This window comes from Telopea speciosissima, chromosome 4 (assembly GCF_018873765.1).
Source record: "Telopea speciosissima isolate NSW1024214 ecotype Mountain lineage chromosome 4, Tspe_v1, whole genome shotgun sequence".
Classification (NCBI taxonomy): Eukaryota; Viridiplantae; Streptophyta; class Magnoliopsida; order Proteales; family Proteaceae; genus Telopea; species Telopea speciosissima.
In genome coordinates, this window is record NC_057919.1 from 61,632,534 (window position 1) to 61,704,352 (window position 71,819).

At 40.1% G+C, this 71,819-nt stretch overlaps 3 protein-coding genes and 1 long non-coding RNA gene across 6 annotated transcripts in view; 1 reads left to right on the top strand and 3 right to left on the bottom strand.

The window, feature by feature from the left end:
- LOC122660420 overlaps positions 1-556 on the bottom strand; it is a 790-nt gene extending 234 nt beyond the window's left edge. Inside the window, exons 1-3 of the long non-coding RNA XR_006332683.1 lie at positions 423-556; positions 197-347; positions 1-105 (exon numbers count right to left, since the gene is read on the bottom strand). The exon at positions 1-105 is cut by the window's left edge and continues 8 nt beyond it. This is a non-coding gene — a long non-coding RNA (uncharacterized LOC122660420). The remainder of the gene's footprint in view (positions 106-196; positions 348-422) is intronic.
- Positions 557-15,512: 14,956 nt separating this feature from the next.
- LOC122657630 (receptor-like cytosolic serine/threonine-protein kinase RBK2) lies at positions 15,513-19,837 on the bottom strand. 2 transcript variants are annotated; one of them, XM_043852392.1, is made up of 10 exons: positions 19,708-19,837; positions 19,402-19,627; positions 18,846-18,958; positions 18,359-18,730; positions 17,984-18,235; positions 17,735-17,889; positions 17,199-17,278; positions 16,973-17,108; positions 16,717-16,862; positions 15,513-15,987 (listed from the first exon to the last, which is right to left on the bottom strand). In XM_043852392.1, the coding sequence occupies exons 2-10, from the start codon at positions 19,440-19,442 to the stop codon at positions 15,813-15,815; spliced, it is 1,470 nt and encodes a 489-aa protein (XP_043708327.1). In that variant the 5' UTR covers positions 19,443-19,627; positions 19,708-19,837; the 3' UTR covers positions 15,513-15,812. The 2 variants fall into 2 exon arrangements, with proteins under 2 accessions (XP_043708327.1, XP_043708326.1); XM_043852391.1 differs by having other exon boundaries at positions 15,513-15,983; positions 16,713-16,862; positions 19,708-19,836.
- Positions 19,838-24,386: 4,549 nt separating this feature from the next.
- LOC122659882 (uncharacterized protein At4g15545-like) lies at positions 24,387-30,554 on the bottom strand. Of its 2 annotated transcripts, XM_043855032.1 has the most exons (9): positions 30,226-30,554; positions 30,058-30,126; positions 28,857-28,913; positions 28,616-28,688; positions 27,993-28,088; positions 27,526-27,786; positions 25,576-25,618; positions 24,724-24,802; positions 24,387-24,630 (listed from the first exon to the last, which is right to left on the bottom strand). In XM_043855032.1, exons 1-9 carry the CDS (start codon positions 30,529-30,531, stop codon positions 24,538-24,540), a joined length of 1,077 nt encoding a protein of 358 aa, XP_043710967.1. In that variant the 5' UTR covers positions 30,532-30,554; the 3' UTR covers positions 24,387-24,537. The 2 variants fall into 2 exon arrangements, with proteins under 2 accessions (XP_043710967.1, XP_043710970.1); XM_043855035.1 differs by lacking the exons at positions 24,387-24,630; positions 24,724-24,802 and adding an exon at positions 25,175-25,350 and having other exon boundaries at positions 25,539-25,618.
- An 18,643-nt stretch (positions 30,555-49,197) lies between these two features.
- LOC122660398 (probable LRR receptor-like serine/threonine-protein kinase RKF3) lies at positions 49,198-51,616 on the top strand. Its single transcript, XM_043855695.1, has one exon. The coding sequence runs from the start codon at positions 49,320-49,322 to the stop codon at positions 51,228-51,230; it is 1,911 nt and encodes a 636-aa protein (XP_043711630.1). The 5' UTR covers positions 49,198-49,319; the 3' UTR covers positions 51,231-51,616.
- Positions 51,617-71,819: the final 20,203 nt, after the last annotated feature.

Consider the following 71,819-nt stretch of genomic DNA (forward strand, 5'->3'; position numbering starts at 1 on the left):
TACCACCACTTTCAAGCAAAGGGGGGGGGGGGGGGAGATATTCATTTACAGGAGGAGCTCCTTTTGCAATTCCCTTGAGACCGATACCTTGTTGCTTCAAAAGAGCTGAAGAATTCTTAAATAACTTGATAGTTAGAAGTAAGACAATTAAGAAAACTGTTTTGATTTACAACTTACAAGTCAGAATGATTAGTACCTGCTACTTTTCCTCTTCGTTCCTCAGCAGCAGAGGCCACTGTCCCTAATGGCCAAGACTCAAAGTTGGACTTGAATGAATGCGTCTCATACCCTTGGAAATCCCGGGCTATGCACGTTGACTTTGGCCTATTTCAATTGGTTATAAATTCCTGATAGAAATAGTAGAGTTCAGAATGCTTGGTTGAATTATCATCATGATGCAACTGAGCATTAGTGCTTTATACCTAAGCAGCTTGACTGACAGCTTTTCTCTCTTCCACTTGTGTTACCAGGCCAATCCAAACAAACCCTCAGCACCATATTCCAGTAAATAGCCCTTCTTGTTCTCCAACATCGATTTAGAAAGTTCACCCTCTACCATCTTCAATCCGTAATACTACAACAACCAATGATAACAAGCAAGCACCTTTTTAATGAAAACTATATACATTATGGAGCATTAATATGTTACGTAATACTATTCCAAGCAACATTTTCTGGAAAATCAAGAGTTGGTATGTGAGAGAGTGAGAGAACTTAGAATACTCCAACAACATTCTTTCTGGAGCACTGTTCTCAAATTTACAGATATGCTTAGTTTAAAAAAAAAAGAATAAGAAAATTCATGAAATGAAAGGAGTGGGAAGCACATAATAAACTTGAGCATTATAGTAGGAAAATTAATGAAAGGTATTATGGTATGGAGCTTCAAAGATTTCTTTTCCCCACATACAGAGAGCAAAACACAATTAATAGCTATGTATACAGAACAGATAAGCAAATGAAGTACAATAAATACAAAAAGAGCAGCCAGTTAAAACACTATGGAGGAGAACCAAACTTATTATGAGCTCCCAAATACTGGAACATGATACATGACTTCAAATTCTTAGACATAACATAGAAAAGGTCTCTGCAAGAACTACAAAGGACAATCTTCCCCATTCCCCTATTTAGAGACCTTTGCTTCAGTCAAATTGGGACTTCAATCGATGAGGGATTCTTCAACTCAACTTTTTTTCCACTTTGTAAAGGAAATGATAAAATTGGTTTCATTAGGATAATGAAAACAAAAGACATTAACAAGAAATGCTAATACGAATCAAATTAAGCAAATCCAAAGTGAATGGAATAAAATAAGTTTTGTCCTACATGAAAATCCAATAGATACCTAGATTTCAAACTTTTGGAGCTCTCTAAATTTGATGCTCCAACTCTTTATTGCCTCCCCATTTTTAGAATCTGACTTAAATACAAGCCAAACATGAATAAATCGGGACTGTTTCAAGTGCTCCTATATGAAAATCCAATAAATCTTATGCATCATATTCCCTTAATCCCAAAAGTTTTGAAGTAAAAGGATGCTCCATGTTGGAAAACTGACTCCAAGTTGGCATGCTCTGCTAACTGCTTGCTTCAATCTGATATTTCGTTTCCCTCTGCAAACATAGAGTCACATGGGAATCCGACTTCCACGAGAGAGAAGAAGGTTATTTTTTGATCATTTTTTTATTGCAGAAACCAAACAGCAAACGAGAGAGAGAGAGAGAGAGAGAGGCAAAGAGAGAAAAAGTGGGTTGGGTTTTACCAGAGAAGACAGCGGCGCCGGTGGTCGAGGCTGCTTCACAAGTGGGAATCCGACTTCCACGAGAGAGAAGAAGGTTTGCGGGGCTGTGACAGACTTTTTGATGGTTCCAACGATCCCGCTTCCAATGCGCTTGACTCGATCGTGTTCGTGCAACCTCAAGGGGGCTGGTGGTGGGTAGTTGAAGGAGGAGGTAGCAGAGGTGATGGTGATTGCTGGATGAAGAGGGAGAGGCACAGTAAAGGCGTTTCGGGAGATGGATCATGTATCTGTCTCTCCAACCTTCAGAAGAAGAGAAATATGAAGGGGAGGGGATTGGATGGTTTAGTTTTTTAGAGTTTCATAAAAATGAAAAGGGAGAGGAGCAAGTGTAGAGTTTCCTAAAAATGAAAATGAATTTTTAGGAAAGAGGCGAGAGACGTGGAATAGGAGAAGCAACCGTAGAATTTCTTTTTTTTTTTGGGTTTTTGTCAAATGCCCCCTGGAAATGCCCATTTGTCCAAATGCCCCCTCGAAACTTTTCTAATCCTAAACTCCCCCTTACTTTCATAACACTGTAGCAAATTGGTCCGTTCCGTTAGAATGGAACGTTAAGTGCAAACGGATGAAGATTTTTGACCAATTTCAGACCATTATACCCTTTCAAGGGTAAAATGACCAAATGACCAAATGACCAAATTAAACCCTGACTTCCCAAATATGAACGTTAGAGAGGTTCTTCTCAAGGAAGAAAGAACACCTCACGAAAAACCCTAGGTTTCTTTTCTCTGTTCTCAAACACCATGTTCGCCGCCGTGAGAGGAGCTGCGATTACTCAGCAACAGTAACGTTACTCCCTACCAAGAAATCTCAGGTTTTCACCACTTACCAAGACCAGCAGACGACTGTCTCCATTCAGGTAAGTATTGTTTCTGCTACAGTTGCTCCAGCATAAAACAATTGTAAGAATCCACCATGTGCTTTTCTCACACAGCATTGGAATTTTGGAACCTGACCCACTATTCCATGAGTTAAGAAGTACATGAAGCAATGTTCTTCCCATCTCAGATTGCATTGCTGGAACCATGGAATTTAACGTTGGTCATATAACTCTGTTTTGAGTAAATCATTTGCTGCCTAGTAGCACCCTCACCCAGGCTTATGTATGACAATGAGATTGAAATGATATTCTAATTTGGTGATGATTCAGAGGATGTCATTGGGAATAATAAACCCAAAATATAAAACAGAGCAGAGGGGTTCAAAGCTGATGTAGAAGTTGTCTAAAGCTGGGATGGTTAGATCTGGTTAAATGAAGTCAATTTCCTATTTCCCACCATTTGCACTGTAATCCTTCTCTCCTGAGAAATAATAGAAGTTAAAGAAATTGAAAGGGAAAAATTGGCTTAAATTGTTGTAGGAAATGATGGTAATGTCCAAAGTACAGAGCTTTGTCATGAACAGCAAGAGAGTTCCATATCTTTTTCTCTTTTGATATTCTTTGTCTAATACATACAACAGTTCCATAAGAGTTTCACAAATTGCCTTGGTTAAGCATCACATATGCTAAGCCTCCACCCAAGCAAGGCAACCTCCATCGAATAATAGTGTAGGTGCTAAACACCCTGAAAAATTAGGAATCAAGAAATTGGTGGCTGTCTGTTGGGACTGGCCATCTACAACCCCTTGACAGCAACCCCTTGACTGCAACCCCTTGACAACAATTGGAATTGATGTGTTAAGTCTATGGATAGTTTTGGGGCATATGATTAATCGTTTGGCATCACTGTGTCTCTTAAAAATTTGTATTACACAATGTATTTGAAGGATATACCTGTGTGAGTCTCAGCCAAATCTCATAGGCAGCAAAAATTTGTATTACACAATCTATGGGCTTTATTATATCATGCTTTAATTGATGCACCAAACATGATGATTGAAAACAGTGCGGAAGAGCAACAGAGGATGCTACCACAGAGGAGTGAAGAGCTTCGCAGTCTGAAGAATAGAGTTAAGGCTCTGGAGAAGTCAACTGAGACAATGAAGTTATTGTGTGTAGTTATGGCAGGGTTATTTGTAGTGAATTTTCTTATTATTATTCTGAAAATGTAGATCCTATAGGTTTAGAATGAATCAATGTACATTTTATGGGTTAGTTGAAGTGAACCTTCTTGGTGTAGTCTTATGTAATTTTGAGATTTGAATGAATGAATGGTTCTATGTCATCCACTCTCAAACTACTCTCTGCACTTATGCCGAAACAATGACAACCTATGATATGAGTTATGCTGAAACAATGACCTTGGTGTATGAAGGTTCTCACAGTTTAATTTGAAGCTAAAAAGGGTTTTACAACTTAATATTGAGAATAAACGAACTAAAATCATAAGAAAATTGCTTATATCTACTGAAATCCGAGAGCTTCCATACACAAGGGATTTGAAAATCTGAAATTTCTATACATGATAGCAGTCCCAGATATGAGTCCATGGAATCAGTCCAAGAAAATCTGCAAACTTTACTAATGAAAATCTGAAAACTCACATGATGTCAGTCCAAGAAAATCTGAAAACTCTAAACATGAAAATCTGAAAACTCTTCCATAAACAGCTGGCTTCTTTGTTGAGTTCATATGTGATAAAAGGAAATACAGCAAGGAGTTCATTGTTCTTCCATCAATCCCTACTGGGGACATCAACTTAAACACATAACATTCATTGTTCTTGCATCAATCCTAACCTTGACATCAACTTAAACACATAAAACTCATTGTTCTTGCATCAATTCAAACCAAACCCCAAACTTAGTGTTATGACAATATTATACAAATGCCATACTTTTTTCGCTAAAGGATCAATTTATTAGAAAAAAGAGAAAAAACAATTACAGAAATCTAAATCTGGGCAGCCCCATGGCATTCTGAGCAAGCAGCTCGCTACTGTGAGTCGGAATGGCACAATTAACAACTGATTCTCCGGTCCTTGTAGCCCTTTTAGCGAGGAAATCCGCAATGGGATTAGCCTCTCTATAGCAGTGAGTGATTTTTCAGTTACAGGCCAATATATTAGTCTTAATCACTAACCATTTTTGCTGAATCCACCAAGGGAACTTGAAAGATTGCATCGACACCACCACCGAAGCCAAGTCTGATTCTATCCATAAATTAGACAGACCCATCTCCTTAGCCATAAAAGGCCCCTCCAAAAGAGCTTCAAATTCTGCCAGGAAGCTACTAGCCACGTCTAAATAACGGCTGAAAGATCTTACCACCTGGGCATTTTGATTGCGAAACACTCCTCCTGCCCCCGCTCTACCTGGATTGCCAATCGAGCTACCATCAATGTTAAGTTTCGTCCAGTTTGTAGGGGGCTTGCACCAATAAACTTCAATGATCCCTCTAGATCCATTGCTAGCAGAATTTATGCCCAAAATCCTAGCACAATTGAGGTCTTGGACTGATTTTACCCCTTTACACCCCTACGAGCAATCCCTTATCTCCCCTTTAATATATGCCAAGACTTGATTAACATCTCGAGACACACCTTCATGTCTTGTCATGTTCCGTTCTTCCCACAAAATAGCAGGCACTATGGTCGCCCTAGCCGCCCAAGGATCTTTCAGGTTCGTGCATCTTAGCTTCCTCGACCACCACCCTAAAAAATCCTCAATAGAAGCGTGCAGACCCCAACTGTGGCCAAAGCAAGAGGTAATCTCTCCTCACACTGCATTACTGTACTCACACGAGAGAAAGAGGTGCTGAATCGACTCAGCTTCTTTATTGCAAAGATGGCATCTAGAAGCCAGATAGATGCCATGTTTTTGAAGAGTCTCGTCAGTAGGCAATTTCGCATGCACCAATCTCCACCCAAAAATGGCGTGCCTTGGTTGAGTATGTTTCAGCCACACGAGAGTGGCCCAGGAAACTTTGGAAGATTTCTTTCTAATACCTTCCCAAGCCGACGCCACAGAGAAATCTCCTTCAATAGACAAACACCAACACACCGAGTCCTCCGCAATGGAAGAGGGGATCAAAGTATTTCTAATTTTTTGGAAGCACTCAAACAAAGCAGTGGAAGAAACCAAAGGAAGTCGCCAGCACCCATTTGCAATGAAGTCTGCCACTTTAGCACAATCCTTCTTAAAGTTGTTTTCATCCAGCCCTGTAATTTCGTGAATGGCCTTCGGACCCAACCATCTGTCTTTCCAAAAATTTATCTTTTTACCATTCCCTAAAATCCACCTTTTGTTCTCAGCCACAAAATTCCACATCCTTTTCACCCCTGGCCAAATAGATGAAGACCTATAACCAGGCCAAATGCCATGCACAACAAATTAAACACTGAAAATGACAATTTATTTTCAGCAACTCCTCCTTGACAGCATCTACTTCTTGACAGCACATCCTCCTTGACAGCATATCCTCTTTGATAGCAACCCCTCCTTGACAGCAAGTCCTAGCCTTGAGCACCTCCTACTTGACAGCATATCCTCCTTCATAGCACACTTCTTTGACAGCAACTCCATATTTGACAGCAAGTCCTAGCCTTGAGCCCTTGACAGTAACTACTCTACATAGATGAATCACATCAACAACAGTAAATAAGTGATTGGTTATACATGTAATACTAATGCATCTAATGAGCAGCATATTAAGCAAAACCATACATACCAAATAATGTTTGACTTTTCTTTTCCATTCTCCTGGCCTTTTCTCTAGAAGCCCTCTTTGCCCTTTTAGCCACAACCTTATCTTGTTCATCTACAGTCAAGGTTGTAGATGAATTTTGAGAGGACCTTGTGACCCTCTGAGAGAGAGTTGGTTCTTCATGAATGTTTTTCCTCTAAAAGAAACCAACAATACTAGTTACTGGTTTGAAAATAAACAAAACCTAAAATGTATTGTGAGCAATAGAATGAAAATCAAACATTTTAATGACAGCAATAAGTACCTTGACACCACTGCTTTGAGAAGAAGCTGACCTCTTTCCTTTACCCTTTACTGGACCTCTCTTGCATGTCCTCCTGTTATTACCAAATTCTTTGCAACGGTCACAAATATTACTGGGGTTCTTCCTCATCGTCTTACTTCTTTTAAGTGGCTCATCAGCTTCTCTCTTCCTATTTTTACTAGGTCTACCAATTGACCTCTTAAAAACAGGAGGATGCAGTTCAGTGTCAGCTAAAGTTTTGAGTTGAGAGAAATTGTAGGAGTGGGGAAGTGGGTAGTTAATATTAGCCATGTATGTATTGATGTATAAAGAAGTAGAAAGGAAGGAGAAAAATATTAATTAATTCTTGAGTTTATCTTGAGAGAGGATTGGCGACCTCCCAATTGCGCCAGGACGCCATTGCTTCGTCTGTAAAGCAAAACTCTATCCCAAATTTATCTCTCTCTTCCTCTCTTTCTATCCCTACTATTTCTTTTTTATTTTATTTTATTTTCAGATTATCTTGTTCGTAACAAATGGCATCAAAGTCAGGCATGGCAGAGGAAATCGACTGTCCTGGGTCTATGCGGGTGTATCCTCCTCTGTTCAATGGCTGGATGGAAGCGATTTGTTCAACAAAGATTGACCGTCTCGAGTGCGTACGAGTTTTTCATCAGGTTTTTCAAATGTTGGTATTGTTGGACCGATGAGTTCATGGGTGTAATATTGGCAATCAGCGGAAGCAACTTGGGAATTACCCAAACAAGATTTGGGATCCTGGTGGAATTGTTTTTAATTTTTATTTGTAATTTAATGGTCTTGAGGACAAGACCAAAATTTAGGGGGATGGAATGTTATGTGTCGATTTTTATTTAGGTGTAGTTCTTTGTGATTATAGTTAGTTATTATAAATTTATTATTAATTATATGTATCTACGGGATGGTGGTTATTTTATATGTAGTTATTAAAAGTGGGATAAGTTTAGAGAGATATTTTTGGAGTTGAGAGAAATTGTAGGAGTGGGGAAGTGGGTAGTTAATATTAGATGTGTATTTATTGATGTATGAAGAAGTAGAAAGGAAGGAGAAAAATATTAATTAATTCTTGAGTTTATCTTGAGAGAGGATTGGCGACCTCCCAATTGTGCCAGGACACCATTGCTTCATCTGTAAAGCAAAACTCTATCCCAAATTTATCTCTCTCTTCCTCTCTTTCTATCCCTACTATTTCTCTTTTATTTTATTTTATTTTCAGATTATCTTGCTCATAACAGGTTATGCTTTGCAAGTGCAACAAAGCCTCCTAGACATCTTCCCCTTCTACTGCAAACAGGACCAAGTGCCAAAGGAGTTGGAACAATTTTTACATTCTTAAATTCCACTTTCATAATGGCTTCCAATCAACCAAAAGCATTTCATCTAAACCGCTGTGAGTTGTTCACGTACGTGAATATATTCACCTTCTCCAATTAAGACGGATACACTGTGTAAATTAAAAAGAAGTTAAAAAAAAGTGTACTATATTATTTACCAAAAAAAAAAATTTTTTTTTTACTATCTTTTGTCTCCCATAGGTGTTGAACCAAAGACCTTCTCGATGTTGATTCTAGCAAAGCAAAGAAGTGGGAAATCTTTAGTCTCACATTAGTTTTGGGAGTAAAACAAGACTTGTATACTATAATGGAAACTACTAAGGTAGACTTTCCTGAAGAAATACTCACTATACTCTCTTGCTTGGGGGGGGGGGGGGGGTCGAGGTTATTCACACATGCGCGAGCCGAGTGGAGTAGTGGTGAGGCGAGGCACTAATGAATCTTCCTTTTTTTTCAAAATAGGCTGCGTTTGGTATGCATTTTCAAAATGAGAATGCACATTCCCATTCTCAGATTGCAGAATGCATTCTTGACTAGGAATGACAACACTGTTTGTACACATGTTGGCTAATATGCATTCTTGATTTTAGTATGCATTTCAGCAGTTCATCGAACATCTCATGGGCAACTTCGTAGCTCCATGGAAAGTGCAAAATTAGAAGCTAATCCAAATCAATTAAAACAAATAATGCAGCAGCATTAGTGATAAGCCAACAAACAGAAGGACAAAAGAACTGAAAGTTGACCAGATTGGATCTCGAGTTTCTCACGAGAATTAGAGATAGAAAAGCAAAATCCACTGAAACCAATCTTAAAACCAAAATCTTCGAGAACTAGATTTTTTTTTTAATAAAGATCTATTATGCACAATGATGAATGAGACAATAAAGAAAGGGAAATGGGAAAAAATGACAAAATTTAAGAGAAAACTCCACAAAAATGGCATTAAAAACCGTGTTTTTTTGTTTTTTGTGCATTCAAATTTGGAGGTGAGGGAGGGAAAATAATGGTCTCGCATGCATGGTTCTCTGCTGCTTCGATGCCACATTCACCAACAATCTCTCTCTTGCAATCAATTGTTGTTTTTTTCTCTCTGTTGAATCTCTTCTTTTTGTAATAAACATTAATGATTGTTGCAATTTGCTCTCCATCTGTTCATTGTTTGTGATTGCTCTAATTTATGAACAACTCGAACAATTCGCTCGAAGGTGTACCAGTCGCCGAAGCTGTGGTAGTGTAGTACCTTAGGGTAACAGTGATCGAAGCTCAAGACCTCCATTTTTTCCCTCGATTGCAGACTTACAGGACTTCTAGAGGTTGAAGGTTGATGGTAATGAGGTGAGTTCGAGAGCACTAGAATATGAACGCAAAATGCATAAAAAGGCCCGTTTCAAAACAGGCCTCGTTCTTGGTCGTATTCCAGATTTTAAGAATGAGAACCTATACCAAATGAATTTTTTGGTGTTTCAGAATGTATTCTGGACTTAGAATGAATACCAAACGCAGCCTTGATGTGTTGGACGTCAGCAATGAGAGACACACCTCTTGAGCCCTACCTTTTGGAAAGGTGTTTCCAATGGGTGTCACTGCTCTACACATAGAGGACCTTTTTGACACTTGAAAGATGATGGTTTTTTAGAATGAATACCAAACGCAGCCTTGATGTGTTGGACGTCAGCAATGAGAGACACACCTCTTGAGCCCTTCCTTTTGGAAAGGTGTTTCCAATGGGTGTCACTGCTCTACACAAAGAGGACCTTTTTGACACTTGAAAGATGATGGTTTTTTAAGTATTCTACACCCTCTCACCCAATCACATACTCTCTCCCTGTTTTGCCTCCTAGTTTTTACTATTTTTGAGAAGCATTCTGAATTTCTTGTCCTTGTTTGAGCATTACCCAAGTGTGTCTCAATGTGTGAACAACGGCAACCTCGGTTGCTCAGAGGCTTGCCAGTTGAAGTACATGTACCCCAAGATGTCAAGGGTTCAACTTTATTGGTCACATTTGTGCCATTAAAAGGCACCCTTTCCCTCTCCCCACTCCCCCTTGGTAGTTGTAGATTTTGTTGCCTCCGTAGTTTATTCGAATCAGCCTTCCTTTCGTAGTTTGTAGTTGGCCTATGGGCCCTTGATTAGGATAGACCCAAAAAATGTGTCTCGATGTGGGCCAGTAAGTGAGTGCAACAAGTACTAGAAAGGCGTGCTAGACTAAATCATGGAGGCTAATTCGAATAACCCTGATTGCATCGTAAAAGGGCGTCTATAGTCTTAAGGATACTGAGACTGAGCCCACCGTTTCTCCTAACAACTACAACTTTTTTTTATTATAGTAGACGAGTACGTGATTGTTTGTGAAGCATTTGTTAAGAATGCAATAAAAAATGTGGAAATAGCTTACTTATTCCATTGATATGAGATTACATTTATACAACTTTAGAGAAAGAAAAGAATGGAAAGACAATTGTTTTTACAAGGAAAGAATATAAAATAAAATGTATAAGGAAAGAATGAAAGAATGAAATCAGGAGGCTATCAATCTATGCAGCTGTATTATCACATGTGAGAAATGTGATAAATGTGAATCACATGAGCTCCAATGCTCCCCCTCAAGTTGGGCTGTGAATGTTGAGAACACCCAACTTGACCTTCAAAGTGGTAAATAAAGTAGCATCCAGAGCTTTAGTGAATATATCTGCAACTTGATCAGAACTGGGTACATATGTCAGACGAAGAAGACCATTGTTGATGTTGTCGCGAACAATATGGCAGTCAATCTCAATGCGTTTGGTATGCTCATGAAACACAGGGTTGGCCGCAATATGAAGCGCGGCCTGATTATCACAGTATAGAGAAATGGGTTGGGTCCGTGTGATCCGCAAGTCACGGAGTAGGGTAGTCAACCAAATAAGCTCACCCAGTAGTGACAGCCATGGAACGATACTTGGCCTCAGCGGAGGAGCGGGATACAGTATGTTGTTTCTTGGATGTCCATGAGATGGGACTTGAACCAAGAAAGATGCAATAGCCACTAGTGGATAGTTTGGTAACGGGGCAACTGGCCCAGTTCGAATCACAATAAGTGCGTAAAGTGAGGGCGCTAGAAGAGGAGAGCAAGATGCGCTGCCCAGCGGTGCTACGTAAATACTGAAGAAGGCGAGTTGCCTCATACATGTGGGGCTGTCGTGGCTGGTGCATGAATTGACTGAGGAGGGTAACAGTATGCACAATATCAGGTCGAGTAATGGTGAGATAAATAAGCTGGCCAATCAGGCGGCAATAAGAACCAGCATCATCCAGTAAATCACCCTCGGAGGGGGATAATTTAAGATTTTGTTCCATAGGAAAGGCTGTAGTGCGTGCCCCAGAAAAATTCATGTCCGAAAGAATGTCCAAAGCATATTATCGTTGATTTAAAAAAATTCCATGACGGGACCGAGTTACCTCAATACCAAGAAAGTACTTAACCGGGCCGAGATCCTTTAGGCAGAATTGCTGATGCAAGGTCATTTTGAGAGCTATAATAGCAGTGGAATTTGGACCTATGATAAGGATATCATCGACATACACCAAAATATAAATGGCAGAGGCATCATGACCCTTAAAAAATAATGAATAATCAACCTTTGATTGAGTAAAACCAAGGCGGAGAAGGGCCGTGGAGAGCTTGGCGAACCATTGGTGGGAAGCCTGTTTGAGACCATACAAAGAGCGATTGAGGCGACAAACAACATTCTCCCCCTGTCCTTGGTAACCCGATGGAAGATGCATAAATACTTCCTCGTCGAGGTCACCATGTAAAAAGGCGTTTTGCACATCGAGATGGGAGAGGGGCCACTGTTGGACAGCCGCAATAGCAAGTAAGGTGCGAACAGTGACTAATTTCGCAAACGGGGCAAAAGTTTCATGGTAATCGATGTCCTCAGTTTGAGTGTAACCCTTGGCGACCAAGCGGGCTTTGTAATGCTCGATGGTACCGTCTGCCTTTCGCTTGATTTTGTAGACTCATTTGCAACCAATAGGTTTAGCATGGGATGGTAAGGGAACCAGAGTCCAAGTATTATTAAGTTCGAGAGCCTGGATCTCAGCCTGCATAGCCTCCTTCCAATCTGGAGATAGAGAAGCCTTTGCAAAACTAGTGCGCTCCTTGATGACAGAGAGGGACCCAATAAACTGAAAATGGGATGGTAAGAGCATATGATAAGAAACAGAAGAGACAATTGGAGAGACAGTACCTGCAGCGGAAGGAAACGATGGCTGGGTAATGACCGAGCAATGGAAGTCCTTGAGACGTAAGGGCTGTTGGGGGGTTCTTAGGGAGCGTTTGAGGGGAATGATAGGGTGTAGGGGGGGATCGGGTGGTATGGGTATGGTTGCATTAGGGTCGGGTGCATTGGGGTTGGAGTCATGTGGTTCGGGTTCATGGGGATCCGGCTCATTGGGATCGGGTGCATTGGGGGCGTGTTCATTGGGATCGGGTTGGGAATGTAGGGGAATGGGGATGGCCTGGGCCTGTGGAGGTGAGGGTGGTGGGTGAGCAGTGATGGAGTTCATAACAGGGAGGGGAAGGCTTCGATGGTCAGGAGGGGGGTAAATTGTAAAATGGGAAAACGGTTTCATGAAATGTGACCTCACGATTGACAAAGATTTTGTGGGTGGCTAGGCCATAGACCTTGTAGCCCTTCTGAGCATAGGGATAACCAAAAAAAACGCCTGGGATGCACGGGAATCAAATTTGTGTTTGATGAAATTATGATTATGGCGATAGCAAAGACAACCAAAGGTGCGGAGGTGATGGTAAAGGGGGGTTTTGCTGGTGAGAACCTGAAGGGGTGAGCGGTGGTTGAAAACTTTAGTAGGTAACCGGTAGATGAGTGGCTGTAAGAATACATTCACTCCAAAATTCCTATGGTAGGTGAGCTTGAAAGGAGAGAGCTCTAGCGACATTCAGGAGATGGCGGTGTTTTCTTTCAACAACCCCATTTTGTTGGGGGGGGGGGGGGTGTCGACGCAACTATGTTGATGGATAACTCCATGGGTGTTAAAAAAGTCTTTGGAGGCGTGATTAAAAAATTCACGACCATTGTCGGAACGGATTTGTTTGATTTGGCATCCAAATTGGGTCTTTATCATAGAGAAAAAAATTCTGCAATTGGGACAAAGCATCGGACTTGTGATTTAGTAAATAAATCCAAGTGCACCTAGAGAAATCATCAACAATAGTGAGAAAAAAATGCGCACCACAAAGTGCGGGGACAAAATAAGGTCCCCAAATGTCGCAATGTATTAAGTCAAAACAATGAGTCTTGGAGATCACACTAGAGGGAAAAGGTAAACGGGTTTGTTTAACTAAGGGGTAAATGGGACAATTATGTTTATCGGACATGGAAATTGTAGGTTCAATTTTATTTAAAGGAAAAAATACATTATTTGAGGGGTGCCCAAGGCGGTAATGCCAAAGGTTAGGGGTTGGGGAAGTAGTGAAAACCGCAAGGGGTGGGGAATTTACTTCATCCAATATGTATAGACCTCCATGAGCCTTACCCAGTCCAATCGTCTCCTTCGTTTGTAGGTCCTAAAAATAACAGGGTAGGAGTAAATATGGCTGAACAATTAAGTGATTGAACAAGTTGTTTAATAGAAATGAGATTAAAATTGAAAGAGGAAACAAAAAAAACATATAGTGGCAAGGTGGGGACCGGGACACAGGTCCCAATATGGGTTACTGAAGCACGATGCCCAGTAGGTAAAATGATGGGAGATGAATAAGGTTTAAGGGTGTGGGACTGAAAAAGGGAAAAATCAGATGCCATATGATGGGTGGCGCCAGAATCAATGACCCAAATAGTGGGTTTGGAAATGTTACTTGCGGCATTAGCCAAGGGAATCATATTACCCGATTGGAGGAGAGAAATGAGCTGATTGTATTGCTCGGTTGTGAAGGTATGAGCAGGAACAGCGGGGGCATCCACTACCGAGGCCGCCAGAGATCGAATTGGAGGTGATGATGAAGTAGGAGCGGAAGCCTTGGAAGGGGTCTTTGGGGGGTACCCATGTTTCTTGAAACATCGGGATTCAGAGTGACCATCAAGACCACAGAAATCATAATGATAATGTGGTTTGGGGCGTCCAGATTTGGAGTTGGGGCGGCCATGGGCAGCAAGAGCCGATTGAGTGAGAGAGGGCTCCGGGGCAGCAAGGACGGAGCATTGACGTTCTTCTTGTAGAAGTAGTGAATAGGCACGATTGATGGAAGGCAAAGGGTCCATCAATAGTAGCTGGCTGCGAATTGAAGAATATGAGTCGTTGAGACCCATCAAAAACTCAAGTAAGCGATCACGTTGAAGTAGATCAAAATGGTGTGGAAGAACACCACAGGTGCAGGCCGGGTATGAATCGTAGGACACAAGTTCGTCCCAAAAACCTTTGAGAAGGGTGTAATAAGTAGCCAAGGAAGACATGCCCTGGTGATGGTTTGAAATCGCATGACGAATCTCAAAAATGCGCGGAGCATTTTTTTGAGAGAAACGATCGTGAAGATCAACCCAAACCTCATAAGTGGAGGAAGCATACAACACACTGTGGGCAATGTTAGTGGCGAGAGAATTAGCAATCCAGGAAAGGACCATGCTATTGCAACGCTTGCAGTTGAGAAGCTTAGGGGAGGTGGCCTCGGGTTGAGGGATGGAACCATCAATGAATCTCAGTTTATGCTTGGCCTCGAGAACCATGCGCATGGCGCGGCTCCAAGTGGGATAATTATCGCCTTTGAGGGGTTGAGTGACCAACACAGCACCAGGGTTGTCAGAGTGGTGAATGAAGAATGGGGAGGACCCATCCAAATCAGAAACGATCAAAGGGGGCAACCTGATGAGCAGTGGGAGCGGCAGCAGCTTCAGCAGTATCCATGGGACCGATTGAGTGAAAAAAAGAGGTGGAGAAGTGGAGGAAGAAAAAAAGGGTATTGGCAGGATCAATTAGGCTTTGATACCATGTTAATAATGCAATCAAAATGTGGAAATAACTTACTTATTCCATTGATATGAGATTACATTTATACAACTTTAGAGAAAGAAAAGAATGGAAAGACAATTGTTTTTACAAGAAAAGAATATACAATAAAATGTATAAGGAAAGAAGGAAAGAATGAAAGAATGAAATCAGGAGGTAATCAAACTATGCAGCTGTATTATCACATGTGAGAAATGTGATAAATGTAAATCGCACGAGCTCCAATAGCATTCATACATTGCAATAAATTCAAGTTGGTAGCCATTCATAATTCCATTGTTCTATTTACAATACATTGTCAAACCCAAACTATAGTATCAAAAAAAAAATAAAATTTGTTGAACAGATAGTTTACATTGGTGATTCATTGAAAGCAAAACGCAAAGTCTGAGATTTTGAGTTTTATGGGTTAGCTTTCCTTCCAAATGCTCTTAATCTTCATTTGGCTCCAGGAATTTGAGTGAGTAAAGAGTAATGATTCCACTTAAACTGTTGAGGCCTCAGGGACATAAGAATTGGAATAGGGTCCTCATCCCCTGATCTTGAGATTTCAATAATAGGATTGGGAATTTCTTGACTTCCAATTCCTTGATCCAAACAAACGTTTGGGTCTCAAATTCCTCTATGGGCATGCCACTTTTAGACTCTTGGATGAGAAATCCATCATAGATTCAGGAAGAAGTACTATTTCCAGAGCCCCAAGAGAACTTCATATATCAACCCTCCAGAAAATTTCAAGAAGATACTGGTTAACGATGCTTTCAGAACTCCAAAGCAATCTGCTTATGTCGAGTAAGATCATTCAGATACCTTGTTGAGTTGTATTCTTCAGCATCATGCAGCTCCTCTGAGTAGGTCCTTTGATGGGATGGTCTTTGACATTGTTTTGAGCTTTTCGAAATGCCTTCATCACCTCTTAGAAGTTGTACAACCTGAAGCCACAAGCAAACACAAATCAACCTGCATCTCTTGTATATGAGAAACTTGATAAATGTAACTTTCTCATACTCTGCTCTACTGTGTTTGCCATTTGATGTTCCCCTCTATCTGAGAATTCCTTTACATGTTTTCCTCATTCTTTAAGTTACTAAAATGCACTACAATACGTTTACATGTATATACTTCACTTAGACTCGCTTTTCAGTTTTCACTGACTAGCCTTTTCAATCAACAGGTAAGAGAACAAACTGTATTCTTTAGTAATCAAAGACTCGAACAGTCCCAATGTTGGAGTACTCTCTCACTTTTAATCATGACTTTGGATGTTCTATTTTGTGGAATGATCCAGCAAATATGCATAACCAAGTCTTGTTTATGCATTTCAGGAGGTTACTACATCCGAAATTGCATGTCTGTAAAGACTGATAATCAAATCCCTGTTTACATGTGATAACATACTATAGAGGATAACCATGTCTATAAATCATATACTAAACAATAATAATGATGATGATGACACTATTAATAGTAATAATATCAACACTGAAAATATTGCAGCCATTGCAGACCAATGTATTCAGTGTAGTTTTTGGTCTGACCATGGGAAAATGTTTGCAGATTGAACCCAGCACACTGTAGGACTACAAATTTGAACCACAAAAAGAATTTCGGCCATTTGTTTCTTCCATTATAGCATGAATTTGTAGGGGAAAAAAACATGCCTGACTCATTCTAGGCCGTAGAAGCGAAGAGTTTTGGGTGCACAAAGAAGCTGTCGAAATTGCATGACTCATCAGCAGTGGGTCGTAGTCATTAGCAAGAGAAGGATCAACAAGCTCCATTGTATCATTCCTATCGATCAAAGGCTTTGCCTACAATAAAATTTAAGTTGAAACAGTTTGAAATTTTAAATCCTAAAAGAGACAATTGATAATGGCAATATAGGATACAATATAATAAAGAGGTGAAGAAGATAACATACCCACATGACTAGACTTTGCTGCGAGTTATCCAAAGCTCGGCGCCCAGTAATGAGCTCTAACAGTAGCACCCCAAAAGCAAAGACATCAGTCTTCTCATCTACTATGCCATGCATAAAGTATTCAGGAGCAAGATAGCTGCAATGGTAATAAATCAGGGAAAAAGTAAGAAAGAAAATCCTTTTCAAAGCTCAGGATAGGTGGGTAATAAGTCCAAGATTTACTGACCCAAATGTGCCTTCAAATTTTGATACAGTACGGTGAGTCCATTGTCCGGGTAACCACTTTGAGAGCCCAAAATCACAAATCTGGCTTGAAGATGACCAAGTTAGCTGAGAGTTCAAAAAAAAAGGGCTCCCCTCTCCCCGGGAATTTTTAGGAAAAGAAAAGAAAAAAGAAAGAAACTATATTTGTTCAAATAGAAAAGCATCGGTATCGACCTATTCCGTCTATAAAACAATGCAGGATGCAACAAAGAACCAGTCAATTTTGGCTGTTGATAATATGATGTCATATTAACCGATATAAAAGAAAACAAAGAAGCAATGAGACTACTTCCCTGGCATGGATATCACTGCAAAATTATATAAACCCAAAGTTTTTGGAGAGTAATCTAACAGACAAGAAGTGAGAATATTTGCACAAAAATGATTCCCTTCTCAAACTTTCTCAATACTAACCTCTCAATGAATTATAAATGAAACCACAGATTTCCACAAAACTGAGGTTTCATGGTCCAATGAACATTCAAGTTTTAACTATACCTGAGGCTCAAAATCTTGTGTAAGCAAAATATTAGCAGCCTTGATATCCCTGTGGATGATTCGCTTTTGACAAATCTCATGAAGATACAGGAGACCCTCAGCTGACCCTAAAGCAATCTTATACCTGATCCCCCATTCTAATTTCTCTTCTGAACCTGCAAAAGAGAAACAAATTTATACAAAGGAACCCCTAGTTCCACTAATTCATAAGAAATCAAGAAACAGGAACGAAAGCAATGATGTACAAACCATGAAGTAGAGATGATAAGCTCCCATGTGGAGACAATTCAAGAACAAGGTGCATTCCTCCTTCAACTCCATATCCTATCAATTTAGCAGTATTAGGATGGTTTACATGAACTATGATTCCAAGCTCAGATAAAAAAGCTGCCGTTCTTTCTTCTGAAGTTCCTCGTGTCAGTCGCTTAATTGCTATAAGCTGCCCATTTTGCAAACACCCCTTATATACTTCCGCATAACCACCTTTACCAATCAAATTCTCTGCTTAACAAAGAAAAAGGATTGATAAAAGAAAGAATAACTTAGATAACCAAAGATCAAATCTTGAAACAAAAGTCTAAAACTTCTAAATTACGATTTCGAGTTCTAGAAAACATTACAAACCAGAGCTGAAATTGTTAGTTGCAATTTGGAGTTCTGAAAGTGTAAAGTTCCTCCAGGATGGTTTTAGATAGCAGAAATCATATTCTCCAGGTGGATTGATTATTTGGCGCTGATTTTCTCTAACACGTCTGCCTTTTCTTCTGGAAAGAACACTAACAGAAGGAAAACTGTAAAAGCGCTTCAAGGTTCTAGCTTTCAATAAACGGCATAATCCCTGCCAATGAGAAGTGGCCCTAGGTTGAATTTCAGCTCCAGAGGTGCTGGCCTTTGAAGAACCCGTCCGTGTTTCTATGCTCCTTAAGCAATCTTCAAGGACTCCTCTAGGAGAGAACCACTCTTCATTTTCCTTCCCCATATCTAAAGATGCTAGGTCTAACAAAATAGCATTCTAAAGTGAGTGGAGGAAAGGAGGGAGTGGGAAGAAATAAAAAAGATAAGGAAATGTGACCTTCAAAGTTCAAGAAATGAAAAAGTTTCGAGTCTTTACCTTTAGCAGAGACAGAAACAAGAAGCCGAGGAACTGCCTTTCTATCTCCAGCCGGAAAGACCTTACTTTCTGGGGTTTTTCCGGCGACGGCATTGAAACAGCTACCATGACCGCTGCCAAAACAATTGCAATATAGATAGAGAACTCAAAAGAGAAAAGAAAATGGAAACAGAGAAGCTGACGGGCTAAATCAGGGGAGGGAAAAAAAAAAAGGGCTGGAAGAGATTTGTTTTGTGTTATTTGTTTTAGTGAAGAACCAGAGAACCATCATCAGAAAATCTGAATAGAAAATAAAGCGAAAAGCAAAAAAAAAGGCCAAGTACGAGAAAACCCTGAAAAATCTAAGTTGCTAGAGCATGGAAACACAAATTCATCTCAAACCACAAAACACAGAAAACCCATTACAGAGAAACTCACCACAGAAAAAATAAATCATAATAACGGCATGGAAAACAAAACAATGTTAGCAAGAACCCATTCTGTCGTTTCTTAAGAACAGAAAATCCGCCTAACCCAGAACCTGAAACTCAAAGAAGAAGAAGAATACGATAGTTACCTTGGAGGAGAATCAAAAGATTCTCGAACGACATCGTCCATGATGCGAAAAGACGAACCACAGAAATGCCAATGAGCCCAAAAAAAGAGACAATGCAGATAAAGAGTCAGAACGAGCAATTGGTATGGTTCTTGTTTTTTGGGAAGGAGGGTGGGTTGCAGAGGAATCCGTATGTTTCTATATTTACCCGGATTTCTCTGCCCCAAAAGCGTTCTTTTCTATTCTACTCTTTGCAATTTTGCAGCTCTGGTGTTCTAAACAAAGAGAAAATCTATTAATAGCAACGTTTGGGTGATAATCTTGGACGACTCAGAGAGAGAGAGACACAGAGAAGCTTTGCGAAAGATATTTCTTTTCATCCTTCAAAAACCCGTCGGTATTGCCGCCATGGATTCAGTAATACACACGTGGTAGTGGAGCAGACAGAAGCAAACACAGCAACTATTACCCGTTCTGCTTCGGTCTTCACACGAGGCCGCGAAACGAGATAGCCCAGATAGCAACAGAAATGTATATTCAATTTCAGAATTCAGAGACGTTTACTTATAGTTTGACTCCAAAAACAGAAAAGTGGCACATCAAATTGATTCTCCAAACAAGGCCAAAATGCCCAAAACCCAAATTAATTTCATCAAATCAACTCCATCTGATCCGGAAAGTTAATTAATTCTTCTTGAGAATCCAATGCTTCCACCTGAATAAGGAGAGTTAAGATCCCTTAATATTTGCTGATGCAGGCATTAATATAGAGTCCTGGCCCCCCTCCATCTTAGAGGTGACCCACCAAACAAAATATCAAAGTTAATGAGTTCTGCTGGCCATTAATGGGTTCATACCTCAAGCTGAAGATATCATAATTAGTGTTTTCTACTCTAGTGCTCCAACCCCACTATTGACTACTGGGCACTCTCCTATATTTTAATGATCCATGCTTTTTGTTACTACAGTCTACAAGTGGGATGATATCACTATATACTTGAATGATGATTCTTACTTCTTAGTCTGGCAATCTCAATTCATCTGAGTCAACCAGAGCAAATCCTGCCACTAATTTCGGGAAGGCTTGGGTTGTAAATCTGTACTGAAGTTTCACTCATTGTACTGTAGGGTGTCAATTTTAGGCCCGCACCAGTAGACCCAACCGGACCCGACTGAACCTGACCGATCTGGCCCATTTAATAAACGTGCCAGGCTCAAGTCCGAGCCGATTATAATCGGTTGTTTCTAGTGCGAAGCCCTTACCCGTCGGTCGCCTAACCAACCCGACTGATTATGAGCCCGCTTAATCCCGACCCCTTTAGCCTGACTAAGCCCGACCCTTAAGACCCATTTGGAATACCTATTCTAACCCCCAAAACCCTCCATGGCTCCATTTTCCCTTAATACCCAAAAATCAAATTCGACTAAAAGCCCTAACACTCTCCATGGCTCAATAAGCAAAATGATTTTCACTTTTCAGTGTAATGGGCCAATGAAGAACAAAGTTTTCCTTCACCCATAGAGGACGGTCCACCCACCACCCTAGGATTCACAAACCCCTCCTAGGGTGTTAGTATGTTCCAAGATATCCTCCCAATACCCTTTTTAAGCCTCTCCTGCCTGCGATGAATGAGATCCTAGGGAAACTCGTTCAGCAAATGGATTCAACAATGGTTGACCCTTGCAATCTTAAAAATAGTTTCTGTCATGGCCCGATTAGAGTTAAACTGTTCATTAGCCCGTATAAAGCCCATTTAACCCGATTAAACCCAGAAACCGACTGACTAATTATAAACAGTCTCATGCTTGCCCAATGTAAGCCTGATTAGTTAAACGGGCGGTCACGGTGCAGGGTTGAAATTGGTAAAGAAGTTATAAATACTATAACAATGGTGGTGGGAGTGGGTTTTTAGTGAAGGTAGTTTAGCTCATAAAGCAATGTGATGTGATAAATGTAAATGAGTTCGTTTGCCATTGATTATGGCCTTGTCAATTCAAACTTAAATAGTCTCTGAAACAAGTTTCTCTACCCTGAGATCGATAGAATCTTTCTTTACCTTCTGAGTAAAATTTTAGGTTTGTGGAGAAGGAGAAGGCCCACCTGTAATTAGTAGAGTAGTTGTTGATCTCAGCATTAAGACATGGTGTTGCTGCATATCCAAGTGAAGAAGAAGTAAGAAGCACTAAGATGATATCATGAAGAAGGTAACTTACAAAAGCTTTCTTCTCTGTTTTCTGAAGAATACTTTCATAAGTATTGTAAGGAATTCAGTTAAACAAAGGCATGGCTGATTGGCTTAGACTGCATTGCAGAACCAAAACCCTATCTTCAAGATGAGAAAAAGGGAAGGATCAGTATTTATAAAAATCTCAATATTTTCACATTATCAAACCTTTGATTCTCTATTAACAACTTGGGATTAGATAACACACATTCTCTCACATTCTCTCTCCTCCTGACATTCTCTCTTCTCCTTGATAATGTGACTACACATGAATTGTGAGATACTCACTCCTGTTTGCCTATACACTTGACGTGCGAGATGTCAATACATGTGGTTATTGAATAGATCCCTTGTGTCAATCATGATGGTTTCCAACCAGTTGCGATCCCAAGGAGCCAATCCTAGAACTGTCACGTTTATCAATCGGTTCCAAAACTAGGGTCCAATCTTGTTCTAAACGGTTTTGGGTAGTGAAAGACTCAAATGAATCCAATATTTCTAAACATAAATCAAACACCAGCCTTTTGTTTTTTTTTTTTTTGTAATTACAACATAACCCTTATAAATTATAAGGATTTTGAAAATTTTCCTAAGGAGGGATTCGCGTAGATTCCCAAATATTTATTGATCGACCATCTCCTACTTTCCAACAAATCATTTTTGTCAAATCCGGAATAATTGATTATATATCGCCACTAGCTGAACGTGAACTAGTGTTGAGGTCATACAACCATTGTTTTGGACTTTATTGTTTAATTGATTTTATGGAGGAATAGATGTTGAGGTTACACAACCATTTTCGGGTATTGTTCATGATCCAAATCGGATGAGGTTTAACATCATTGTGTATCACCTCGTCCCTAAGATGTCAAATAAAATAATATATTATGAAAAAAACTGAAAAAAAAAAAAAAACCATTTGAAAATGGCTTTATCACGAAATTTGTTTGATAAGAGGGATTCACAGAGCAAAATCAGGGATGGGTATGAGAAATGTTCCGTTCTCAATCCTAACGGGTCTACCACCCATATATAATCCAATCACATGAAATGAAGAGATGTCATATGGATTCAGTGTTAGATCCACAAAAAGCACAACTGGCAACAATCAGAATCCATTTCGAGATAGTCGCTTTAATAGGGATCCCTACATATAAGACACGCCAAAAAAACATTTTAAACTTGAGATGAATAGCAAGTTTCCAAAGGAAACAACACAAAGAGGTGTGATTATCTTGTAAAGAAGGATTTAATGAAGATTGAATAAATCTAGCAACTAATCGAGTAGAAAACCTACCTGACTTGGATGTGCAACATGTCCAACTGTCATCGTTATTGGTTGCAGAAGCAAAATAGGTAGGGGGATCATTTGCCAAAGATTGGGAAAGGAAACCATTGTGATCAAAAGCAGTACAAACTAAAACATTCCCTAAATTATTCGGATTCACAGCTATTAAATTGAAACTAGGAATAGTTTTAATCCAAGGTGCACTGGTTATACACAAGGGGCTCACATGCTAGAGATGAGAAAGAGTGTCTAGAAAGGGAGAGAATGTGAAAGGATGCGTGATATTGGGAGTGCGACCATCCTATTCCCTTGTTTTGATCATTGTTTTGCTCAATTGACTCTTTTCATATTTCAAGTTTCTCTCTTATTTTTATTTCTAAACATATTCTAGGAAAAGATTTCCATCATTGGGGGGGGGCGGAAGAGATCGCTGCAGAGCACACAAGCAAGCATCGGCCTGGATAGGATTTTTGTCTTTCCAAAGGGGCAGTGTGATACTTTTGCAAGCTTTTTTCTCTAAACGTAAGAACCACACGACCAGGTAGCATTCTTCCACAACCCCCCCTCTCCCTTTATTTTTTTTTGGGGGTGGGGGGGGGGGGGGTGTTCCATATAGGCTGAACATGAACTAGTGGCCATATACAATCAATTATTCCGGATTTGACAAAATGATTAGCTTAAAATCCTTAACTCCATTCACCCTCATCCCTCCTTCCACCCCGTGGAAGATCTCATCATAAATAGAGACTGGAATTGACTGTTAATCACTAACCTATTTCTAGTGTGTGACTGGCACTGACCAAAGAACATGCTTTAACAAGAGATGCCTAAATCACCGGACCAAGTCTGGTGTCTGCACTGGTTTTTTGTTTTTTTTTTTTTTGTCAGTTGATCGAGTCCTTTGAATTTCACTTTGTAGGATTGGCGGCTTTGCCCCTCCACCCCCTTCCCACACCCTCATTCATCCAGAGTCCGGATCTGCTACAAAATTATTCTCTCAGGTTCTCTGTCCGGTACAATTCCCTAGTGCCTCTAATAAGAGGGGGTTGAATCCCACCCGAGCAAGGGGTAAGGTGGTCATTTCCACCTCCTATGAGAGGAACTGGACGAACTGTAACGGACAGGAAACCTAAGAGGATAAAGATAAAAATACAGATCCCAACCTTCCATGGAGCGTGGGTCCCACAGCCCATGGAGGGTTGAGATCTGTCCCCACTGCTCCCCAAGTGGGTAGCTGATCCCAACTCCATCCTGTGCCCTCTCCAACACCTCGTTAGGTCGAGCCAAAAAAACAAATCATCCGTACGAAGAAACTTAGAGGAGACCACTTGGATGCAACTGTTCTCTTATATCTTCATCATATGGTTTAATTTATAGGAATATCTGGTTAGTCTATGCTGTTTTTATAGAAGCAAAAGTGTAGCAACCGATCGAACCACTAATTGCTTGGAGTTTGATATTTCAGATATTTTATCAAGACTGACAAATAAATAAATAAATAACATGAAATACTAACTGAAGGAGGATTATACATAGAATTGTATGGTGACCCCAAAGTCATTACCTTATTTACAGAGAAAAGTGAATAAATGGAGGGTGGATCATCAATCAGTGATAACTGGATTGATTTCAGATGTAGCAATTTCAATGAATATTGCGGGTGATCAATCCCTCAAATATGGTGTAAAGGTCCTTGTTATCTGGACCAAATATCTCATCTGCCTTTCTTAAAGTTTCCTGGAAAAATCACAGACAGTTGAACTAAGATGGATTCCCTTGAGAAATATCAGACGCAAAAGAAAATGAAAAACTAGAGTTGAAACCATATACCTCTCTTGTTTGCTTGTGGGAATTTAATTCCTTGATATTAGCTAGAAATGCACCAAACTGCTCATAAGAGAGACGTGTCCTGATGAAACACAAAAGAGGTTATATTTGGAACCTTTGTTTTTTTTTGTTGGAGGAAAAAAAGTTGAGAGATTTGATTTTGAAGCTAAGGGATGTCATTTGGAGTTGCAGGATACAGAGGTGGCTCTTCTCAAGGGCAGAACATGGCCCTCACCTTCTAAAAAAAATTTGAAAACTTTCTTTGTAGACATCTGTAATATACCAAGTTCTAGTGTATGTAAGTAAAATATATATAACCTCCCTCCCCCCCCCCCCCCCAACAGACTATTTATCTTTTCCATTCAAAATTCCTGGGTCTGCCCCAGGCTCTTGTTCTTCTTGCCATTGAGAGATCAGCTAGTTTGATGCATATTCATAAAGAACCAAACTCAGGTGCAAATATCCTTTCATTTTTCATATCTATGCATGTCTTTATTCATGAGCTCACATGAAATGAAACCAACTTTGGGTGCTTCAGGTGTATCCAACTTTTTAGCATGCATAGCCAGAAAGAGTAATGTAAATGTGTGCTCAATAATTAGTTTTAATGGAGCAAGGTGGTTTAGTGAATATTTTATGGGGAAATGGTTTCTGTGGGGGAGATTGGACCCTGCGTCTAGACACAGAGGGGGCAAAATGACTGCCCCACCCCCCATGACAGGCGGAAATGCCTGTCCTGTTGATGCTTCCGCGCATGCTCCCATTGGCCTCCGTGTACGCGTAGGGGCTATGCTCCCCCACAGAGAACTCTTCCCCATATTTTATAGACAATTTAGTTTCATGCTTTGTATATACCGGACTTGGCGGAAGAACTCTTTTCCATCAACGCGGCTTCGTCCTGAAATACATAAAAAGACAGATTGGCGTAAAAAATATAGTACTACCTTAAAGCATCCAAATACTATTAGCTTCGATATCCCATTACAATTTGGCTCAAAAACTTACACAACTGTTTACCCACCCCCCCCCCCCCCCCCCCCCCCAGGGGGGTCAACAATGAAGTTCTGCAAAAGTTATGTTCAAAAAGGGGTGTGGGGATGTCTGCTTGAATGTGTTTCACATGCATGACACTTGGAACCAAAATTTAGGGATGGCAATTTCAGAACCAACACATGAATAATAAATGGAAGTACCAATTTATGTATACATATGTAATAAAACTAGTATAAATGAGTAAGTACATATAATGACTAGGCAAGATAGTTTTAGATTATAATGTATGAAGGATTAGAATAGCTCCAAAAGCAGCTGGTTATAAATGCCCACAAACGTTGCTTCATTTCATGAGCATCTATGCTTTAAGGTGCATAGAGACGTCTAGTGATGATCGAACATACTATTGATTAGTCAGTTGCTCAAGCTATTTAACCTGATGGGCCACTCACTTTCATTTTAAATGTTGATTCATGAAAGAAAGAGCAGGAATAAGATGAGTTCCTTCTTAATATTGCATGGTTCGTGAACTTTGGAAGGGGAGGAATGAAACAGTATTTTGAGAACATGTGAAGGTCATGTTTTTTACCAAAAAAAAAAAAAGGTCATGTAAGCAGGTTAAAAAAAAAGAGGTGAAGGCAATGTAAACAGTTTTTGATAAAGGGGATATTAAATTTTTTTATTTGTTTCCTATATGAAGTGTTCTCTGGGATTTTTTCACTGCTTTTGGTGCAAGTTTGGAGCCTTCAATACAAAAGTCCAAATGATATTTATGTAGCAGCTACCTTTCAAAGCTGATGATTTTCTTTGACCTTGCATGGTTCACTCGATATTTCCCTTTCTATTCGAATTTAATGACATATTTAAGAAGAAATAAACTGTCCACATAAACCATAAATAACCATAACAGCTAGAGTAAAACGAGAGGGTTCACAGAGCCATATTGCTCAGTAAATTAGTGGCATGACATTCAATATGTGGGAAAATTTAAGGTGGATGATGGATTGATACTAGTGATGGCATAACAGCCTGCTAACAGGTTTCTTTTGTTGGTGGATAGAAGATATTATTAGAAAGACAAAATGGTGAAAAAAACACCAAAAAACATAGCTCCTTTACACTACACAGAGTGAATGTGCAGTTCCTAAGATCCACAGTTCAAATAGTTCAACTTTGGTGATTTCACTAACCTAAGGGTTTGACACTTTAACAAGCTATTCTACCCTTTGCCAAAAAAAAAAAAACCAGTTATTCTACCAGCTTTCCAAGAGAGACTCACCATCCCTTTTCCAGTTATAAAATGAAAGAACAAGAATTTGAGCATTCCTTTTGGGCAGATATGCCAATTAACATTCTCTTGTGTGGGTTAATTAGTCAATTGGGAGTTAAAACCATTAATACATAAGTCAGGTCTACCAGCATTCCTTTTCTGGCAGTGAATATTGTATTCCTGCTAAGTAACTCCAAGGTCTACCTGTGAACCAATAACTGACAGACAAATTGAGTTGACAAGCATTCATTACTTCTAGAAGGAAGACATTGTAAGGCACAAACATATTTTTAGAGAAATTTAGCAATAAAAGGTTATGTAGGTTCCTACAGACAATAGAGTGCTCAAACTTGGTTAAGTAAATATCAAGTTGTATTGCCCATTTTAGGAGAGACCCAAATAGCATGTGTGCCAGATGCAACATATCAGTATCTGCTGGACTATTTAATCATGTAACTTAGGGCTACCATATTCACATCTAGAATGGTTAGATTGAGGATAACATTCAATATGATCAATCAGACAGAGTTCTCAGAGCTAACCAGTTTGAGATCCTATGTCAGCAGAGCTTGTCATTGAACTGTGATGGCTTGGTGGCACAGAAGAAAATATTGCAGACCTATCATCTAACATGCCTCTCGTGCTTGAAAACGAAATTGAATGTCTCCTTGGTGATACTGGTTTAGATATTATCGTTGGAGATACTGATGCAGAGAGACTTGGAGGGGAACCTGGAGGAGTAAGCCTTGGTGTGCTACTCTGGGATGCTAATAGAAGGCCTTGGGATGTATGAGGTCTTGAAGCTGCCAAAGTAATTGTAGTAAAAAGATAGCACAATGTGCCAGAGGAGCAAAATTGAAATCTATACCTTCCATTAAAGCCAGAAATGGATCAAAATAGACCATTGAAAGAAACAGAATGGCTCCACAAAATGTGTTAAGATATCATTTGAAGCATAAAACTTCTACTCATCTAGCATAAAAATTAAAAAAAATAAAAGGTTATATACCATATGTCTCACTATCCTCTGTGAATGAATTTCCTGCTTCCGAGAACTGATTCTGCATTGAAGATGATGTTGATGGTGCTAATGTAGCTTCCTCTTCTGAACAAGATCAGAGAAAAGTTACAGAATAAGCTGGTGGAATGGACTTCAAATCACACTCAGATTGAAGGAAAAAAAAATTATGGTCATCAACAATCTATAGTTGGATGCTTAAAGCTTCATTTTTTGAATTATCAAGACGCCATCACAGTACTGTTGTCATAAAATAATCAAGAAGGTTTGAGTAAAAACTGAGGCAGGAATACATATCACAAAGCAGTATATCTTGAGCACATGAAGGGGAGAGGGGATTCACGATTTAATGGATTTTGATGGGAAATTCTCCAGAGCCAAGTCACAACTCAGACGGTCTTATAGAGGAATCTATTGCATTCTCTTGGAAGCTTAAGAAGTATGCTTAAACAGCCTAACACATATCAGCGGCATAGAGATTCACTTCATTTGAATTTTGGCCCAAGAGATATCCAAGATGCAAAGATCTCCTCAACGACTATCAAAAGAGACCATAATTTCTGCTATCATAAACAATACACGGCAAAGAAAGCCTATATAAGCAGCTAGAAGACCTCCAATGAGTGATGCAGAAGATACACTCTCTTGTTGAGGTATTTTCTTTGTGAGAGCTTGGGAGCCTCTTGCCTACAATAGAAAAGGAATGAGTTAGTAGCACCTGCCAAATGTAACCATGCATTTTTCAGGAAACATAGTCCAATCTCAACTTTGACAATCATTTAAATGAAACTAAGACCTATGGGGGAAAGGGGGAATTTGTAAACTCATGAGTAATCTACAAAAGACAAAACTTACAGAATTGTCTTCCTCCTCTTGAAGTGACCGCATAAGAGTTTTCCTGAAGCTTTCTAACTGCATAGATGACAGAAGATTCAGACAAACTACAAAAAGAGAACACGATATTTATCTCTAGTATGATAATGTATTTTTTTTTTTTTTTGTGTGTGTGTGTGTGTATGGGGGGGGGGTGGGGGTGGGGGTGGGGGATGCTAATCTATCAAACTTGTCATGGCCAATCATCTATCAGGAAAATAAGTTTAACCTCCCTACTCCCTATTTTACCAGGTTTGCGACGCCAAAAGCTCCAGCATGACATTTTTGTATAGAAAATGTGAGCAGCATCCCTCATAATGTGGTAAGGTTAGCAAAACCTCCTTTTTTGTGTGTGTGTGGGGGGGGTGTGTCTTTACCAATACTCAACTCATCATGGCACTGGCAATTAAGATCTTAGAGGGCTGTTCTATAGTCTTGGAGGAAATTATAGGTTGGTTTTACAATAAAGATTAAACATTTAATATTTTACAATAAAAATCATTACTCTATTATAAAAAGAGCGTCTCAGTGTACGAGGCTCCTGCTACTGCAGGATCTGGGAGGAAAACAAATTAATATACTTAAAAGGGGGCAGTTTTCATACACGGCTGTGTAAGCCATGTATGTGAGAGGGTGGAAGTTTCAAGGCATTAATTAATGGATGGGGGTTTATGACTTTTCCAACTCTTTGTGAGTGGGGACACGACCGTGCATGCTTACACGGCCGTGTATGAAAACTTCCCCCTACATAAAAATATTAAACTTAGTCTTCCTGAATCTCTCTCTCTCTCTTTCTCAGTCTCATTAAACTCCGCATCAAGTTTTATACCGGTAATTTTTATTTATTCATTATTATTATTTTATTTTTTTTGGGGGGGGGGGGGGGGGGGGGGGGATCAGTTTCCAATACATTTTCAGGGTTTCTATCATTTTCTTTTAAAGTATGAGTGAAGACTAGTAAGAAATGCTATCACATTGGAACATTCAGTACCTTCCCTCTTCCCAATTTGGAGAAAAGGTGATGGTAAAGCTGAAATTTCATTCAATATTGAAGAATGATGCCCAAAAAAAATCTGAAGCAAAGACATTCTTAGCGAGATACAGAGTCTAATTAGTAATGAACCCTAAATCGTTCATTGAAGGGCTTAATATGGAAAGAAAGGAAAGATGAAACAGTTGTTACCTTGGAAACATCTCGGTTGAGCTTGTTGATGGTGCTACACAACGAAGCATTCTCCTTCAACAGGCTCTTCTGCAAAACAATAATATAATAAGACCAATAGAGAGTCCAATCTTCAATACCAATTAACCAACAATCGGAATACGCAGCAGTGGCACCCCTATAAAATACCTTTTCTTGGTCGGCCAGGGAAAGCCGATCGGCGGTTTCGGCGAGAGAAACATCGAGGGAGTGAATCTGAGCCTGCAACTCGGAGATGAGGTCATCCTTCTCGTCGAGTTTGGAGTGGAGATGGGAGCATTCGAATTCGAGCTTGGATAGACGAGTGGAGAGGGCAATGGAGGTGATCTTACGAGCCACATCGAGCTGCTGGAAGGGATCAGAAGGGAGCACCGAGAGGATCTCCTCGGCGATACCAAAGTAATGTGTTTGTGTTGGCGTAGAATCCGCTACTTTGGCCGTCTCCCTTGGAAGCATTACTAAATAGTCTATAATTCTCCACCACAAACTACCACCGTCGTCTACTACTCTTCCGTGTCTTGGAACTTCGAATTTTCTTCTGGTTTTTCCTTTAACTCTTGCAGGTTGCAGAGTGATTGGATGACGAACTAAAAAGACGATTCTTTCTTAGTCTTGAAGCTACCACACCACATTGCTCCATTCCGTCCATACTCTGTTGGATCCTATTGGATTGGTTCTTGTTTGTCTCCAGGCTTGGACAGTGGAGGAGGAGGAGGAATTTATTTATTTATTTATTTTTGTGGTTGATTTTGTTTCAAATTATCCCCTCCCCATTTTGTGGCTTCATTTGTTTATTTTGCACACATGATTAATTTCATGTCACCCAAATATTATTGGCATAGAAGTCTTTTTATTGTTTTTGGTAGATTGGTATAGAAGTCCATGGTTTGAGGAATTGGAATTGAATTGCTGATTTTTGATAAATTGGATTAGAATCGGCTTATTCTTATTTTGATTTTGGGTCGATTTTGATTTGTATTGGATTTTTAGGGTTCATGTTGATACCAATTGAATCCGAATCTACAGAGGCCAAACGTATTGTCGATTTTGCTAACTTGAGCCATGGAGAAGTCTCTCCCAAGGTTTAAGACCCCAAAATCGAGATCTAGATTGAATCATGATTTCAGAATTGGCATATTTCAGGCATCTAGGTTTTTTTTCTTTCCATACAGGATCAACCCAAGCTAAATCAGGAAGTATTTGGGCCACCCTGATCTCTCCTCACTCCCTACATCATGTGTATAAGTTTAGGGTTTTCTAGCTCATGCTAGCTCATGGAAACAGCCTCTAGAGCTATCGCAATTCTATCAATGGGATCTTCTCATTCCAAATCTTTAAAATACAGGTTAGAAATTTTTTTTTTTCTAGTCTTGTATCGAAGAGCTATTCTAGCCTTATACTAATATTTGTCATATGACGGATTGAATATAGTTGCAATTTTGTAAATGGGTAGACCTCAAAGGTACTGCTTAGTGCCTGCTCACTTGTCAAAGTTTCAACCAAAATGGAATTCTCAAGTGGCAAAATAAAATTATGAAAAATCTCGCAAAACCAATGTAGAAAAGAAATAGACAGACGAAATTATAAGAGAATTTGCAAATACGGAGGAGAGCATATTGAATTTGAGTCTGAAATTTGACATGCAGCCTAGATCTTTTCTTAGATTGAAGTTATCTCTTCACCCTTCCATGTTGCAAAATTTGGTTTTGAACAAAAGAAACTCTATAGTATTCCTGGACTAGAAAAACCTTTTCAATTTTAAACAAAAAAAATATTTTTATTTGAATTAGGATTGGATTATGAGGATCTTGAGGCTCATTGAAATTAGCATTTTCCTATAGATTTTGCAAAAGGCAGTTCAATTGATTCATAATTCATGTCAGCATTTAGTCATGTGGCATTTTTTTATTTTTTAAGGGGAATGGTGCAAACTGTAAAGATGTAAATTATCTAAGGGAAAAGAACCCTCAAAGGTACCGTGGTTCCTAGGGGTAAATTATCTTCTCAGGTTCTTTGCCCGGTACAATTTCCTAGTGCTTCTAATAAGAGGGAGGTGGACCCCACCCAGATAGTGTGTTCGGGCAAGGGGTAAGGTGGTCATTTCTATCCCCTATGAGAGGAACCAGATGAACTGTACCGAGCAGGGAACCTGAGAGGATAAAGATCCGATTCCTACGCCTAAACATAGAAAAATGCAAAATCAACGCCCCGTCCCCATGAAAGACGAAAATCCCCACTCCTTGTTGATGCTTCCATGCATATTCTCATTAGCCTCTGTGCTAATGTAGAGATCATGCTACCTTTCAAGTAACCATCTCCCAGTGTCTAATTAAGAGCCCCCAAAGAGGACAAAGATGCAATGTAGGTCAGCTCCGAAACCATGCTGGCTCAGGGAACGAGATGATCCATTGGGCAAAAAAAAGGGTGGGGGGAGGCGTTAGGGGGTAAAGGGATCTGAGTCGTCTACTTGAATCAAATGTATTAGTCTTAGGACACGCTGTCATGGGTTATATGGGCTTACCCCACTTTGAATAATGATTTGATTCATCTGACTTGGCCCATTAAGATTCCAAAAGCCAAAAAAATACTAGAAGATTCTAGCGCTTTCTACACTTATTGGTGTGCTCCTTTGTGCGCTTGCTTTGTTTTTTTTTGGGTAAAGTGTACTGTTTGCTCAAAGAACCCTCTCCTTTAAGTGATATAAATACTGGGAAAACTATAGTTACCATACTCAACACTTTATGTAGAAGTGAGTGATTTCGGGTTCCTCATCCTCCTCCTCTCAAGACCTTATCTATCTTCACGAATGCCTCGACTGCCTCCAAACTGTGAGCTGTGGGTGTTGGATGTATTATTCTTGATCAATGGAAGACAATTAGGCTGATTGTTTTTGATCATCTGGTTCTCATGCCAGTTGTGGTGGGTGAAGCTATAGCGATCAAATTGGCTCTCTTTTCGATTCTTCAGGTTGGCTTTTTTGCATGTCGCCATTTATTCGGAATGCTTGGTTATAGTAAATTGCCTTAATATCTCTCTTTTTCTCTCTCTCTCTCTCTCTCTCTCTCTCTCTATAGTATATCCACCATTGTTATGTGCATATGACATGTCACCTTGAAAGGCTGCTTTGTCTCTTATAGTATTTGTGTATATTGGTAGGCCGAACAATGGTCTTACCCATGCTATTTCAAAGTGGGCTCTTTCGTATCCCGTCGTGGGCTTTGGGTGTCTTCTTTTCCAGAGGACCTCTTGGATAATGTAAATCCATTTTTACCTCACTTGAGTGAATGTTTTTCCCCCCCTTTGGGCTTTAGCACCCAAAAGAAAATGTAGATTCTCTCCAAGCTATATGGTTCTCAACTCTTCTACAACATGGACAATTGATTTGGGTGTTTTGTCTATCAAATGTGTATGTCTAAATCCTTATGGTCCATCTCAAACAACTTTATAGCATATATCATATTGAACTTTTCTATTTTATCTTCAAAATTATTGACCTTATCAATCCTTATCCCAAAGTTTTTGTTTCTCCTTGTGATATGATTGTAGACTTGGATCGATGCATTTAAGCTTGGGCCTTCCTAACGTGTGGTATTTGAAGATGAGCAGCATAGGTCAATGGGTCTTTCAGTTGGGCCTTCTTGAAGATGGGGCACCCTATGGGCCGATTCATATAAGCCTGGGCCTTCTTAACGGGTGTTATTTGACGATTCAGTGTATAGATGTCACAAGCCCATTAGCATAGGCTGTGCCCAATTTCGTACAAGTGAGAAGTCATTGGGAAGCTTGGAGATTGAGATCGGAGGAGTAAGAGAGTAAAGCCTAGGATTGGGCTCCTCTCCTTGGAGGGTATCACCCAATGAGTGCCCAATGAGGTATCCAACGGCTGGGCTGGACCACACACATCCCGATGGCTGACTGGACATATGCTGGGATGTTTGCAACACAGCCCAGCCATCAGATGCCTCATTGGGCACTCATTGGGCGATGCCCACCAAGGAGAGGAGCCAAATCCGCGCAACACTCCCTTGTTACCAAGGTTTTGGATAGCGGAATTGGGGATTGAATCGATGAGTGCCAATTCTGATCCAAATCAGTTGGAAATAGAGCAAAATCATACTGGCCAGATCGATCATTGTCGATTTGACCGATCCGATCCAATTCCGATTCTTGAAACCATTAGTTGTACCGGCCCGTTTCATGAGGGGCATGTTCATGTTATTTCTCTAATATCACTATGTGGAAGAGGTCAATGGACTCTTTTTCTTGCATTTGCCAAAAGAGATAAAACAGGATCAAACTTTATGCTAATTTATACGTGTGGAATAATTTGTGCATTAGCACTCTATTATAACCATACTTTTTTGAAAAATTAGATTAAATCCATTCCTTAGTGTTAGGATCAAAGACTTTTTTGTGATAGTGTAAGGCGCTTTTAATTGCATGTTGAGATGATTGGTGATTTGGTGCCCACCATAGGTAAAATATTATTAAGAGATTATCAAAAAGGGTTAATGTCTTGGGACCACAATGTTACCAACCCTAGTGGACACTTAACTTGATTGAGATTCATTAAATAATAAGTTTTGAAAACATAGGAAAGAGTTTCTAACAAGCAACATAGGAGGGCTCACATCCCCAAAAGATAATTTTTTTTGAACAAGTGTCTAGCGCACTTGGTAGTATGTGGTGTGTGAAAACCCATTGCTATCACGATATCTTGAGTTCAAACCTCCTAGTTCACACCTCCCCTTCCTTAGGATAAAGTAGGACCTTTCAAAAACAGGGAGGGCTCACCAATGAGGTGCAACCATGCGACAAAAAGAGTTCGTACATATAGTAAAAAGATCTTGTATAGCCATGGCGGCAGCTGCACAAGTGCAGCACCGCTAAACGACAGCAAAAATAAGGGTAAGATAATCATTTCACAAGTGGGTCCCATACCACCTCCCCCTTGTATTTGGGGTGATTTTGGTATTGAATCTGTGCAGCTCCCACCACGACTGCACAAGAGACAAGTTCGTACATATAAGGGTAACAAAGTTATTTCATGTAAAGAAGAATGCCACCCAGTCGCATCAGACACGTTACACCTACCCCCTGACATAGGCGTACATAAAATGACCAATACACCCTTGATCATTTCTAACGTTCGAGGGATGCAACGATCATTTTGCACACCCTTTTGGTGGCGTTCTTCTCCCCCCAAACCCAACCCCAACCCCAACCCCAACCCGAAAAAATCAAAAACAAAAAGCATGTGGTGCAATGAATTTGAGAGGAGGGAAGAAAAGTCGAGTAGATAGCCAAGATCGGTGGTTATCCAAGCATTGATTTTGTAAGGAAAAATATTAGTTATTGACTTTGAGAGAGCAGAATCAGTTTTCAACTTTGCTACTAAGAAAAAAACTCAACATTATTGGACATTGATAGCGATATTAGTTAAAACCAACAATTATCATCCCAATTTGTAGTAATGTAATATCCCATCAGTGGTAATCTCAAGGCACCACATGGCTGACGGATAAGTGGGTTTGATTTTTTCTTTTGAAAAAGTATATCGTTCATGGTGCACGACCATGCATATAGACGTCGCCGGATGGAGATTAAGTTAGTGCACCATAGACCCTCATGTCTCATCCAACAATTGTGTTCATGATCATGCACAAAACCTTTTATCAAAAAAATAAAAGAAAAATCACACACAAAGCTTTTTGTTTTTTTTTATTTATTTTTTATATATATTTATATTTAAGGAGAAAGTACGTCCCTCGGTTGCGTCAGACACGCTGCTCCAGGGATTTACGAAATGACCCACTTCCTTGGTCATTTTCAGGGTTTCAAGGGGGTGTGGTAGTCATTGTGTGCCATTGTGTCAAGGCACAAAGGCAGCGTGCATTGCACGACCAAGTGGTGTTCTCATTCCCTTATATGTAGGCTTGGTTTTCTCAATTTATTAGTTAAATGGTCTTTGTTATTATTATTATTATTATTATTATTATTTGGATAGGATGGATGGTCTATGTTGGTGTGAGCAGAGAGCTTTGGTTTTGTATTAAATTATTTTATTGTATTATCAATGATGGTGTCTTTGTAGGTTAAAGAATCACTGCGCTATTAATTTGGGAATATTTTCTCCCACCCTGTTAGGCCCTCTTTGTTTAGAGAGAAGGTGGGGTGGGATTGTTGGGAAGATGGGATCCACATGTTGGTGAGATGTTGTTAAGTGAAAATGTTGAGGTAAAAAAATTTTCTCATGAATAAATTGGTGGGACTTTGGATAGTAAAGAAGTAGGATTTTAAAGTGCCACATCAGTAGACAAAGCAATTAATGATGTCTCTTGAGTTTTTATAGGTTTACTATCCCAAATTAACCAAACAAGATTGGGGTGGGATTTTGAAGTGTCATATCAGCATTTTTCACCTCACGGAACTCCCCTCTAAACAAACAGTGCCTTATATCCTTGACATTCTATCTCCTCCATGGCCATGTTGATTTTCCTACTTATTAAATTGATTCCAATGCCCTGATTGGTGTGGTGTGAGAATTTCTTTCCATACTAATGTCATTGAAAACTCTCTCTTTCCTTTTTATTATGAGATGTTCTTATTGACATTTCTAAGGTGTCAAATAATTTGTAATCTTATTCTTTTACCTTCTTAATACAAGACATTTTATCGTCAATGAGAGTAATCATTTTCACACGTGTATTTGAAAAATGTATGACATCTTTTGATAATAACATAATGATAAGTCATTTTCAATATATACTTGAAATTATATTGTTACCCCTGACTTAGAATTTTTTAAAATAAGACAAATAGTGATCAATAGAAGGTGTTAAGTTCTAAATACATCTATAGAGGTGTCAATTAGACAATCTTATTTATTATTGTTTTCTTACAATATCCATGTTATAGTTTTGCAATAAATTATTCTATTCCATTATCAACGACAACGTGCTTTTTATTATTATTTATCTAAGAGAAAAATCTTGTTGTAAGTTGTAACTAATGATGTTGAAAAAGAAATTGGAGAAATCTGGCCCAAGCATGAGGGGCCCAATGGGAGTGCACACGTAAGCATCAACTTGGATGTCATTTCAAATTTCATGGGAGCGGGGTGGTCATTTCGTCCCATGTATCTAGGCATAGGTGCCACGCTTCCCTACAGAAACCATTTTCCCAAAGAAATTATAACCTTAATTTTTTTGCCCTTTTAATATAACACATTCTTGCAAACAACAGTTAGCTCAGTTGGTCGGTGGCATGCCAATTGACTGCATCGCTCCTAGGAGGGCTAGGGATTGACATCTCCTGCTTGGAAAACTCTTTTTTTCCGTGACATAAATAGCTTTGGTTCCATTTTGTTGCAGAGGAAATTAAAGAAAAGGAATATAAAATTTTTAAATCTATAAAGAAAACTTTTGTAATCATTACCATACATGATTTCATAAATTGTTTAAATTTTATCATATTTAATAACGATACATTTTACATGTAACATGTAAAGTAAAATGAAATTTAATAACTGAAAATAGATTAATTTAGAGTTAGTGAAATAATCGTGTGAGAATAATAATTATAAAAGTTTCTTTTCTAAGTTTGAGAATAACACTATTTTATTATTTTTCTATTTTTCCCTTTACTTTCCCTTGCAACGAAATGCAGTCTTTGCAAAGATGACACATGGCAATCAAAGAATGTTACAACTTCTCATTTTGCACTTTTTATTTTTAATGTAAACCCCATTTCACACTTTGATGACAATATGATGCGTCCTTTTTTTTAATGACATTCATTTTATTCGATAGATTTTTTTTTTTTTTTTGGAATTGTATTCGATAAATATTAGTTTTTGTCATTCCAAAGAAATTTAGATCCTCTCCAATGAGGACATCGCTCAATGAGCGTCCAATGAGCATCTAATGGCTGGGCTGTTTGGATACATTGATTGGGCACACACCGGGATGTGTGCCAAGCATCCTAGCAGTTGGCTACCTCATTGGAGAGGATCCTAATCCCGAAGATCAAGCGGCTTCCATGTTTTTGTCATCCCAAGGAATTTATGCAGAAAGTCCAAGCAGCCTTCCATGTATGGAGTATGAACAACTATCAAGTGGCTGAGAGCATTCAATTTAATACCATGGGTATATAGTTGGTACAACTCTAGTGCCGTGTTTGTTTGGCAAGATATGAATAGAAAAGAAACGTAGGACCATTTTGCTTTACTGATTATTTGTTAGGAATAGAAAGAATACAAAATGAATATTTTTCTTTCGAATTTGAAACCGGCTTAAGAATGGTGAAATTTGTTCTCTTACTCACAAAGTTTCTTTCTAGAATTAGGGAAGAGGCTAGGCAACATGTTTTATCCTCTCTCCTCCCCATTTTAAAATGACTCTGTACCCGCTTGATAACCGTACTGTTGTTTCTGTGTTGAGAAACAGCAGAAGAGTTTTTTTCGTTTCTGTGTTGAGAAACCGCTTTTGACTTGCTTGGTAAACTTGTTCTGGAAACGTTTTTAGATGAGCAGTGTGTGTGGAAAATTCATACACAAAGATCATTCACATCTTCCAATAATTAAGCAAAATATGTTCACATATCTTGTTTAAGAAAAAAATGCTATTATGAATGAATTCAAAACCCCAATTTTCGAACATTAGATTCTTCAAATCAACAAAATAAAGACATCAATGTCCGCTAAAACCACCTGAGCTTGGTGAAGAACCACATGTTTTTTCATCCTCCTCTATCTCTCTTTGCACAAACTTGAGTTCGAGAGGGAGAGCGATAGGAGAGAGAACAGTGAAAGATTGGAGCAACAAAAGAGGGTTTGGGAGAGACGACAAAGAGAAAGAAAAGGGGAATTTCTGGAATAGGGTTTCATCAGATGGTATGACCGTATGAGAGAGAGACCGAGATTACCTGCTAAGCTTGAGAAGTTCAATGAGGATCCACGGCACCTCTGGTTTCAATCGCAAGAGGAAGATGGAGCTGAGATTTCTCCTCTAGTTCAGTCACAAGAGGAAGCTAGAGATGCAAGATCTGAGCTCTGGTTTCAGTAGCTGGACATGAGACGAGATTCACATTGCAAGAGGCATGGAAACTGTGTTTCAGTCGCTGGAGATGGAGATGGAGATGGTCATGTGAGATTCAACTCATCGCAAGAAACTTAATGGGGAACGATTTCCCCTTCATCTCTCTCTGGTTTCCCAGTCGACGGGTCGAGTTGCAAGTTGAAGGAGCGTTGAGTGAGAAGTGAGAGATGTGTATTGTGAAGTGTTTGTCCAAAATTTCCTCCTTTTTTATCGGGCACACTTTTGTAAATTTCAGCCCAGAAACGTCAGAACATGTATTTGATGTTCTGTCAAAACTCTTCCATAGACCATAAATTTCGATTTCTGTTCCCAAAACACTTAACAAAAACGCTCCGTTATCAAGCGCTTTGTATAGTGTTTTTCCGTTTCTCAGAATGGAAAAACACCAAAAACTGTTTCCCGTAAGGTTATCAAGCGGGTTCTCTCTTTACCTCCTGTGTCCAGCCCTCTGATTGATGCATGCCGCTACCTTATCAATAGTTGACAGTATGCCCAACCTTCTCCCATATAATTATTAGAGTTTGTAAGAAACTTTTATGCGAAAAAGAATTCTATGAGGGGACAAAATGACTGCCCACCCCATAAAAGCGAAAATACCACTTGTATTGATGCTTCCCTGTGCATGCAAGGGCCAGACTCCCCACAGGAAACATTTCCCCAACTTTTATCTATTGAATTTTCTTCATTTTTCACTTTTTATATTTCTGTTTCATTTCTTGCCAAACGAATATGGGTGACTAAAAATATGGGTGATTGTGACCTATCGGTTGGTGGTTAACTTGGCTCTTGGGTTGCTGATGGTCAAATTATTCAATTATATACTCTTTTGTATTGACAAGTGTTATCGAATTTTTAAATATCTAAATATCTTTCAAACATTTTCAAGAAACTCGACATTTATGCCCATGTGGCAATACATTTGTTTCCTATCCCCTCCTCCAGACTCTTCTTTTTTTTTTTTAGGTTCCTCTTCTTTTTCTTTTTAAGTTTTTGCTTGGAAACTATGGTTACAAAGTAGAAGCCCAAAAATATACAACCAAGATAAGGAAAGAGGTACAAACTCCCCATGTGTTACTCTGCCACGTGGAATTGATGTGTCAAGTCTGAATCGAATAGGAACACTTGTCAATATTGGCAGCTTGGTTGAATATCGTTAGATGGGCATAAATGTCTACCTGAAATGATCATAAAACCCTCGCCCCCTATTTGACAATCGATGCACAGAATCTCCCGTGCACGAATCCTTTCCCCTATTGGTTATTTGTAATTTTTTAGAGGTACACCCTCCGTCCTTCATGACTTTATGAGTTGGTCTTCAACCAAAGGTGTAAAGACTTTACAAAGTCTAATGCTAGAGAGAACCACAATGTTGATTGGGAGTTCTCATTGAACTTATCTTTCTACCCTTTTACCTCCCTTCAAAAAAAATGTGTGTTCATACTTCACTACAATTTGTCAAAACAATGTTTCTCATTAGGTTTTGTTGATGTTACGAGATTCTTCATGGAGGAGCATTATGACTCTAATACAGTGTCTTAGGCCATTTAAGAAAAAATAATTTTCATAAAATAGCTGATTGGCTAGCGTATTACTCCTCCATCATGCTCAAGCAGGGCATGCCATTCATTTTTTTTGTCTTCTTTCTCTACACCCCTCCTCCAGTTTAAGATGAATACTAGGACGGCTGTTGACTCTTCAACTTAGGTGACATTTATTTATGAGAAAATCTTGGTGTAACAAAAAAATAAACCTTACCCATAGCACAAGGCTCCCGCATTTAACAGGGTCTGGGGAGAATCAAATGTACGCAGCCTTACCCCTATTTCCAAAAAGACTGTTTCGATGATAAAGAAGGTGACAATAAAATGCATTCTTTATCAAATAGACATGAATAAGAAAAGAATATATATAGATATGGTGAGGTTTCTGTCGTATTTGTGGCATTTGAATCAGTTATTGAGATACCATCTCTTTATTGTTCTTAAAATAAATAATATTATAAAATGTAAATTGGAAGTCATTTTCAAAGTTTTGTATTATTTTTGGCTCTTAAGACGTTTCTTATAAAATATTTTATCTAAAACAAACTAACCACAAATGGTGCATTTTTTTAATGACAATATCTTTTAGAGTTGGGTGGTACATTACTTATCACTAGCATAAGACTTATGTAGAGGCTAAAGGGCGAGAAACTTTTGGCTATTTTAAAAATGTATGTTCAACAAAAATATTCTTCACTAGCATAAGATTTATGTATTTTTTTTTTTTTTTTTTTTGGTACGAGCATAAGATTTATGTAGAGAGGCTAATGAGTGAGAAACTTTTGGCCATTTAAAAAATATATGTTCAACTAATGTATTCTTGAGAGAGAGAGCACTTTAGAATTGCTTTTAAAATATTTGTAACATCCTCTATTTATAGAGGAGGGATATTCCTTAGAAACACTTGTCAAGAGCACCCAAAAAGATGTAACTCTCGTAAAGCGATAGAAGACACAGGCAAAGAGCCAGAAGTAGGGATGTAAATGGATAACCGAAATCCGAATCCGAATTCGCATCCGGCATCCGTATTCGTTTAGAGATATCCGGAAAATAATCCGAATACTCCGATTAAAATCCGTCCGAAAAAAAATCCGAATACTTAATAATAAAAAATTAAGTAAATAATGATTTCAAGGGTTTTTGAAGATTAAATAAATTCTAGAATATGATGAAAAGAGAATCATGATCTAAGAGATATGGATTGAGAGTGAATTGTATCCGCTAGGGGGAGGAAGGTCCGGGTTACACAAGGCAGAGATGTAAACGGATGGTCGAAAATCCGAATCCGATCCGCATCCGAATCCGTTTAGAGGTATCCGTATTCGACCAGGGAATATCCGGCTCCGATCACATCCGATCCGTATCCGATCCGAATCCGATCCGTTTACATCCCTAGGCAGAAGACATAGAAAACTAATTGTTACCAAATAATGCATTATGGATGGCATGCAACGAAACATCGCTGACATTGGGGACACGTCAGAAGATGCTCATCTGATGTTGGACAATGCTCATTTGATAGCAGTACAACCTCATTGCATGTCAGATAGAATTTAAAGTAGGGAAAATTACATGATTAGCTACTTTTGGGTTTTCATTTACAAAACTGTTCACCTTATGTTTGAATTAACAAAAATAGACAAAAACAAGTTTAGTTTTACAAAACTAGACGAAACAGTGACTCTCCTTCCTTCCTCGACAGTTCCCTTCTGAAAAATCTCTTTTTTTTTTTCCTCTGTTACTTGGGGTAGCAGAGAATGGCGATGGCTGGGATAAGGGTAGGGTTGCAGGGAACGGAAGATGCCTGGGCGAGAAGGCAATGGCAGGGGTAAAAATGTCCAAAAAAGCAAGTGTCGGAGGGAGAGACTAATTTGTCCAGTTTTGTAAACCTTAACTTGTTTTTGTCTATTTTTGTTAACTCAAACATAGGGAGGACAGTTTTGTAAATGAAAACCCAAAAATAGCTAATCATGTAATTTTCCCTTTAAAGTATGTCGGAACAAATCTCGATGTATAACATACTCTAATAGACGTTTAATGAAAAAAAAATATGGAATTGGGAGAAACGACATATAATGGTGGAAAACCTTATCTGACGTTGACAAAAAGAAAATTAGATACAAGACAAGTCTGGCCGCTAACAAAAACAAACCATACATATAAGGACTAGAAACAAACTTGTAAGACAACATATGCCACTAATAAACTCTTCCTATTGAAGGACTAGGGAAAGAATGAAGTTTTAAGGCTCAAGATGCAAGCGATAGATTTCAACCTGGGTTGCTCACCACTTTTGGTCAGAGCCTCAGGGACTCCATAAATTGGAATTGTTCTATAATAAGAAGTGATGGAAACTCTTAGGTTCGGAGGTGATTCTGGTCGGATCCTCCAATGTCTAAATAAGTTTTCAAGGAAACCAGTCAAAGGATGAGAGATTAGGGATGAATGAGTTCAAGAAGAAGGATAGAACCAAATCAAGGTTCTTCGACCATAGTCGAACTACATCTAGATTTGGTTCTTGAGTTGTCCATTGAGTTCCCTTTGTCTTACCCGGGGTCTACATTTGATATTTATAGGCGGACGGGGGAGGATGTTCTTTGATGTCCAAAATAGGGTTGAGAGTCAAAGGAGGGGGAACATCATTGTATTGTAGATAAGTCACAATTGCTTGCTAGTCTGATCCACCACCAATTGATCATAATCTTCAGAAATCTCTTTCAATAATGCTGACCGTATAGCCAATGTTTCACTCACAATAGCAATGTGAACTTGATAAGGCATAGACATAACACACAATATATCACCATGATGATTCCTTACAGACCAACCCCAAACCACCCGAATTAGAGTTATGCTTTAAAGAAGCATCACAGTTCACCGTAACCCAATTCGGTTTTGGTGGCTCTCAATTAGGGGTGTAAATGAACAGCCGAAATCCGTTTCCGTATCTGTTTAGCACTATCCGAATCCGTCCGATAGCTAAATGGATGCGGATATGGATAGGCTATAGCTATCCGAAAAGCTATATTTGCATGTAAACGGATAAAGTATCCGATCCGTATCCGTGTCCGTATCCAGTTAGCACTATCCGAATCTGTCTGATAGCTAATCGGATGTGGATGTGGATATAGCACTATCCGAGCTGAATCCGATCCGTTTACAACCCTACTCTCAATGCATAGTTCACTCCAAAGGTTGTGTGGTTGTTGTCACAACTCTTTCGCCACCGATATCAAACACTGATCTCCTGACTTCAAAAGCTTTGGCAGAGGATAGAATAACATCTTAAGGACTTCATGTTTTCCGCCCAAAAATAAAATCACCCCTTAATAACCAAATATACCATAAAATGAATGTTGCAAGGGTGAGTAGTCGAAGATTCTCCTCCTTGCCATAGATAGAGAAAGACTTTCAATCCAGAATGATAGACGAAATATGGAAGCCACTTTGAGATGGAACAACATATCCCATACTACTGCCAAACCAAGCCACCTTAGCAAAGCTACAACTAAGCAGAATATGAGATATAGTTTCATTTGATACGATATGATCGAGATATAATAATCAATATCAATGCCACAGTACTACAAGCACACATCGATTCTGTCGTAATTCCGTTCGCCAAAGAGTGCGCATTGAGAGGGAATCTTCTTTTATATTTTCTTCTCTTCTTGTTGGGTTCGCCTTGCAATGAATAATAATCACCTCCAATTCATTGCCTGCTTTCAATTTCTTCCAATTCTTCACATAGGAGAAAAAATGACGATTTGCCTGTCCCTTAATTTTTTCAATTTCATCTAATAGGGGGACATAAATGATCATTTTTATTTTTTGATAAATAAAAATGACCACCTTACCTCCTGCCCAAAGAATTGGATTTACCTCTCTCTCTATTTGAGGGAAGATAAAAAATTGACGGACAGACAAAATGAGGTGATATTTTTCCAAAGAAGATTTAGAGATCTCATCAAATGCAATTCTTCATGCAGAAATGGCGTCGAAAAGGCCAAAAAATTAGCAAAAAATAAAAAATAAAAGAGACAGAGAGAGACGTGGGTAAAGAGAAGATGAGTGGGTGGGAAAGTGATTTGACAACTTTGTTTTTCTTTTTTTTTTTAGGATAAGTGATTTGACAACTTGAATGACATTCTAAGTGTAATTAATGGAGTCATCCTGAATCCTGACATTTAATCCCATTGATGTCCTTTGATGTTCTTTTTTCCTAAAGTGGGTTTCACTTATGGCTTTGGAATTATCTTTTAGTTTCTGTTTTGCATTTTAGTTTGGGTAAATTACACGTCACCTTCTCATTTTCAAACGAAAATCAGATCATTCTATGATTTTTTCACAAAACTTAAATGACCTGGTAATTATTGATATGAAAAATTGAAAGGATTATTTTATCCTCCAATTAAGACATTAGAATTAAATTTACAATAGTACTTTTCTTTTATTTTTAACATTGGTCAAAGGTAATTTAAGAATTTAAATTTATTTAACTGACATCGTCACTTAACAGCATAAAATTAACTATAAAGACTAATTTGTCATATTAGAGTCTAAATCAGAGGGTGATTTGAGTTTCATTTAAAAATCAAGGGGTGACATGTAATTTACCCTTTTAATCTTAATTGAAAATAGATAACAATAGTTTTGTAATAGGTAAAGCTATTTGTAATCCCGAATTTTTATCTCCTCCAATTTGCTACCCGCTTCAATTCCCTTTAATGCTTCACATGAGAGCAAAAATGATCATCCTACCCACTTTTATGTCCAAAATAAAAAACTGATACTCTTACTACATCAGGGATTAAACTGTCATTTCACTTGTACGGTAGGGTAGAAGAAAAAGTTAAAATTCAAACCGTATGGATATTGGCGTAATTTTATTACCATATGACGTAGACTGTAGAGAGTAGCTTGTAACTGTAAGTCTGTAATGGAGGAAGCTGCTAGAAATGGCCGGAATAGGCCTGCAATCGGAGAAACCTTCCATTAAATGGTCCGGGACTGGTCGGTTCTGTTACAACAGTTTTTCTCTTGTTACTGGCTGCAAACTGCCGGAATTGTCTGGAACTGGGAAAAGCATCGCCACGACTCTCTATACCTCTCTCTCTCTGTTTGAAGCCCTCCCCCCTCATTTCAATGTTCAAAGTCCTAGGCGGAAAACCCAAAACTGCATTTTTCATAAGAGAAGAAGAGAAGAAAGGGGCGCACAACCCAGGCCATGTTCACGTCTCCATGATTCCCGATACAGAGTATCTCAGGGGTTCCATGGTTGTGGTTCACTCTTTTCAATCTGAGCCATTTTTATGACTCGATACAGGGTATCAATGTTTATCGCTGGTTCATGAGTTTTGTAAAGTAGAGAGAGATTGTTGATAGAGAACCATTTGGCTAAGTGAATTAGTTCAAGCTTTAAGGGAACTTGTGAGAAACCCAAAGTACAACCGTAGACAATGGTTTCATGATTCTCTAATCAAATACTCTTTGTCTTCAAAATTTCAAGTGTAGCGGCTATAGCTGAAGTGAGAACTGTAACCTCCTTAACATCTACTGCTCATGCATTATAGAAAACTGAAAAAGGAAGTAGAACAGAGGATGGTGAATCATCCATGCCCCTCAAGACTCTGACCCCTGTTTTTATGTCTACTTACCATCTATCTCTTCTTCGTCTTATCTTCTGTGAGTTTCTTGATTTAAATCATCATCCAAATCCACATGAAAATTCTTCTTTAATTTTCCATCATATCTCTAAACGATTAAAACAACTGAAAAAAAAAAAAAAAAAAAAAAAAGAATTTCATGGGGATTTGAGGTTTACCCAAAAAGAAGAAGAAGCTTCGATCAGAATGGCCTATGGACAACTAGTTTGAGGAACTGTTACGATCATAGGTTGATGTTTTATGGTATTCTGATAGTTTGTTAGTGTAGATGGGTAATTTGCTAGAAATAGGTTTTATATAATGTAAGGGACTAGTTGTAAAAGGGTAATCAAGAATTAATCAAAACCCTTCTCTCATCCCTGTTCTAGGAGGCCGATACCCTCGTAGCAGCATTTCCCTTCCCCTTCTACTTTTTCCAATTTAATTTCTTTCCTTCCCCAGTCTTAGGTTCCTACATTGGTGCTTTCATTGAGAGCTTCCTTCACAGCCATGGAGGAAACTCGTACAATAAGAATGAGGAGCCAGTGACGGTGCAGCAGTCCCTGACCAAGCTCCACTTGCTCCTCGACTCCATCGATGCTAAGCTTTGCCGTCTCTTCCCTGTTTATGCTGCCATAGCCCCTCCACCTTGTCCGGTTGGCTTCGTAACCTTCTTTGAGTTGCCTGTGAGAGCCGAGGTCCCGACGACATTGACGGAGGAGAAACAGGCGTTTTAAGAGGAAGAAACCAAGGACCATGAAGACCTGCCAGTCACGAACTCTGTGGAGAGTCCAGCCCCTGAAGCCGAGCCGCTTCCTTCTTCGATTTTGCTTCAATGTCCTTATGCCCAGGTAACTTGGTTCGGCTCCCCCCTCTCCTTGAAGCTGATGTCTTCCTCAGTGTTCTCTTTCTCAGACTGGATTGTAAAGTGGAGAGGATTTTCTTCGATGGGGAAAGGTGCTGGAAGGGAGTTGGAATGTTTGGTCATTGGTGTCCCATTTAGCCTGGTACCTGTGGAAGTCTAGAAATGATTTAGCATTTGGTAAGGAGGTCTGGTCTCCTACTGAAGTAGTTGCAGCCACTGTTCAAGCCCAAAAGGAATTTCTAAACTCATGCCAACCTCCAAAGAAACCTATTATCAATACTCATGAGTGTACCAATCTTCCGAAGAGATGGAACCCTCCCATTAGACCCTGCTTAAAAATTAATTGTGATGCTTCTAAAGATCTAAAGAGCAGCAAAGGTAGTTTGGGGATTATTATTAGAGATTGGGATGGAAACCCAATTGTGGTCAAATCAGAAATGGGTCATTTCTCTGATATTTAAGTGGGAGAAGTGCTTGCTCTGCGGAATGGGCTCTTAGAAGGCATTGCTCAAGCAGCTGATCATCTGATCCTGGAATCCGATAGCAAGGTTGTTGTATCTTTACTTGTTAACTCAAGTAGCCTGGTCCCGATAAATCTCTCATCGATTATATCGGATATCAGGAATCTAGCAACCTTCCCAATTTTTTGTAGATTTGTCTATATTCCTAGAGTAGCCAATGGTGTGGTAGATGCTCTAGTTAGGAAGGTCCTGTCTATGTAATGTAGGACAGTATGGTCAAACTCCACTTCATGGCTTAAGTAGAGTTGTATTTTTTGGAGCCATGCGCTCTATATTTGATAATCAATGAATCTCTTTTTATCAAAAACAAAACAAAACAAAAAAAAAGAGATAAGGAACACATCTTATTATCACAAATATATGAACTATTAAATTGTAGCCTTACTTTTTTGTTCATTATGTTATTCCCCAAAAGTTATTTAATGTAGGAGGAATTTTTATCATTTTACGTATAAACTCCATATACATAATGTTATAAATTGCATCAAATGTTACATTAAATGATTAAAAAAAAACATTTTTTTACCTTTGCATTAAATAGCTTTTAAAAATAAAAGAAGAGGCCAAAAAAAAAAAAAAAAAAAAAAAAAGATCAACCTTGTCACGAGTTCACAACTCACAACAAGATTTTCCCTTTCAAATAAAATATAAAAAAAAGAAAAGGTTTATCCAAATAATTAGGATCTTTTTCACACTATGTGAGAAACCATTTAAGCGTATTTTATTAGTACATTCTTTTATATAGCTTGTCTAGAGAACCCTCTCCCACATAGAGAAGGTGAAAGTTTTCCTCCACCGTTATTCAAGGAAAAATAAAACACCCGTTAGGATCATCATTATGGTGTAGATTCTGTTCTTTGCCATGTGGGATTGACACATCAATTTAAGGTGGCAAAGAAACCTAATTCTGAACTGCAGTTCATAGTTTCTTCTCTTCGCAAACAGAATTACAATAGAAAGTACTTCAACTCCGTTTGGTTAGTTGGAAAATTAAAAGAAAGAAAAATAAAACTTTCAAACAAAATAGAAAACTTTTAATTTATTAATTTTGATTTTGAGAAATGTTCTCTGTATGAGATGCATGTGACGCCCAAACATAGTCCTATGAAAGACTGAAATTTAATCTCTCAATATGCGAGCGCGCGGCCCCTGCGCTCCCCCAATAGAAAACGGTCTACTTTTTTTGGGTTTTTTTTTCAAACTTTTGTCGATCTTCTTCACTCACGGAAAGCAGGAACCCACATGGCCGTCAGTCTAGCCTAGTTTGGATGCCATGATTTATGAATTTAGAAAGGAAACAGTTATCAATGTCTGACTTCTCTGGAAGCTGCCGAAGCTTCACAGACTGTTCGCCCTGGCTGCTGAAGCAGCTGGACTAGTCACCCACCCAGAGCAAGCCAGTCCCACGGCAGAAGAACTTCGCTTACCACTCTGCTTCATTGTATCCTTCCCTCAATATCATTCAAATTCCTGTTTTGCAGGTCAGACCCAACAAGCTATCGTCAAGAAGGGTAGGTAGAAGAAGGGAAAATGCAAAGTTGCATCACTACGTGCTGAAACCCAAGAGCCCTCTCATGTCCCTCTTCCATTTCTCTATTTTGCTCGTGGTGTTGGGTTTGGGTTCTCCTGTTTTCAACTCTGGTTTTGTAATTGGGCGTGGAATCCCACATAGGAAGCTTGCAGACGCTTCATGTCCTTTAGACTTCGATGCTCTACGCAATCTCATTGAAGGTTCGAACCAGCCTGATCTTCCCAATGTCTACTCCAAGTGTCAATACGTTCTTCAAGGCCTCCGTCTTGTTGAATCCTTGTATATTCAAACCAGTGGGTTCTTTCTTCCTCCCTTAAATGCCTCTGATTCGTGTTGGGTTTCATATCAATCCTTGATCAATGAACTCGTTATTCCCAATTTCGACATTCGCTCCTCCTGCGGATTCCAAACCAACTGGATTTCGGAGGGGTGCATGAATATTACGTCTCGCTTGCAGTTTGAATCCATAGTTAACGAGTCCTCTTTGCAGACCGTCCGGCATTCCTGCAATCAGTCGCTTGTGAATGGATCTCCCTGCGCTTCGTGCACTACTAGCCTGTCGAGTCTCCAGGCAGCTTACCTGCCCGGTCCTCAGGTTGGGAACGTGTCTTCCTGTACCGGGTACCCCTCTATCTATGCTGCTGGTATCGTTAATCGCTTTGGGCCGACCGACACGGGGACTGCCATGTGTTTGTTCTCCCTTGATTTCTCTTCCTCTGCTTCGAGCAGCAAGGGACACACGACGCTGATTTATGGGGTTTCGATCGGTGGCGGTGTTTGTTTGCTGGGTGCAATTGTGGGCTTTTGGTTTCTATGGAAAAGGCACAAGAAACGGAAGAGGAAGAAGAAGATGTTTATCAAAGTTACTGAGAAGAGTTCAGTTTCGGGGTTGGAATCGATCAGTGGGAGTACGACTCTTATTAAGTTCACAATCGAGCAAATCAAACATGCTACGAAGAATTTCTCTAGGGATAACATAATTGGCAAGGGAGGCTATGGGAATGTTTATAAGGGAATTCTAGCAGACGGGTCTGAGGTTGCATTGAAGAGGTTCAAGAACTGCTCTGCTGCTGGGGATGCCGACTTCACCCATGAAGTAGAGGTTATTGCCAGTGTTAGGCATGTAAACCTTGTCGCTCTCAGGGGATACTGCACTGCAACAACTCCTTACGAAGGCCACCAGAGGATAATCGTCTGTGATTTGATGCGTAATGGAAGCCTCCATGACCATCTGTTTGGATCATCAGACAAGAAGCTTAGTTGGCCAGTCCGGCAGAAAATTGCCCTTGGGACGGCGAGGGGGTTGGCTTACTTGCATTACGGGGCACAACCAGCTATCATCCATAGGGATATAAAGGCTAGTAATATCCTCTTGGATGAGATGTTTGAACCAAAAGTGGCAGACTTTGGCTTGGCCAAGTTTGCTCCGGAGGGGATGACCCATATGAGCACCAGGGTGGCTGGGACACTGGGTTATGTTGCTCCTGAGTATGCTCTGTATGGGCAATTAACAGAGAGAAGTGATGTTTACAGCTATGGGGTTGTGCTTCTTGAGCTTTTGAGTGGGAAGAAGGCACTTGTTAATGCTAAGGATGGCCAGAACTCCCTTGTGGCGGATTGGGCTTGGTCCCTGGTGAAAAAAGGGAGACCTCTGGATGTCATCGAGGATGGCATGCCTGAGTTGGGTGCTAATGAAGTCATGGAAAAGTATGTCCGGGTTGCTGTTCTTTCTTCTCATCCACAGTTATATCATAGGCCTACTATGGATCAGATTGTGAAGATTTTGGAAACTGACCTTCCAGTTCCCACAATAGCTGAACGTCCTGTTCCTCTTGTGGCGGAGATTGACGAGATTGAGAGATCAGCGAGTAGTAGTGGCTCAGGTCAGCTGTCTAGTCCTGCTGGTTACCAGTCCTTTACCATAGAGGGCAACAATTTAAGTTCTGAACATTAGGCAGAAGAAGCAACCTCATTGCTCCAGAGCCAAACAATGGAATTAGATAGTCTGACATGAAGTTGTCATCACCAACTCTCCAATATTACTTGCTTCCATTCATGGTATGCTTGCCCTGCTTCATTTGTGGTTTGTAAGATTGACCTATTCATGAATAGGAATTATGACTGTTGTAAAGACAAAATACAGGAAAATTCTTTTCCATTTTAAGAGAAATACTGCATAAATTGTAAATATTTCATAGTCAAGTTCCTTTATTTGTTCATTATTATAATTTTTCTATGATACAATCTATATTTTCTTAACTTGGGATCTTGAGGGCTAACAGTTGAAACAATGTTGGTCTTGCAATACTATTGAAGTATGAAAATTCATGATGGTTCACAAGAAGACTTAATTAGATGCTGTGGATTTGGTTTTGCCTGGTTGAAAGAGATACAGAAAGAGGGTTGATCAGTTATTTGATACTACTTTCACGGCAATAATAGTGATAAAAATGCACTAACCGGTATGGTTTATCATTTAATTTGCTGCCAGAGTTTCCGGCAGTTGTAGAATATGAGCACTTTGCTTTAAACCCGGCAACAAATTCAGCGAGTAGAGAGATGGTTTGAAGGCTAAAAGGTCTTTATAATGGTCTCCAGGACATTTTATCTGATTATTTCTGGCAATTTGTGGTTTGGTTTAGTTCTCGTTTGGGTATTCTCAAATGTTTGTCGTTAGAGGCTTAATGCTTCCTCCCCCATGTGAAGTGTAGAAATGCGGCTTGCTTTTCATTTATCAAAGAAAAAAAAAGAAAAAAAAGGTCGCTGGCTTGCTTTTCTCTTTTGTCTTATTATGTTTTTCTGTTTTATCGATTTCTTATGTTCTAAACATAGCTTGATGGCCCTTTGGTGAATGGTGTAGGAGGCCTCCAAAGCTGATCTAGATATTGTGCATTTGTAGCAGTGCATTTTGTTATGTGAAAAGCTTTATTATTTCTATCAAGTGTCACAAGGTCTATGTGAAAAGCTTTATTATTTCTATCTTAGTCATCCATCCTGGATGCTCTTGATGTATAGTTTTTGGGTGCCTGAGGCCATTATTGCTTCTCAGATGACATGTACTTTCATCTATTTTGTGTGGGGGGCTATATTTGTATGGATTGAGACATTCTAGGGTCTTTTTTTTCTCTCTCCTTAAAATTCCTAACATGATGTTGATGTGGTGAATTCTCTCTTTCTGGCTTATGCTAAGTTCGGCCATACTGTGATCTGTAGTGTAAGAGATGCCTTGAAGGCAAACTCAAATTGCTGGCACAAAACATATTTTTCTGTTTAACAACGTTACAGGAATGTGAACTGCAGCAAGCTCATGAATATGTTTGAACGTTTTCAGCATGGATTCACTCAGATTGGAATCATATGCATAGTTGTCACGGCGGTTAAGCGACCCAAGGCGGTGAAGAGGGTCAAAATTCAAGGCGACACCAATTAGGCAAACAAGGCGTCCAAGGCGCCCGCCTAGGCGGCCAAGGCGCCCAAGTCGACCAAGGTGCCTGGACGCCTAGGCGCCGCCTTGACAACTATGATCATATGGTCAGTGACATGCTAATAATTTCCAAGCCACTTTTGCTACTCTGTCTGTACCTGACTAACTACAGGTTGCATCAGTTTGAATAGCAATTGCTGTTGGTTCTGATGCAAAACTCATCACGGTCAAGGTTTTCTTTCTGGATGCATTGTTTTCTTTTCCTCCTTGCACTGCACGTCCCAAGCTTCCTGTGCTCTCAATGGATATTTAATTGGATGCATTTCTGATAGATGGTGTTACTGTAGACAAAAATTTGAAAATCTCAGGTTTGGTTTTTGGTGATTAGTCACTAATCCACTTTTACTTGTGCTGACAGTCTTTTGGAGATGCAATTTATGCACAGTACCCATTCTGTGGTTGGTGTGGGGAAAGATTACCTTGTAAATTAATGATAAATTTTGCAGAATTAATCAATTGAAGTGGATGGCTCGGCATATGGAAGAATGCAAGGGGAAGCTTAACTTTCCAACAAAATGTTATGATGCTTGGGCTCTTTTCATCTGATTTTTGTTTCAAATGTCCACACCAATGACCCGGGGGAGGGGGGGGACAGATATTACTGTCTTTACTATTCTCAGATACTGAAGTTTGTATTCCTGGTGTGGTTTCTTGGGTCATTGTAGTGCTTTTGTAGATGCATCATAACCAATTGATCACTATTGCTGCTTCTGACCTGTCTTGACCACTTTTGAAGAGGTTCTTCACACAAGAAATCATGTAAGAGGACACCCTTGTTTTCAATATTCGGCAATGGATTATCTTAAGCATCTGATGTCTTCAAAGTCTGATAAGAAAACTATTTGAAATCCATGATTGCACAACACTGGAAGTATCCTGAAGCAAGAGGAGACATAAAAGAAGAAAAAGAGAAAAAAGAAGAAGAGTTTCAGCTGGGAGTCTGATGTGATCACAAAGGCAAGATCAATACTGTATTCATGGAACCCTATTATCCCCCCTCCCCCAATTCCAAAATCTGCTTTAGAAATATTTGCTGGGATAATTTCAACATGATATATAACAAACTCAAGCCTTGACTTGTTATAATTCTGATTAGTTGAGTTTGCATATTAAAATGCTAGTAATAGTCATACAAATCTTGGAGACCCGGATTGCTTTTTCAGATTGACCAGCAGTGAAATTGGCAGCGCGTTCTGCTAGCCATTCCCATTTCATGAGGAAGGTTTCAAGTTTCAGAAGCTATGATGTAGATAAGTCACTTAGAGAGCTTATTTTAGTGGAAATAAGCCTTAGAAGGGTTATGTATGTATTGGGCCTTTGATTATGTATGTTTATTTTATAATTGGCCAATCATTTTTTTTTGGTAAATGTAATTGGCCAATTTAATAAGCCTAAAATATGGGTAGATAGTAGGAAAACGAGATTTACTCCATTACTTTAGTTAGAGTCCTATTTTGAGCATGTTTTCTTTATTATTTCACTTTCCTAGTCAATTTAGGATACCTTATCAGTTAAGGATTGGGTTAGGCTTTTCTTTTTTAGTGTTTAAGATTATTTTTGAGTCTTCTATATAAGTTTGTAAGGGAAGCCAGCATGGTACACGAATTAATTAGTGAAATATTGGTTTGAGCTTTTGTGAAAATCCTGAGATGGGATAGGTGAAAGACCTAGGCTGAGATACCCTTCCCCTTCCCCATCCCCTTCCATTGGTTCTTGATTCCAAACCCAAATTCTTTCCTGATCGATTGCAAGAGTTATACAAGGCTGTTGGGATTTCTTTCAACAGATTTTTCTCATCGATTTTTGGATTACAACATCATATTCATTGTTGCAAGGGCACAACTTCATCAACTGAACTTGCAAGAACAACCCCTTCATCAACCCAAGAAACTCTAGGGTTCCCAAAACCCTAAAGCTGTTCGATCTCTTTTTTTTCTCCCTGTTCTGATCAAGTTCTTTGACTTGGAGATTCATTCTACTGTTAAGAAGATTAGTCAGCCCTAATTGCAGTTTCATCAGGTTATTAATTTGTGGGATTTATTTATTATTTATCTTGTAGTTACCAATTTGAGATCTCATCATTCTCTTCCAACCAATTTGAGATCCCATTGTTCTCTTTCTTGGTCACTGGAGGTTTTCCTTTTGATCCTGCCTAGGATCAGACCTATTCTAGTTCTAGTCTTACATTATTTTAGTGTCAGAGCTATGAAGGAAAGTTCAAATCAAGCTTCTAATCAAGCTCCTATTGCTATTTTACAAGCTATTCAGTGATTATCTGAGAAGATAGATTCCATGGATAGGGAGATCAAGGAATTTCGAGGCTGCTGTTTATGGGGATTCAGCAGAAGGTGCGCATGAAGGCAGTTCTTGGTTGGGGGGAGGTGGTGACCATGGTAGTAGAACTTCAAAGGGAATTTCATGGACAATACTGTTTTCGCCTTCCTTCTCAGTGAATGAATTATGCTTTGAACTTAAGTTTGTTAATTTCACAGTTGTGAATGGCATAGTTGTGGTTAGATGTCCTCCACAAGTTGTAAGAGGGGAGATGGAAAGATGGAAGAATACCGGGGTTGAGCACTTCATAGGTAGGAGACCATCCTTTGTATTCACTAAAGCGGTTTTATTGGAACAGTAGAACCTTTCTGGTCATTTGGACATTAATGTGCTCGATCGTAAATATTTTGTTTTCTGATTCAATGTTGATGAAGATAAAGCAGAAGTCCTGGAGGGGGGCCATAATATGTTCAAAAACTTCCACTGATCTTGCGCCCATGGAGTCATAATTCGTCTCTGTTTAAGATTGATTTGTGCTCTATTCCTATGTGGGTTAGTTTACTTAACTTGCCTTTCCATTACTAGTTGGTTGAAGCATTAAGTATTATTGGTAGTGTAATTGGGAAGCCAATCACTACTGATAAAAGAACAAATACCAAAGAGAAGACTGTCTTTTACTTGTTTGTATATTGAAGTTTCTGCTGATACTGTCTTGTAAAAAATCAAAATGTTGTCAGAGTTGCTAGTGGTTCATCTGATGTGGCGGGTGAAATGGTTCAAAAACCTCTCAATATGGCTGGAACAATCCAAGTGCAGGAGGTGATACATCAATGGAGTAGGACATCTGTGGGTGTTGCTCAGCCTGTTAAGGCAGCGATGAGTTCTCAGCTAGTTCTTGCAGCCGGAGTGGGTGTGTTGTAATAGTAGAGTGAAATTGAAAATTTGAATTCAAATTAAAAAAATGGAAGTATTTTTGGAAAAGAGTGATTAATAGAAGGCCAGTGGGCATGTCCAGTAAAGGTAAGGAGAAATTAAAGATGAGATTTTTCTTCCTAATTCGGTGGGGGTTAATTGAGGAAGTTAATGAAGATAATAAAAAATAAGAGTTATTGGGAGAACTAGCAGGTGTTGACTTATAAGGAGATGTAGATGGAGGTAAGGGAGTTGGGTTGGAGGATAATTATGACTATGGGATTGGGAAAAATTGATGAGGACAAAATTATCACAGAAGATGCTGGCCATATTGAAGATCTTGAGGACTAGGCTAAGGATTGGTTCAAAGATTTGTTGTTTTCTAATGATGAGAAGTCCAAGAAAAAGAACAACAACAAAAAGCCTTCTCACTCTCCCAGCCCCTTCTCCATGGGCAGGATGAATCTCTGGAGTATTGTGATCTTAACAATGAAACCTCGGCGACTGATATCTTGGATCAACCGGTCGTTGACATACATCGGGTTACAAATGAGGATGGAAACCCAATTCTGTGTGGAGCCACTTTGGGGTCTGATGAGGGAAAATCATTTATTCATATTTTAGACTTGCACGCTAGCTACCTGATAAACCATAAATAATTGGGGCCAACCCCGATCCACCACGTGGCATGGCATGAAGGGAGGATAAACCAGACCTAGTTACATCAAGACCCATCTGCTAGACCTAAGAGGAAGAGGCCCAGTAGGTGACGCAAGGACCAAGGTCACCATCCAGATTTACATCATCCTACTAGCAAAGGAACGTTATCCCAGAGGAGATGAACCTCACCTACGCACGACCCTCAAGAATCTTATCCAATACGTGAGGGAAGCACATGTCCATCTGCTAGGGAACACCTTTCCTACCCGGACTCTACCTCCCAAGAGGAGGTGATGTACTACGTGATGGACTTTACTACCAAGGAGACTATCACCAACTACCTAGACTCTTCACCGCCATACACAACTATAATTACCTAGGTAATCTACCCCATTAAGGCATCTTGAATTCCAATAATTCATCCGTTGCTCAGAGAGATCTAACTTAGGCATCGGAGAGTCCTAAGCCGGAACCACACCGGTTCTCCCTTGTCCCTGATGTTTGTAGGTTGTGGCACTCGAAGGACCACCCGGCGATTTCTTGACTCAATAGATTGGCGCCATCTGTGGGAATGACGCTAGCCAACCATTCTACTAGCTCACTTCCTCAAGCATTTAATGGCACCACGGGGTAAGAAGGCCGCTCCCTCTACCAACGCTGTGAGGGAGAGGAATGGGTCACCTCCACCGGAAAGCTCTCGTCGGAGAGCCAATGATCATGAATCCCAGCAGATGGAGAACCCAGAGAACGAGCATGTCGACGTAGTCGACCTCAATAACGAAGTAGTCGTGGAGGCAATACCTGACCCTAACGCGCCAGCAACTGTAAGTCAGATAAATGACTTACAACGATAGATCCTCCAAGACCAAAGACTCTTTCGAGACTATCTGAGGCAGCGAGTGACGTCCCACAGTCGTAGGGTGTTGCCACCACCAAGGACAAAGCCAATCCCTCGACAGGAGCAAAACCCTAGGAGGTCACCTCCTGGGGGTGAAAGATCGGAGAGATTTGTGAGACGCGCAATTCCAACTCACCAGCAAGGAGATCCTTTGCATCGTCCCAGGAGAACGGCGGATCTGTCGATTTGATCAGAACGAGGGGTGTCATTGACACACCAGTCGGTGGAACCCAATCAAGATGGTTAGATCAGAAGGTTAGTGTTCCAAGGGCGACTAGGAGGAAGTTGCACACCAAGGCAAAATCGGACCTATCGTGAAGAAAGTCCCTCACGTTGGCGTTAAGGCTCATCATGTCGTGACCACTCACCATCACATCAAAACTCACGGCAGCAGGAAACATCAAGGAGGGGTTGAAAGCGGGTTCACAGTGAACATGCAACCAGGCGTGACGGACAGTCATGTGAGGAGGAGCTAGATAAAAGACTCCGAGAATTGGACGAGAAGTTGGAAAGGCTAAAGAAGCAGACGAAAGGCGAAACACATTCCATACTAGGCCAACATCCATTCTCGGTGGAAATCATGGGCGCATCTCTCCCCTCCAGATTCAGGTTACCTACCTTCGAGCTGTACAGCGGCACCATGGATCCCAATGATCCATCAACTACTTCAATAGGATGATGACCCTATATGGCGGATTCGACATGGTCTCCTACCGAGCATTCCCAGCATCCCTCAAGGGTGCAGCCACTTCGTGGTTCTCAAGGCTTAAGCCTAGGTAGATAGGTTTGTTCGCAGAACTCTACAAGCAGTTTGTCACCCGCTTTCAAAGCAGCGTCAAGCAGAAGAAGACCACAGTCAATTTGCTGAACATGGTACAGAACCCTGGGGAATCCCTCAGGGAATATGTCACTAGGTTCACAAAGGATTCCATGGAGGTCCGAGACCTAGACGACCAGACCCAGCATGCAGCCTTGGCTGGGAGCATCAGAGACTTGGACTTGATCAAGGAACTAGCATAACATGAGACCAGGACGATGAAGGAGCTTCTGGAGCGGTGCAATGAGTTTGCCAACATGGCCGAGGTACTACAAGCTCGAAAGAAGGTGATCGAGGCCAAACCACAGGACAACAAGAGATCGGCGCTGGAGGATCATAAAGAGGGCAAGAGATCGAGGACCGAACGTCGCCCAGAGAGGAATGACGGAGCTGGAAGCCCTAACTACACTCCCCTGAATACCACAAGGTCACAAATCCTCATGCAGATTCAAGACCGTGGCTTGCTCAATTGGCCGTGGCCCATGCTTGCAGGACCTGAGAAGTGAAACCCAAATAAGTATTATCTCTTCCACAATGACACAGGACATGATACGGAAGACTGCATCCAACTGAAGAGGGAGATAGAACAACTTGTAAAGGTGGGGAGCTTGAACAAATTTGTGAGAGGAGGACGAGAGGGCCGTTCGGGCCAAGGAGGCAAAGACAGTGACCGAGATAGGGAGGAGCCACGGCGTGAAGAAAGAAGAATAGATCGGGGTCGAGAGAGGGACCGTCGGGAGGAAAGGAAGGACGGAGCGGGACCAAACAACTCCAGAGGAGCCCCAATCCTTACCATACTGGGAGGATTAGGGCAGGAGTACATAAGAAAGGCCAAAGCCCATGCTAGGTTCATGGGAGTAGCAGAGATGCCGAGTAAAGTAGCCAAGATCGAGATGGTCATCTCCTTCTCGGACGTTAACCTAGAAGGATTGAGCTTGCCACATGAAAATGCCTTAGCTATGTAGGTGGACATAGCTAATTGAGCTGTGCACAGGATGCTGGTGGACACCGGAGCATCGGTGGACGTGCTCTCACCGGAAGCCTATAGGCAGTTCGGAATCAGCTATAACCAACTCAAGCCAAAACTAACCCATTTCCACGGGTTCTCGGGTGTCATTGCCTCCATTAGAGGGACAATGGAATTGCCCATCACCGTTAGAGAGTACCCTCGGTAAATCTCGATCATGGTTAATTTCATGGTTGTGAGGTCCATAGTGTCCTTCAACGGAATTCTAGGACGACCATCACTAGCCGCTCTCAAGGGAATAGTCTCACCAATCTACTTGAAGGTGAAGTTCCCAACAGAGAATGGAGTGGGCAAGATCAGAGGAGACCAGAAGAAAGCCAGGAAGTACTACACGAAGTTCGTCAAGAAGAACAATGGCAACGCTTGGGGGATGGCACTGTCGTAGAAAACCTCATCAGTGACCAGAGAGACGAGCTAACGGAACAAAGAGGAAGGCCGGTGGAGGACCTCATCCCATATCCTCTTAGTGAGGACGACCTCACCAAAGTAGTGCAGATTTGATCACTGGTAGGCGAAGAACAGAGAAACAAGCTTGGGCGATTCTTTTAGGAGAACTTAGTTGTCTTTACATGGCGATCAAAGACATGCCAGGCATACCTTGGCATACAGCCGAGCACAGATTGCACGTGGACCCAACTAGGAAGCCGATGCAGCAAAAGCGAAGGAATTTTTCCCTTGACCGATAGGCTGTAATCAAAGAGTAAGTCAAGAAATTGAGCCACTCGGGGTTCATTAGAGAGGAGAAGTTTCTGACCTGGCTACCTAATGTGGTGATGGTACCAAAACTAAACAGAAAATGGAGGATGTGCGTCGACTACACCGATCTGAATAAGACATGCCCAAAAGATGAATACCCCCTACCAAGGATCGACTTGTTGATCGACGCCACCGCAGGCCATGAGATGCTGACCTTCATGGATGCATACTCCAGGTACAACTAGATCCTTATGAATGAGGAAGATGAGTCCTACACAGCATTTCGGACAGACAAGGAGAACTACTATTACTGAGTCATGTTGTTCGAGTTAAAGAAAATAGGGGTGACCTACTAGAGAATGGTCAACAGGATGTTCAAGGAACAGATCGGGCACAACATGGAGGTGTATGTGGATGACATGCTCGTGAAAAGCGTCAAGGCTGAACAACACCTAGCTGACCTAGAGGAAGTGTTCGGGGTACTAAGGAAGAACTAGATGAGGCTGAACCCCGCTAAGTGCGCCTTCGGCGTGACGTCAGGGAAGTTCCTGGGCTTCACGGTCTCAGTATGAGGAATAGAGGCCAATCCATAAAAGGTCAGGGCCATCCAGGAAATGTTGCCACCCCGAACGGTCAGGGAGGTACAGAGGCTGAATGGAAAAATCGTGGCCCTATCAAGGTTCGTGTTGCAAGTTAGGGACAAGTGTTTGTCGTTCTTCAAGACGTTGAAGAACCTCCGAAATCCTAAAGACTTCACGTGGATGGAAGAGTGCCAAAGAGCCTTTGAGGAACTGAAAAAGTATCTGGAGAGTCCACCACTGCTGGGACGCTCGGAACCTAACGAGGAGTTACAACTGTTACCCCCGCACCCAAAATATACCCAAATACCCCGGGGCAAATTAGACCTTACCAAAGGGTAATGCAATGGTGGCTATGGTCAACATCTATGACCTTGAACCTAATATTTTATTATAAGTGTTCCCTCGAAGTCTTAAGAGTATGGGTCAAAGCCCCGTAACTTTCTATGAAGTTTGGGCCTTGACAGCAGCAACGGAGTCACAAACGGACTAACTTGACTGATTTCGCTCGTGGATTCCCCCGTGCTGTTACTTGCCCTTTTGATTTATTTTTCTGTGGGACCCACATTCCCGTGTCTCAAACACCATGATTTGATCCCCGGACCAGATGGACCTCTATCCTTACCATTAATTGGTCAATTGGGCCCACAAGACTTAATTTAAAATAAATAATGAGTTTTACTATGCTAACTTAAACCAAACAAACCTTAAGGACTAATAGGTCTTATAAGACTTAAGGCTAACCCAAACATGTCCTAACTAGGTGGACCTAATGGGTTATGACTTGGGCCAAACAAGCCCTAAGGCATAATTAAACCCAAAAGACTAACTTGTGTTTTAGGGGTGCTTAAACAAACAAGACCTAAGGCCCCTATGGTCTTTAAAAGATAAAACAAGCCTCATATTCTCTTAACTCTCCCCCTCCCAAGCAAACCGTGGAGGAGAAGAGACAAGGAAGAAGAAGAAGTGGAAGTAGGAGAGGAATGAGACGGGAAGGGAAGAAGATGGAGGCCATGCCAAGATGGTTGGTTGCCTCACATCTCCTCCTCTTGTTGTCTGGATAAGGCTTGAAGAAGAGAAGAAAAAGAAGAGATGGAAAGGAAGGGAGGAAGGAAAAGGAGGTGGATCTTCAAGGCTGGCTAGGGCTGAAATTGGAGCTCCTCTCACCAAGGTATGACGTAAACCCTTGGTACATCTCTTTTTCCATTTCTATTTTTATAGATTCCTTGAGCTTGAGCTAACCTAGGGTTCCATTTGGGACTCAAGGTTAGGCTTGACCCTTAAGGGAGTTTTAATTGTGATGACCGAACCCTAGAAGAGGTTGCTATGAGCTGCATTGCAGCCATTATTGTTGGACCCTTGGTTTTAAACCAACAAACCCTACTTTTGGACCAAATATGACCAAATCCTTATGAGATCTTGGATCCATGAGGTGAGCCTAGGTTCTAGTGACCCTAGGGAGACCTAAGACACCCCTTCCATGACCCTGAGTGCTGGGTGAACTCTAGGCTTCAAGCTGGAGGAAAAACCCTGAAAAATCTCAAAAAAGAATCCCGACGGACGCACAAACGGATTCACTATCGTGGTTCCGTCCGCCAGTTCGTCTAGTGTAATCCCAGTGACTGGACCTGAACGAATGAAGGAATGGACTTACTCCGTTGCCTCCGCCCATGGGTCTATTCCCTCTCGGGTATGTCTCAGGGATCGAACGAATGCAAGGGCGGATTAAGATGGCGCATCCGTCCGTGGATCCACTTGCTCTCGGGTGTGTCTCAGAAATCGAACAGATGCAGGAACAGATCTAAGCAAGAAGTTCCGTCCGTGGATCCGCTCCTTGTGTTTTGACCTTTTGGCCTGAACGGAGTCAGGGACGGACTCACCCTATTACTTCTGTCTGTGAGTCCGCTCGTGCTGTCTTGGTTGAAACATAGTTTTAACTTTGGGGGCATAACATGGGACCCCTCTATACACCTCTTAATGATTGCTTTTATATTTTTAGGCTACACAACTCGATGGATAGCTGGTGCACTGGTGAGATTCATGTCAACTACGTCGGGTGACACCCGAGTTCGGTGAGTGGATTTTGGGTGATTTTGTTGGGTTTGAATATATATATTAAGTAAACTTGATCATGCTATTCTATCAATATAAGCATTGTGCGCATTGCATTATTTACCTCAAATGTGAATTGCTATGACTGTGATATTATTTTCACCATTGTATCAGGTGATGGTGCTGGGTGTGTCGGTACCGGAACCCCAATTTAAATCATAAAATTTACTATTTATCATCCTGATCTGTATGCGTCGTGCGGTGCTGGTACCCGGGTACTAAATGGAATGGGACGTTGATGCACCCGTAATACCTCTCGGGACAATAGGATTCGCATGTAGTATATTTGTGGCTAGGATGTTTGCTCCCTTATGCTACAACCCTTGCCAACAGGGGTTTATGTGTTAAATAATCTGAGCACCTGTTGCTTGTGGAGGTGGGAGAAACCAGGTCAAGGGTAGTGATGGCTATCGGGGTCTGACACTGGGTCGTCTGATGGCTTTTACTAGCGTAGGCTCCCTTGTGATAATTGAGGTTTCATTGGGGCGGCGATAAGTCAAGTAACCCTTAGTGTCTCCCGAGTTATCACAGTAGCATACACTTGACTTATAGAATTGTGTAATAAGTGGAAAATGAATCTAACATTAATATGCATCATATTGCTTGAAATTGATTGTGTGTATGTATGTGCATTCCCCTTTGCTCCCTCACTAGCTAGTGTAGCTAACCCCGTTGCGCAACCCCTTTTTAGTTGATATGTAGGTAATCTCTTGATGAACACCATTGGATGCAAATCAAGTATGACTTGGATGTCGATGTACACCCAAGAATGGTGCCTTAGTGGCATGATTTATTATTTAATTTCTATATTCATCCATAATTTTGTATAAACTTTATGTTTAATCATAAAGAGATAAATGAATGGTTACAAATATTGAAATTGTACTATGTGTTATTATTAGAGAACCGATGCTCTATAATTCATAATATTTAATTAAATTTTGCTTTCGCTAACTCTGTAATTGGAACGATTTATTCCATTTGGGTACGTTCCTTGCTGTTATCATGACTTAATGACAGGGTGGACTGTGGCTTGGGACACTGTATCTGTGATCCTGGTAGGTATTGGGATGACATGTGTTATCCCAGTCACCCCCTTTATTGTAAAATATCTCTCATTGAGTGGACCACAGTCTGGTGTAATCTCTTGATTTACTCTCCACAATTAGATTCTAAATTAAAAATTCAAGAACATAAATAACTATGTGCAGACATAGGAGAAGACTGAGTGTGGTGAAATGAGAACCTAGAAGATAATAGGTGAACGTGGAAATTAAGACTGGAAACATAGGCTCTTAAGTGATAATCATATTAATGTTTGGTTGGGTCCTGAGTAATTAATTGATGGGCAATTATATGTAATAATAAAACAATGATAAACCAAATATAACCAACCCACAATGATCCAAAGATAATCCAAAATAAGAGGAATTAAGTAAATATATAAGTATATATTATATATATATATAAAACTAAATTCAACTTCCAACACGTACGATTTTGTCCACCCAAACCAAAAGTACATACATCCACCATACTCAAAAGTTTCCAAATTAACTGATCAAAAAAAAAAAAAGGAAGAAAAGCAAGAAAGTAAAAGAAAGTCAAAAGGAAAAAGTTCCAACAAACATCCATCAAAGGATAAGAAAACAAAGGACTGATCAACACAACTTCAAATTGCTTGGAGAGAGAACTAGGCTAATCATCTGCGCCATCGCCACCACCGTGACCGAGAAAGGTGTTGATGTCACTCACTCCTCTCTCTATGCCCTCAAGACGCCGAGCCTGAGTGGAGAATTGCTTCTTGACATCATTGAAGCCCTCCAACATCCTCAGGTTCAATCGTCTGAGCCAATAGAATGTCACTTTCACCTCCCCTTGGAGCATTAGAAGTCCCTGCAGCAAATGGATCGGATCCCATGAACTCGATGTTATCATCATCATCCTCATCATCAATATCTCTGGGTCCTCCACCCTCCCCATTCTTGACCTGCTCCCCGGAACTGTCATAATCGTAATACAATCCCATCTTCTGTATGGCATTGAACCTAAAAGGCCCCTCAGTACTTATTTCCTTGGGCTCATGGTTGAGATCAATCCTAAAGTACAGAAAGACCCGGGTAAGCAATCTACCATATGGCAAAGTATTCTTGGGGGTAGAATTTAACACCGTATGAGCCATATACTGGATGATCACATGTGGCAGACAGATGTGCTAGCCGGTGTATAGGGCGTGTGCTAGGATTGCCGACATCAAAGGAGGCTGAGTGCTATGTGCCTTGGAAGGAGCCAAATTGGTCTTGGCCATGAATGTAAGAACCCGCTGTGAAGGAGGAAACCGGGAGAGATCTTCATTTTCATCATATTTGTTGTTGGTGAGTGTCTTGAACAACTTTTGATTATCTGCTGGAGACAAACACTTGTTAGGATCACTACTTGGGGGATGATAGACCTTGTCACCCTCTGCGAAAACATCTAGAAGAATCCCCAACTCCACCTCATTGAAAGTAATGGTGACCCCCTTTACAAAGGAAGTCAACTTGAAGCCATCATCGTCTTCCTTGACTAAGACTAGATTGGAGTAGAGCTCTCTAACCAGTGTGGGGTAGTAGAAGTCCGGATGAGTCAGTGATGAGCACATTTATGTATGAAAACTTAGGGCATAAAGCATACATTTTACCACATTGGACAGAGTTACTTTGTTGCTTTCTTATGTTTTTCAGGTTTTAGGTGAATTCTTGTGAAAATGGAGCAAAAGATGCTAAGAATAGCCGGAAGTGCCCAGGAGTTGAGAAAATCAAGTTTGGATTGAGCACTGAAAAAATCACGCCAATCAATCAAATTTGAACGTGATTACAATGGGCCCCTTAGCATAATTTTGAGGTGTTAATAATATGGATACGTAGCCCGTCGAGTTAACTTCGCAACGGTTCAAACGACGCTTGATTCCAAGTTGAAACGAAGAAGCTACGGCCATTTTCGTGGATAGGGTTTATTTGTAATTATTGAAAGTCGACCGGGGACAAAGTAAAGCAGAAGTTTGGATTCTAGGGGCCTTAGCATAATTATCAAAAGTTACCTTTCTGTCAGCCGAAAAATTCCATTTGGAAGGCTCTGGAGCAGTCCAACTTCAACTTGAGATATCTTGGGCTCCCGAACTCCAAATTGGACGAAATTTGGGTCTATTTTGGGTGATTTTTCATAAGGAATACAACAGTGAGGCCCATATAAGCATCCCATGCTTCACGTTTTTTTAAGGATAGATTTGACATTTCATTAATTGTGAGTGGAATCCTAGTCATCACCCTTGTTCTCTCTCTCCTCCAACTTTCTAAGGGCACTTTTGGAATTCTACTTGGGATAGATTTCTTTTGAAAGATATTCTCTCACTTATGAAAGGTTGAAAAGTCAAAGATGCTTTGATCTCATTGCTTGGATAAGATATCTACAAAGAAAAGGAAGCATAAGTTTGAATTAGAAAGTTACTTTTTAATAAATAGAAGGTTTATGTATCTAGGATTCTTTTCTCTCCCTCTTTCTATTTTTTTTTATTTTTTCTTGGGATTCAAGGCAATGTAAAGGAGGAAGGAGAAGATAATATTCTTTTTTCTTAGGGAATATTTCTCCTACCACTTCCCTCCTCTCTTCTCCCTTCCCCCTATAAATACCCTTTGCCCTTTGGGTTTAGTTAATTTTTAAGTTAGTTCTAGTTTAGTTTTTAAGTTAGTTTTAGTTTAGTTTTAATTCAGTTTTTAGTTCAATTAATTAGTGAAATTTCTTCCTCTCTTCTTCTAGTTTTTGGCTATCTATGTTCTAGTTTGATTTCATGCCTTCAATTCCATGGTTGTAATGCTTTTGATTCATGCTTTAATTTTATGTCTTCAATATGGTTGTACTAATTCAAGTTTAGGTTTTAAGCTTCCTAGTCTAAGTTCTTAAGTTGATGACAAGACTTGGAGATTTAGAAGAGGAAGCCATGCAAGGTTTGTTCAAGTATCCAGGTTTTTACCCTCTAAACTCTTAAACTCATTCTCCCTCTCTTCTTCTATCTTATTCTCCTTCTTCTTCTTTTATTTTTTTTATGTGGTTGTGGTATTTGGCTGTAATTTATCCCTTTCAATCCGCGTTAGTTTGATAGGTTAGATGGATATGTGTTAGGATGCCAATTTAATTCGTTAGATGCTTGTGAGTTAGGATCCGTTAGTTCATTAGTTTAATTAGTTTAATTTAACACTTTAATTTAGTTCACTTTGCATTACTTTAAAGTGAGTAAAATAGAGTGGCGTATATCTCCTCGTGTTCGACCCGTAGCTACGATTGACCCGTACGCTTGCGGTATTATTTTAACTCAAACAGTCAGCATGCTGCTCCATTTCAACTTGTTGAATCTGGCACCCACCTTATAGGCCAGAAGCTCTTCCACCACTATATCTCTCTCCACTAAGATTTTCCCATCGTGGAGATGTTCCTGGAATATTCCCTCGATCTTTGCCGAGATAAACCTCCCCACATTGTATGTTGTGAGAATCGCTGTCACAATGGCTAGATCCCTCTTTCTTTTGGGAGCCATGGCTATTTTCTATACACTAGACACCACCAAAGATGACAACAAATGTAAGTCAATTGGAGTGAATGCAATATGAATGGCAAATAAGATTATAAAAGCAACATGCTTATGTGCTATGAAAGTTGTTGGATGAAAATATTACACAATGAGAAGATGAAACATGGATACCATGGGAAGATGCTTAAGGTGAAGGAAAAGAGACAAGATCAATACACATATGAAATCCATATGAGGACCATATAGCACAAGCATGAAGGGATGAGATCAACGTGAATGACATGTGCTTTTGGCTACTTTACACCCTAATCAATGTTGAACCAACAAATGATTGAGTGAAAGACCCCAACAAGAGACAAGGCATCATCTATCATAAAGAAAAAGGGGATAAATTCCAAGTATTGTACTAATAACCACATGAACAAGAAAAGAATGCTTGAGGATATAACAAAGGAATGATTTTTTTTTTAAATCTTAGGGCAAATATTGAATGTAACATGCACTTAAAGAATTTTTCCCAAAGCATTGAGGATTTGAGGGTTTTACTCCAACTAAAACCTAAAAATAATCCAAGTAATTCAACTAGGAATGGCAAACATGGCAAGCAATCTCTAAAATTCTTGTAAGGACTTCTAAATTCAATAAAAGATACAATGTTCATATAAGAAACCACTAACATAGTGTCATTGATCGACTAGGGCTTGATTCAACCCAAAAATCCTAGTCTCCATCGATTTTGGCATAGTCTTGGTGTACTTGGTCATGAAAATACAACCAAAATCAAAACACAATCACAAACCTAAGATGTTTATCCCAAATCCAAGAAAAAGGAAAGGAAGATGATGAGACACAAGCAAAAACCCTACAAATGGAAAGGAAGAGAAAATGAAAGAAGAAATGGAAAGAAAACCCTACCATAGAAGTGGAGGAGATTGATCCTAGGGCTTGGGATTGTCAAAAACCATCCAAAATGGGGCAAGGATGCTTGGATGGAAGCTCCTTGGAGAAGTTTTTCTCCTATGGTTGTGTCCCTCTCTTTTGGAGCCAAAATGAGTTTTAAAACTCGTGGCTCAGTTTTATTAAATTTCTGGGAACGGACGCACAAATGGATCCACTTATCGTGATTTCGCTCGTGAATCCGCTCAGCACAAAATTGAAAATTTTTGTTCTTAAAGCTGTACGGAGCAACAAACGGATCCACTACTAAAAGTCCGTCCAAAGATTCGATCGCCTCGGTATTTTTATAAAATGTAGTCTTCTGAGAACGAACGAACGAACGGATTCATGTTCCACATCCGCCCGTTAGTCCGCTCTGCCTATCTTGCAGAGGAGCCACGAACGGACTCATAGACTAATTCCACCCGTGAGTCCGTCCGATTTCTTTTAAGATTTTGAGCCCATATTTTTTAGACCTTTTGGCCACACCTATATGTGATGATTTTGTGCTTATACCCTAGATTTAACACCCCTGCTGTTTAACCCATTCGTGGAGACCACTCAAATCTAATTTAATGCCTTGAAATTGAAAGGTTAGGGCCTGCACCCAACTGGCCAAGCCGGTAAGAGATGATAGGCATTAGTACCCGCTGTGACTCCCCTCTTACAAAAAGGAGGAGAGTTACCCTTGAGAATGAAAACTCTTAAACCCCATGTATTTAATGAACCAAAACCTATGGATAGGAAGCCTAAATCTAGGCAGGTAGAAAACCCTTAATGGGGTGCAAAGGATCCACACTCGAAGTCAGACAAGAAGGAAGAAAAATTAATAAGCTGGTTTAAAATGATTTAGTTTGGACGACCAGTAGAAACCTTGTGTGAGTAAAGGTCACTCACGACACCTCACAGGTTAGTGACAACTCTATTTGAAATTTGCTTGGTACATCCAATCCTTTATTTAGACTCATAAGTGGAGTCTTGAGCCGTATCTAGACCTCACAAATGATCTAGTATACCGTACCTAAGATTTGCCTACCCTTGTAAATTAACCTAGGTGATAGGTACATCCTTAGGGGTATGAATGTAATTATTGAACTTATACTTATGTATATGTGCGAATTTAGAATAAAATAAATACATCCCTTAAGTCTTGGAGTATATGGCTAGACCAACTCCCCTACACTACAATGTGACTTTACCTTGACCTTACTACGTTGGTTAGTTTGAGCCCCGACCTTAGTCGAGTTGATCACGGGTTAGTGGGCAATAAATTTGAACATGATCGGGTAGATTAATTGTTAGAATCCACTTAAAGGAGTTGACTTAAACCAGAACTAGAAGAAAATTGTTGTGTTCTCGAAAGAGGATCATGGTAGACTTTCCCTGATGGACTGACTGAGTAGTAGGTTTATAAGGTTGTGGAAGCCGAAACTGAAGGATGTAACAAGACCTTCTCCAACAACAGATATTAATGGGGTAATGGGTCACCGAATGTGTTCCCTCCGTACTGGGAATGAACAATAGGAGATTCTAACAATATTCCAAATCATTTTAAAGTTGGGTTAGGTAATGAAATAACCCGAAGTGAAGGCATTCAGAATGTGAACCCTGTGTTAGGGGCTATACGAGGTTTAATCCTGTAACTCAAGGATCATAGAGTGTAACCCAAGAATGAACAAAATGTAATACCGACCTGATCTAGAAGATCGAAGGAACCTTCTGTTCCTTGTGGCTTAACTTAGTGTTCGAGGCCTTATGTTACCCCCTGGAATATTGTAACCAATGGCTCTTAACTCAATGGAGCTTAGGATTACTGTGAATCATACCTACTGTGGTAATGTGATCCTATAAGGAAAAGAAATTGTAAAACCTTACTTGCCGTGCCATGTAGGCACTGCCCCACCTTGATTGAACCCTTGATTTAGTCTATGTAGTGGGTGACTAAAGATGTTGTTATCTAACAGTCCTCACCCATTGAGACCATAGATGTGTCAAATTTCGGGGATAAATTTTTTTATAAGGTTGGGGGAATGTTACACTCGCACCCGAAATATACCCAAATACCCCGGGGCAAATTAGACCTTACCAAAGGTTAATGCCATCGTGGCTATGATCAACATCTATGACCTTGAACCTAATATTTTATTATAAGTGTTCCCTTGAAGTCTTGAGAGTACGGGTCAAAGCCCCGTAATTTTCCTTGAAGTTTGGGCCCTGATAGTAGCAACAGAGTCACGAACGGATTCACTTGACTGATTTTGCTCGTGGATCCGCTTGTGTTGTACTTGCCCTTTTGATTTATTTTCTTGTGGAACCCACATCCCCGTGTCCCTAACCTTACCATTAATTGGTTAATTGGGCCATGAAAGTGGGCCCACAAGACTTAATTTAAAATAAATAATGAGTTTTATTATCCTAGTTTAAATCAAATAAACCATAAGGACTAATAGGTCTTATAAGACTTAGGGCTAACCCAAACATGTCCTAACTAGGTGGACCTAATGGGTTATGACCTGGGCCAAACAAGCCCTAAGGCATAATTACACCCAAAAGACTAACTTGTGTTTTAGGGGTGCCTAAACAAACAAGACCTAAGGCCCCTATGGTCTTTAAAAGATAAAACAAGTCTCATATTCCCTTATCTCTCCCCCTCCCAAGCAAACCGTGGAGGAGAAGAGACAAGGAAGAAGAAGAAGTGGAAGTAGAGAGGAATGAGAGGGGAAGGGAAGAAGATGGAGGTCATGCCAAGATGGTTGGCTGCCCCACATCTCCTCCTCTTGTTGTTTAGACAAGGTTTGAAGAAGAGTAGAAAAAGAAGAGATGGAAAGGAAGGGAGGAAGGAAAAGGAGGTGGATCTTCAAGGCTGGCTAGGGCTGGAATTGGAGCTCCTCTCACCAAGGTATGACCTAAATCCTTGGTACATCTCTCTTTCCATTTCCATTTTTATAGATTCCTTGAGCTTGAGCTAACCTAGGGTTCCATTTGGGACTCAAGGTGAGGCTTAACCCTTAAGGGACTATAATGGTGATGACCGAACCCTAGATGAGGTTTCTATGAGCTGCATTGCAGCCATTGTTGCTGGACCCTTGGTTTTAAACCATCAAACCCTAGTTTTATACCAAATCCTAATGAGATCTTGGATCCATGAGGTGAGCCTAGGTTTTAGTGACCCTAGGGAGACCTAAGACACCCCTTCCATGACCTTGAGCACTGGGTGAACTCTAGGCTTTAAGCTAGAGGAAAAACCCTGAAAAATCTTGGAAAAGAATTTCGACGGACGCACGAATGGATTCACTATCGTGGTTCCGTCCGCCAGTCCGTCCAGTGTAATCCCAATGACTGGACCTGAACGGATGAAGGAATAGACTTCCTCTGTTGCCTCCGCCAGTGGGTTTGTTCCCTCTCGAGTATGTCTCAGGGATCGAACAGATGTAAGGGCAGATTAAGATGGCGCATCCGTCCGTGGATCCGCTCACTCTCGGGTGTGTCTCAGAAATCAAACGAATGCAGGAACGGATCTAAGCAAGAAGTTTCGTCCGTGGATCCGCTCCTTGTGTTTTGACCTTTTGGCCTGAACAGAGTCAA

Bases quoted from the DNA above. Each gene is read 5' to 3' on its own strand.
- LOC122657630 (XM_043852392.1), bottom strand. From the start codon at position 19,442: ATGGACGATGTCGTTCGAGAATCTTTTGATTCTCCTCCAAG. The intron at 18,959-19,401 runs GTAACTATCGTA...TTGTTTTGGCAG, and splicing joins TCTTTTGATTCTCCTCCAAG to CGGTCATGGTAGCTGTTTCA. The intron at 18,236-18,358 runs GTTTGTAATGTT...TTTGTTAAGCAG, and splicing joins AACTAACAATTTCAGCTCTG to AGAATTTGATTGGTAAAGGT.
- LOC122659882 (XM_043855032.1), bottom strand. From the start codon at position 30,531: ATGCTTCCAAGGGAGACGGCCAAAGTAGCGGATTCTACGCCAACACAA. The intron at 28,914-30,057 runs GTAACAACTGTT...TCATCTATGCAG, and splicing joins TCAACCGAGATGTTTCCAAG to TTAGAAAGCTTCAGGAAAAC. The intron at 25,619-27,525 runs GTTAGCTCTGAG...TATGTATTTCAG, and splicing joins TGACATAGGATCTCAAACTG to GACGAAGCCGCGTTGATGGA.
- LOC122660398 (XM_043855695.1), top strand. From the start codon at position 49,320: ATGTCCCTCTTCCATTTCTCTATTTTGCTCGTGGTGTTGGGTTTGGGT.